General features: G+C 56.7%; 3 protein-coding genes across 16 annotated transcripts; 2 read left to right on the top strand and 1 right to left on the bottom strand.

Moving 5' to 3' along the window:
• The first annotated feature begins 237 nt into the window (after positions 1-237).
• On the top strand, positions 238-37,657 carry ANK1 (ankyrin 1). 11 transcript variants are annotated; one of them, XR_005956002.1, is made up of 45 exons: positions 5,711-5,764; positions 7,648-7,749; positions 11,433-11,531; positions 12,535-12,633; positions 13,324-13,422; positions 13,525-13,710; positions 13,847-13,945; positions 14,442-14,540; positions 14,847-14,945; positions 15,805-16,002; positions 16,082-16,180; positions 16,513-16,611; positions 16,847-16,945; positions 17,135-17,332; positions 17,504-17,602; positions 17,686-17,784; positions 18,854-19,051; positions 19,258-19,356; positions 19,750-19,848; positions 20,027-20,125; positions 20,230-20,322; positions 20,470-20,542; positions 20,953-20,976; positions 21,858-21,960; positions 22,234-22,381; positions 22,592-22,689; positions 22,777-23,001; positions 23,753-23,907; positions 24,730-24,941; positions 25,069-25,273; positions 25,429-25,525; positions 25,893-26,121; positions 26,292-26,417; positions 26,499-26,618; positions 26,826-26,910; positions 27,155-27,229; positions 27,685-27,816; positions 28,020-28,166; positions 29,825-30,377; positions 31,061-31,319; positions 32,473-32,556; positions 32,801-32,968; positions 33,263-33,384; positions 35,108-35,601; positions 37,310-37,657. XR_005956002.1 is itself a non-coding variant. In XM_041477940.1 (44 exons), exons 1-43 carry the CDS (start codon positions 365-367, stop codon positions 33,359-33,361), a joined length of 5,802 nt encoding a protein of 1,933 aa, XP_041333874.1. In that variant the 5' UTR covers positions 238-364; the 3' UTR covers positions 33,362-33,384; positions 35,108-37,284. The 11 variants fall into 11 exon arrangements, 10 of the variants coding, with proteins under 10 accessions (XP_041333874.1, XP_041333906.1, XP_041333890.1 ...); XM_041477940.1 differs by lacking the exons at positions 5,711-5,764; positions 37,310-37,657 and adding an exon at positions 238-388 and having other exon boundaries at positions 35,108-37,284; XM_041477956.1 differs by lacking the exons at positions 5,711-5,764; positions 37,310-37,657 and adding an exon at positions 2,792-2,818 and having other exon boundaries at positions 35,108-37,284.
• Positions 37,658-37,940: 283 nt separating this feature from the next.
• NKX6-3 (NK6 homeobox 3) lies at positions 37,941-44,840 on the top strand. 3 transcript variants are annotated; one of them, XR_005956049.1, is made up of 4 exons: positions 37,941-38,762; positions 39,710-39,879; positions 39,956-40,239; positions 44,311-44,444. XR_005956049.1 is itself a non-coding variant. In XM_041478473.1 (3 exons), the coding sequence occupies exons 1-3, from the start codon at positions 38,381-38,383 to the stop codon at positions 44,506-44,508; spliced, it is 750 nt and encodes a 249-aa protein (XP_041334407.1). In that variant the 5' UTR covers positions 37,941-38,380; the 3' UTR covers positions 44,509-44,840. The 3 variants fall into 3 exon arrangements, 2 of the variants coding, with proteins under 2 accessions (XP_041334407.1, XP_041334393.1); XM_041478473.1 differs by lacking the exon at positions 39,956-40,239 and having other exon boundaries at positions 44,311-44,840; XM_041478459.1 differs by lacking the exon at positions 44,311-44,444 and having other exon boundaries at positions 39,956-41,721.
• On the bottom strand, positions 43,942-52,100 carry GPAT4 (glycerol-3-phosphate acyltransferase 4). 2 transcript variants are annotated; one of them, XM_041478266.1, is made up of 13 exons: positions 51,724-52,100; positions 51,003-51,635; positions 48,423-48,492; positions 47,823-48,120; positions 47,665-47,739; positions 47,132-47,221; positions 46,926-47,019; positions 46,026-46,141; positions 45,751-45,806; positions 45,347-45,432; positions 45,004-45,132; positions 44,847-44,926; positions 43,942-44,320 (listed from the first exon to the last, which is right to left on the bottom strand). In XM_041478266.1, exons 2-13 carry the CDS (start codon positions 51,165-51,167, stop codon positions 44,212-44,214), a joined length of 1,368 nt encoding a protein of 455 aa, XP_041334200.1. In that variant the 5' UTR covers positions 51,168-51,635; positions 51,724-52,100; the 3' UTR covers positions 43,942-44,211. The 2 variants fall into 2 exon arrangements, with proteins under 2 accessions (XP_041334200.1, XP_041334191.1); XM_041478257.1 differs by having other exon boundaries at positions 51,003-52,100.
• Positions 52,101-53,363: the final 1,263 nt, after the last annotated feature.

Below are 53,363 nucleotides of genomic sequence, written 5' to 3'. Positions count from 1 at the left end.
CATCTTCCCTTGAACTATCTGAAGAGCAGAGTTCATGCACACGGGCTCCTCCCTGTTAGCAGCTCACAGATGTGTTTATGAAGCGTGGCTCAGCCACGACATTCACCAAACACTGTGCCCAGCCTGGCAGCTCTCCCCAAGCTCCTGACGTAGGAGGACCCACAATCTCCAGACTCCAGGCAGGAGCTTCCTTGTTGTGCTGGCTTGCAGTCAGGTGTGTGAGTGGTGATAGGGTGCAGTCCAGCTGCTGATAAACCTCTTCCAGCCTGCTCGTGCCTGGTTTGGCTGCAGCATTCAGCACCAGTGAGTTGATCAGAGCTGCAGACCCTGGCTGTCCAGGGTGAGCTGACCTTCTCCTGCAGTGATGACATGCATGCATTACCTGAGGGTGAGTACTTGGGCATGGCTGGGCAGCAAAAGAGGAGAGGAATCAGGTCAGCTGCTTTACGTGAGGGAGTTTAGGTATGTTCTGGCTGGCAATATGGACTTCAGTCCAAAGATAACGCCTCTTCTCCACAAACAATTGCTGCTAGATGGACCTCAGAGTAGCAGGAAGGGTTTGCTGCCCTTCTTAGGTCATTGGTGACTTGCCCAAGGTCATCCTTGGAGCCAGTGGCAGTGCCTGGCATTGAAACCAGGTCCCTCAGTGCTGCGTTTGCCTTGTCCTTCTCACCACTGCTTTACTGGGAGAAGGGAGGTGCCCCAGGTGTTGTTTTTCTTGCAGTATTGTGATGGTAAATGTTGATTCCTGTGATGGTAAATGTTGATTCCTGTGTTGTCACCTTTCTGCCCTGGGCCAGGTGCACAGGATGATGTTTCTCTCTCAGCACAGCGCTGTGCTGGCTCTGCTTGGAGCAGGTGGCTGTGCTGCAAGGGCTTTGCTTGCATGTCCTCCCCAGGGATCTGCTGGCAGAGATCTATTACCAGGCCTGTGCTTCTGGTGCTTTTCTGTCAGTGCTTTCTTCCCTGCATGGCTTCCAGAGGTTGCACCCCACGTGCTGGCCAGGCAAGCCTGGCTTAGGGCTCTAGACAGTAAATCCATGGTAGCCACAGCACGAGGACTGCACTGTGATACCACCAGCATGCAGTGCCCAGCAGAAAAACCCCTTCTAAGCACTTTTGTGCATGCAGGCAAAGCAGGTGTGGACTAGTCCTGCTGGAGGAGAGGCAGGGAATGAGTCAGAGCAGGCTGCAGAAATCAGGAGCACCTCATAAGCATCACTGGGAAAGAAAAGGAAGCTTCTCACAGGGCAGATCCTGGTGGTGTGACCTGCACTCCAGCACCTCACCTGAGCATGAGGGCACTGACAGAGCCCAGGTCAGGTTGGGGCTGGTCCAGAAGCTGTGTCTTAGTCCCAGGCTGGCATCAGGCAGGCTCAGAGCATGTCTCTGATCCCCCCTTGCACTGTCAGCATGCTAGAGCCCTCTCAGCTCCCCAGTGTTCATTGCACAGACCTGCCTGAACCATGTCACGGTCCAAAAAAGGCAGAGCATCAGGAAAGGAGGAGAGAGAAAGCCATTGCTCTGCTGCTGCATCTCTCTTGGCAGCTGTAAATGTTGTTATGTTATTAGAAGAGGTGTAGTGCCTGAGCAGAGCTCTCATGTATTGTCTTCAGTCACAGTCTATATATTTTTTGATGAGGTAAAAATAGCTTTTCTTTTTCAGGATATGCAGAGAGCAGAGGCTCCTGCTAACATCAAAGGAGAGTGACAGCTTTCCCCTGGGTGTGCGTGGCCTCAGCTGGCAGGAGCAGGAGCTGTGTTAATGCTTGCCTCAGATGTTCTGGTCTCCTTTTCCTGTTCAGCTCTCTGGACCAGCCTCTGTTTCACTCTCCTCTGCTGCTGGCCACCCAGCACTGCACTTCAGAGGCAAAGTGATAGTTTGCAAACGACAGAACAAGACCTCGAACATGTTACTTAGAAAATCCATTAGGCAGCAGGCAGGTACTGCAGGCTTTCAGAGAGCTGCAGGCTGCAGCCCTCCGGGGGATCCTTATCAGAAAGATCACTCTGCTCTCCAGGGGCATCTCCTCGCTGCCTGGCTCTGTGCAGATTAAGCTGTTTGTGATATCTGCCCTCCTCACAGCTCTGAACCTGTTCCAGCTGCAGCAGGCAGCAAAGGGGACCCGTGAGTGGGGAAGGAAGGAGTCAAGTGGCAATGCAGGTGTCTGTACCTGAAAATGCTCAGCAGGGACTGAGCCAACCTTTCCCCTGACCTGCACCGCCAGTGACAGCCCAGAACCACCTCTCCTGTTAAGAGTGCACAAAAATGGGCTTCCCAAAATCCCATTACTCATGATTATGTAATGGTGGAGGATTGTGCATGCTGGAGAGGCCAGTCTGATGCTGGCACTGGAAAGCTTGCCCTCTCTTCAGCACTGGAAAAATGCTAATTGACAGGTTGCTTCCCTTCCCACGAACCTGCCAGGGACCTTCCTTCCTTCCTTCTTCTGGCTTTGGGATTTCTCCTTTGCCAGTGGTGTCAAGTTCTTCTCCACCTCTATCCTTTGCATGGATAAACAGATCTTTCCCTTCCTGCATGCTCTGATTCACCTGCTGCAAGATGGTTGAGCTCCCCCTTGCATCTGGATCCTGCTCTGGGGGTCTCTGCTGGGTGTAGCAGCCACCAGTCTCTGTGCTACGTGCTTTGGGGCTGTTGTGAAACCTCCACCGAGCAGAAATGAGCATGGACAGAGGGTTTACTCAGGCTGGTGCATGAAATGAGAGCAAACTCACTTGGCAGATGCCTTCCAGAGATGACTTCTTGTGCCTTGACTCTCATCATGGCTCCTATTAAGATCTGCAGATGTGGGCAGAGGTGAGGATGATGGGAGAATGGAACTTGAGCATATGGATTTATCTGTCTTGGGTCATGTGGATAGGGGTGAGGATGATGAAAGAACAGAATTTAAGCAACTGGGTTTATCCTTTCATCAGATGAATTTTCCCAATGCTTTTTGCTTTTCTCTTTCTTCTGGGTTTGCAGTCTCTGCCTGTTCTCTGTGTTCTGCTGGCTGACTGCCTGAGGCTTTGCTGCTGTGGCCTCTCTGGAGATGCTGTGTTCTGCTGAGTGCTGCCTTCTCCTCAGAAGGCAGAAACCTGCCAGTAGGTTTTGTTCCTGCTGCAGGGCCCACTGAGAGCGTCCAGTTTCTGTTAATACAGAGAGGAAAGAGAGCTCCTGTGAGAGAGACAGCATGGCTTCTGTTTCTGAGCACTTGGAGTTGAATCTCCTATCTTCCCTGATTATCCTGTGAGGACCCTAGGTGTTATCCCTAACTGCTCTTAATCCTAGCAGCTCTTTTAGTGTGTTTTGAGGACTGACAAATTCTCCTCATCTGATGAGAAAGGACTGAGGTTATCACCTGCAGAATTGTGTAGTTGATATCTGGCAAGGCGGAGAGTTCCAAATGAGCAATGGCTCCAGACACATTCCTAGGCTGGACAGTTAAAAGTAAACCACTACACTGAGGTGAGGTTTTGGTGTTTCTGATGGAAATAATGCCTCAAAGGTGAGGATCATGCCCACTGTTGGACACAAGCAAGGAAATGTCCAAGCAAATGGCAAGGGCTGTTGTCCTTGGCAAGGGTTTATCACACATCCTCAGCTGGCAGCGCTGACTTTAGGTTCCAGAACACTTGCACTAGTAGCTGGAAGTAACTGGATGACCTCTGAGATGTGAGTTGGACCTTTCCACAGCATCTGGACAGGATGCCCACAGCAATACATGGCTTGGTGCCAGGATCAGGGTTTGCATCTCACTGCCAGCCCTGGGGTTCTTTGGCTCTTGGTTGCTGTGTGCTGCTCAGCCTTCTGGTGTTTCCTTGCTGTTTCCTCCTGTCTGCTGCTCCATGAGTGTGTGTCAGCTTGGCTGAAGAGACAAGTGGGCAGGCAGGGTAAAGAGGGCAATGCAGCAGGAGGAGTGTGTGCCAGGCTGGAGTGGTGTGGGGAGCTGCTTCTCGACTGCCTTTGTGTCCCAGAAAACGCTGTGAGATCAGCACAAGTCCCTGAACTCATTTGTGCTTGGAAATCATCTACTTGCAGCATTTAGCAGCTCATACAGAGTGGGCTCCTGCCAAGTGTGGCCAGCTTGAGCAGGAGCAGGCAATGCTGGGACCCTCCCTTTTGTTATCAGTGATGAGCAGCAGGAGCTTGTGGGAGCTCCTCCCTGGGTGTGAGTGAGGGCAGGAGCTGCCAGAAGAGATTAGAGCAGGACTCTGTGACCAGAGACACAGCAGGCTTACAAACATCTCACTGCAGCCCTTGAAATCCAGCCTGAGCCTCTGGTTTGACTCCCCCTTGTGCTTGGTAGCACAATGCAATGGGCTCATGTGGCTCCAGGCTAATGGCATCATTGCTGTGAGAGGAGGAGGACACCTGGGAAAAGGAACACAAGAAGCCTCTCCTCAGGGCCAGGAGAGGGTTTCATGAGAATAAATTGACTCTGAAACCAGGACAGAGGGAAAGGGAAAATTTAGATTGTCAGCAGACAAGGGGAGATTTTTCCTGAAAGAAAAGAAAGGGAAGGAGAGGAGAAGCACAGTCTGATGTGCTGGCCTAAGTTTTCGACTTTAGAAGGTCTTGGAGCACTTAACAAAGTCCTGATCTGAGGCTTCTCTCTTGTAGAATTGCTGGCAGCAGCCTCCTGACACTTCCCAGCTTGGATGTCTGTAGAGCACGATGCCTGTGTATAGGATTTAGCAGCCACCTAAGAGTGCAAGAGGTACCCAGCAGCAAGTGAGGCAGCTTATTTTCTCCCCTGGAATATCTCCTTCCTGGAGAATTGCTGGGAAGACGAAGGAGAATTGGAAATAAACTCTGCAAGCTCCAAATAAAGGAGACTCATGGAAGCAGCTGCTGTGTCCTGGGGCACACAGGGAGCAAGTGAGGCACGGCTGTGCTGAGCTTTGTGCTTGTGGGTGGGTGGTGATAACTGCAACGTGTGTGTCTGTGGCTGGCTGAGCTGGGATGGTGCTGACTGGGATGTGTGTGTGTATCTTCTCCACGTGCACATCTCCTTCTGTTCACGGGGTCTTGCTGCCCGTGCTCCCTTTTGCTGAAATTCAGGAGGTGGCAGTGACCCAGCCCGTGCTTCCATTTCCTGGGGAGCAGATTGCCCTGAGCACAGGCAGGCAGTCCCACCCTGCAGGCTGACATCAGAGGGACAGTATGACTGTGGACCTGCTTTTAGCACCTGAGCCGAGCTATTCCATCTTCTCTGGTGGAATGTGTGCTCGGATGGCTGCTGTCTGATGCCCTGCATCTCTCTGTGCATCTCTGGAAGGTACATGCTGAGCTTGGGGAGCAAAAGGCACACTCCAGCCTTTGGCCCTAGCACCCAGAGGGTCAGGAGGGAACCCCAACCCCTCTCCTCTGTGGCAGGAGTTACCTGTGAGTTGCCAGGCATATCTGTGGGGCTGCTTTTCCTCTGCTGTTCCTGTGGTGGTACCTGCAGCTCTGACCCCCTCCCTGCGCTTGGCAGCAGTCATTTGCTTTCCGGAGGTGGCTGGGTATTAAATATCCTGTCTGACACAATAATGGAGGGAAAATGAACAAATTCCATTAGCAGTTGGCGATCCCTGCAGGGTCTGCATTGGAGAGAGGACGGAGCCTGTATTTTTAGATAGAATGCAATGTAACTTACTGGCTCTCTCAAAGCTGGGGAGTAGATAACCAAGGAGGGAGAGAGGGGACACCAGGCTCAGGTTTCAGCCGAAGTGCCGGGCTATGGCAGCACGAAAGGGCAGGTCCGGTCCAGACGTGGCTGTGAGTATTCCACACACTTCTCCTTCGTGCCCACAGAGACCTCTGCTTTGCTTTTCTGCTTGCTTTCTGCTTGTGGTCTCTGCTGCTGGGTGTGCTGGGGCTTTGGGAGCCCCTTTGCTGCAGGGCCACGTAGAGTTTTACCATTTAATCTTCAGAGCTCCATGTGTGTCCCGTGGATGACAGAGCCTGGCTGAGCTGTGCTTTGATTTTCCAAGGGTTTGCTGCCTTGTCGTCGATCCTGACCTGAGAAGCAGAGGCTTCTAGCAGTGTCTGGAGTTGGAAAAGCTCTTTGCATTCCGCCTGTTGCTTGAAGCTGTCAGTGTTTCCTCACTGGAGCCCAGACAGCACAGAGCGTGAATGTGCACTTCTAAGCACAACGCTGCTGTCGCCTCCAGCCTCTCGTGGCTGATCCTTCTGTGTGAGCAGAGCACTGAGGTGTCTCCTCTGCACTCACAGCCTCCCAAAGCCACAGCCCCAGTGTGAATCTGGGGGCTCTTCCCTCTCCTCTGAGCTGGAGGCAAGCAGAGCCAGCTGGAGCAGGAGGTCATGAGATCAGCACGTGTTCCCCCTGCACCATGGTGGGGCACGCTGGTGCTGCTCTCCACCAGCTGTCCTTCTGACCCACGGGCTGCCCCAGAGGGCACATGGCACCTTGCCACCCTGCTGGTGGCCTGGCCTGAGCTCTGTGGGCTCCTCCTCACCCTGTCTGTGAGCCCATACCCAGGGCATGGCTGCCTTTTCTGTGCTAGGAGTGTCAGGCAGAAAGGATGAGCTGGGGGAGGCAGATGGAGGGGACCAGGAGGCACCTGAGTTGTGCTGCTCCAAAGTCCCAATTCAAACGTCTGAGACTGCAAAGGGAAGGGAAGAGAGGAGCCCTGAACCTGTGTGGTGCATCATCCTCCCTAATGTGCCTCCAGTGCTTTTGTCTCTGCCTGTGTTGCTTCCAGCTCCTGTCCAGGAGCTTCCTAACCCTGGATGCTCCTCTGCAACCAGGCTGTGGGCAATACAGGATGGCTTGGGGTGGTAGAACAGAAGCTCTCCTAGCACAGGAGGTCCCTTGGTCAGTCCTGATGTGAGTGGTACGAGCAGGGCTCCGATTTTCTCTTGGAGCTGAAGACAGAGGAGTGTGTCCTGCACCCATGCCATGGATGTCGTGTGGCTCTTGGCTGCAGAGAGCCCTTTGGGCTGGCCCAAGCAGGCACATACCAGCTCCAGTTCAAGCTCCCAGACTCACAGACCCACATCACTGCATTTCCACCCTGTTCTCCAGCTTCTAGTGAGCCATGCCATCGTCTCCATTTGCTGCCTCACACTGCTCAGGGGTGTTGCTGAAAGTATTGCTGTGCCTTGCCTGGGCTGGCTGTGGTGTAGCAGGGAAGCACTGCCAAAAAAGAGAGTTGTGACTTCCACAGCTGTGAGGTGCTCAGCTGGGGCTCTTGTCCCTGCTGCCAGCACACCCAGGCTCACTGCTGGTGCTACTCAGTGGCTCCTGGAGGAGGGCAGGGGTGGGCTCACTACAGCTCCATCAGTGCAGCTCCTCAGCCCAGGCACAGAGGGATTTCCTGGGCCAAGGGAGGTGGCATGGTGGCAGGAGTTCCCTCCCTGCTGTCCCCACAGTGTGATGGGGTGAGCTGCAGACCTTCTGCCCCATTATCTGGATGCTCTTCGTTTTAAGTCCAGGTCCCAGCCCTTCCTTTTCCTGCCTGATTTGGGGCACCTCAGCCTGTCCCTTCAGTTCCCACTGTGACTTTCCTGGCCTCTGCCTTTTCTGCCTGGTCTGTGTAGTTTTGTTCTCTGCAGCTGAGTGAAGAGTTGACCCAGTGCTGGTGGTGGGGGAGAACAAGGGGGCTCTGAGTTTCATGCTTTTTCTTTTTGTCCCCAAGGCTGATGCTGCAACCAGTTTCTTGAGAGCTGCAAGATCTGGGAATCTGGACAAAGCCTTGGATCACCTCAGGAATGGGGTAGATATTAACACCTGTAACCAGGTAGGTGAAACACACAGGGCTTCTGGTACTATCTCTAGTTCATTGAAAATGTGGCTGAGCAGAGGGCAGACCTGGAACGTTGTCTTTGGGGCCAGGAGGGCAGCAATAGCTATAAAGATCCGGGGAGCCTGGATGTACTGGCTGGAGCATAGCAAAGGACACATTAACAGGTAAGCAGAGAGGGCTCCTTTAGTGTGACAAGCAAATGGGACCATTGGAAGAAGCTCAGCTGCTTCTCAGAGGGCAGAGCAGATAGCTGTGAAGAGTAGCACAGTGGCTGGAGCATCACAGAAATGGCTCGTGGGGGTTATTCCCCTTGCCTGCAGTGCTGAGGCTTTTGGATTCCTAGAAGTTGCAGTTTACCACAAGCAGTGAATGTTTGCAAAATGCCAGTTGTGGTGGTTTGGGAGGTGCTGGGCAGGAGGAGCCCTCCTCATCCTGCACAGAAATAGGTTTGTGCAGGAGCAAAGAGCTGCAGGCGCTGAGGAATTGTTTGCACATCATCATCAGAACATTCTGTATCTGTGTAGCTGCCAAATGCAAGTGGCTGAGCCTGAACTGGGGCAGATGCTGTAGGGACAGATTCAGGGGGCTCAGGCTGAGCAGGGGGAGCAGGCAGGCTGTGTGCTGTCCCTGTTTTCTGGAGCAGTGGTTGCTGGGGAGGCTGACTCAGCAGGTAGCACAAAGGCACACTCATCTCTTTCAGTACCAAGCCCCCAGAGCAAGTGGAGCTCAGACCTGATTTGTGCTGCAGCAGCCAGTGCAGTTACTGGGGACAGGCTCCCCCAGGGCAAGCAGAGTGCACCGTGGACATTCACTCATCCCAAGAGGAGAGGGAGGATTTCTACCTCCCCTGGTCCTGTAATGCTCCAGCCCAGAGGGGTGTGGGGTTCTGGAGAGGGCTCTGTAAAGAATTACAGCAGGGTGACTCATCCACAAGCTAAAGATGATGGCTTTGAACTTCTTCTTCACCAAAGAGAAGGTCTGTCATCAGCTGTCTCCACTGACTAGCTTCAAGTCCTGTTTCCAACCAGATTTCTGGTGCTGGTGAGGGTATTTAACACTTTGATGGAAAGACAATGGCTACAGCAGTATGAGGCTCTTCTCTCAGTGATGTCTTTGCACTGGTTCCTGCCATCTCCTTGAGGTTAGATGGCACTTTGGGGTTTCCTTCTGAGGAATATCAGACCTGTGGGAAAGGTCCAACCTCACATGTCCTGTATAGAATAAAGAGGGATATATGTGGTCAGACCTATCCCACAAGTCCTGTATTCTTGCTCAAGTTCAGAGACCTTGACATGCCATCTGATCTTCACCCACCGATCCCACCTCCTTCATTGCTGCATCAGTGTCTCCATCGTGCACCTTTCGTGTCTCAAACTCCAGCATGGTCCCATCTCATCCACGAGGAGCTGGAGGACTCAGGATGAGTGCACATTGCTGCCAGGACTCTCACCAGCTGGGAACAGCATCGTGAGGGCACGTGGGTGCCCAGGAGATGGTCTTTGTTGAGGTGGCCAGTCCTGATGGGCAGTCCCTGCTTTGGGACAGGCTGTGTGTGAAGTCTCTGTGTTATTCTGTAGGGCTACATTTGTCACACTGGTAGCTAGTGACTGGGATTTCTGGGAATTATTTAGTGAGGAAAATACAGCACCTTTCAAATGATGCACACCCTGTGGCAGTTTTGGGTCGGATGAGCTGTCAAGCCAAAGCAAAAGTGCAAAACAGCCTGAATTGTTCCTGGAGCAGAAATACCAATGGGCCATCGATGGAAACAATCTTCTGTGCTTCTTGCACAACTGTTTGTTACAGGTTAATGATTCATCACATATTTATAGCATTCAAAAGGTTATTTATGAATCCTTTGCATAAAAGGGCTTATGGTCTGAGGGGAGCATCTGTGGTCTTGCTCTCCACTTGCTGGTTATGTGAGTGTAACTGAGAAAAAGCTTGCATGTCTGTGGCCACTTATACAGCTTGTGAGGTGAGGGTGTCAGTGATTATCTGTCTGGGGTTGTAGGAGTGTCTTTGTCAAAGAAACAGGGCTTGGCCAGAGAAGATGGACTCAGTGTAGCCAGACGTGGCTGAGGAGCATTTCCTTTCAGCGGCACTGCTCTGGGGGTGTTACAGCACTCCCACTTCATTTCCCCTTGCAAGCAGAGCTTGTGCTTGAGGCTTGATAGAACTCTGGAGCTGGTGTGGTGAGGAAGCCTGTGGGTTTTTAGATTTTTGCTCTTTGTGCTGTAATGGGAGTTGAGCAAAAGAATCTGTGACTCCTCAGGGCAACTGGTGCTTTGAGTGAGAAAGAGTGGAAAACCTTTTTGCAGTCTAACACTCTTGAAGCAGTTGTGAGTTTAACTGGAGTGTTGAGGGATGGAACTGAGCCTCCCTGGGCATTTTCTGCTCCCCTACCAATATTTAGGTGGGGATGAAGCATTTCTGTGAAGTCCAGAGTTGAAACACATGATTGGAAGGTGGAGCACTTGGGCAGGAGCAGGTGCCATGCAACAACACTGTGTAGGGGTGAGTAAACCCAGCACATCCACCTGGGAGAAGTGAGGAACAAGGAGAAAAAGGGGCAGCTGAAAATGCCTGCAGGTATTTAACCTCTTTTCTAGCAAATATCCCAGACCTTTTGTTCACATCTGGGAAGTGGAAGAGGGTGTCAGAAATAGCAGAGCAGAAGCTGTCTTAGCAGCCTTGAGGATGCTGTCTGACCTGGCACCCCTCCTTCTGACAGCCTGGGGAGGATAAAGGGGCATTGGCCAGTCCTCTGCTCTTCAGGTTCCACGTGTAGGAAAAAAGGCAAAAAAGGAAAAAGCTAAACTGGGGCAGATGCAGAGATGCTCCTGAGAAGTCACTTGAGCTTTTTGGGAGCTTCTTGGTACTGGTAGAGCTTAACAGTGACACAGCCAACACCTTCTCTACACTCTTTGCTGCAGCTGAGCTCTGGGGGAACAAAGCCCACCACGGGCTGCAGGACAAGGTGCTGGTGGGCAGTCTGAAAGCCAGGGAGAAGGCAGCTTCTGGCCTGGAGGCTCACAAACTACTGTGAATTAAATTGGGCTGCTGCTTGATAAAATCATTGCCCGGAGCAGGGCTTCTCACTGCACATCTGTCTGTGTAAATGGTAAAGTTTATGGTTTGTATGTGCACCTACACTGCAGTGGTGGTGCATCCTTGCTGTGGACTGTGCACAAAGCTCAGCTCTGTGCTTTAGGTGTGAAAAACCTGACTGTGAGGAGGGGCACCCCGTGGAAAGTCACTTGAGCAAAGACAGGAGTTGACACAAGGGATGTGCCATGAGCAGGGAGGACTGAAGCAGCTCCTGTGCCTCAAGCACATCGACACTGAGCTCTGGTACCACCCATCTGTAGGAAATTGCCTACGTGGGCTGCATGTTTTGCTCATGGAGAAACCTCCAGCATTAGTCAGCAAGCCAGCATTCAGTTGTGTGAAGCTTTCCTGGCAGCATGGGGCTGCTCGTGGCACCGTGGCTGGTGTGCTGGATGTCAGCGCCCAAGGACAGGGCAGTCACTCCTGCCCCCACCAGCCTGGCCTTTCTCCAGCATGGGCCAAGTGCCCGCAGTCCTGCCTGCACAGGAGCTCAGAGTAGGTGCTCCCCAGAGAGCTCCATGCCCAGGTGGAGGCTAATTCCCTTTTCCCACCTTTGCTTCCTGCAGAATGGGCTGAACGCCTTGCACCTGGCCTCCAAGGAGGGCCATGTGAAAATGGTGGTGGAGCTGCTGCACAAGGAGATCGTTTTGGAGACAACGACCAAGGTAAGGACGAGGAAGCCTGGCCACGCTGGGCACAGCTCTGCACACTGCCTTTGCTGCCAGACACAGCAGCAGCAGCAGCTGAGCAGGGATCATGCTGCTTGCTGTGCCAGTGGCAGTGCTGCTGGGCTGAGCTCTAGCACCAGGCTCTGGTTTTAGCACAGGCTTGGCATCTCTTAATAAATAAAAGGTGCCTCTCTCCTGTGGGGGCCGTTGTGGACTTCAGAGAGGAGTAACACAAACCACAGCATGGGCTAGTCCTGTCTTACCAGCATCTCCTCCTGGCACGGGCTGCTGCCCCAGGGCAGCCCCTGCATGTTCCAGCAATGAGATGGCCTCAATGTCACTGGAGAGCTCTGGTGCTCTGTAAATAACACGTTGTTCTCTCCTGCATCACCACAGCAGGTGTGGTTTTCTCTTGATGACAAGCAAGACAACGGCACAAGCAAGCAGGGCTGACAAATGAGCAGCCTCCAGCGCCAGTGAAGGGCTGTGAGAACAGGAGGTGCCACCTCCCTGGTGCTCTCACAGGGCTCTGGACACAGAGCAGAATCTGGCATTCTGCCACACCACCCAAAGGCACAAGTGGGAAGAGCCTGCGTGTGCATTTTCCAGCCTGCTCATCACCCCTGGTATCTGCTGGGATGCCTTGGCTACCAGGGTGCACGCTGCAGTTTTGCCTGAAGCTGCCAGCTCAGCTCCCCCGTCCTCCCCCCTCTCCTCATCTCTCAGTGCTGAAGATGCACAGCACCTGACAGTGCATACAGCTCCTGCTGCCAGTAACTTCATGGGAGAGATGAAATCACTCTCTTCCCTGGCCAGCAGATGGGAAGGGTGGCTGGTTGGTTTACAGCAGGGATGGAACACGGAGTGAGAGCTGCGTGGCCTTCCAAAGCATTTCCTGGCCAGCTGCTCTGCTTGCATGCCTGTTAGCATGTCAGGCCCGTCTTTCCCTGCCATCCTGGGTTGCTTCAGCCCCTGAGGACTGTCCTGTGGTGTCTTTCAGAAGGGAAACACAGCCCTGCACATCGCTGCCCTGGCTGGACAGCAGGACGTGGTCCGGGAGCTGGTGAACTATGGGGCCAACGTCAATGCGCAGTCCCAGGTAGGGTGAGCTGGTCTGGAACAGGAAGGCACCCACCCTGTGTGGTGGTGCTGGTGTCCTCGTGGTGGGAACTGTGCCCAGAATGGCCTTTGCAATTTCCCTCTAGTCTTGCTCAGGAGCAAGGACTGCTCTGCCAGACTCCTGGAAAGAGACAAGTGTGCAAATGGTGTGGAGGGAGTCTTGAGGCACGTGGGGACACCAGTGAGGTCTCTGTGGTGTTGAGGGAGTCGCTGTCAACACATGCAAGCATGCTGAACTTATCCGGGGAGGACTCATGGCTGATGCCTCCCTGGCAAAGCTTTGAGATCTCCAGCAACACCTCAGTTAAACACACTGTGCTTCCTTCACTCTCTCTTCCTTGGGCCTGGTAGGGCTGAAAGCTCTTCAGATTTTGCCTGATAGGAGAATTGTCCCTGAAGCTAGGGACAATGCCAGCAGTGTCTCCTATCAGTTGACTCTTACAAAGCACTTTTTTTTTTTTTTTTCTGGATATTGCAGCCTTGGGCTCCATCTCTCTGTGATTGTTCCACAGTTGCCAGGTTTTTTTTTTTCTTTTTCACACCCTCAATGGATGCTTCTGCCCCTGTTCACAGACCTGGGAGAGGCAGTATTGATGGGGGTATAGGTCTTCAAAGAACTCAAGAAACACAAGGAAGAGTTGTGTTGATGTTCATGGCCCTGTGTTTGCAGAAAGGCTTCACACCTCTCTACATGGCAGCGCAGGAGAACCACCTGGAAGTTGTGAAGTTCTTGCTGGAAAATGGAGCCAACCAGAATGTAGCCACAGAGGTAAGATCCTTGGGGAGGAACCTACGGCCCTGCTCGTGGGGGCTGCTGAGGGACGTGCCGGGTCCTGCCATGGCTCCTTGACTCTCTCCCTCTCCTTGGCAGGATGGCTTCACCCCGCTAGCTGTGGCTCTCCAGCAAGGACATGAGAATGTGGTTGCCCACCTTATCAACTATGGGACAAAGGGTAAGGTCCGCCTGCCTGCCCTGCACATTGCAGCCCGCAATGACGACACGCGCACAGCTGCTGTGCTGCTGCAGAATGACCCCAATGCTGATGTCCTCTCCAAGGTGTGTGGTTTTCCTGTGCTGTCTCTGGGAGCTCCCCCGCATCCCCAGGGAGAACAGCAGCTCGGTATGCTGTATTTATCCGTAGTTTCATCAGGGAGCATGTGTCTGGCTGGCTGATCCCTCCTTCTTTCCCTAGACTGGATTCACCCCTTTGCACATTGCAGCCCACTATGAGAATCTCAGTGTGGCCCAATTACTGCTGAACCGTGGAGCCAGTGTCAACTTCACACCCCAGGTGAGTGCAGAGTGGGAAGCTGCTGGGGCTTGTGCTGTGCCTCCTATCCATGTAGGGTGCAGCAGCAGCTGCCAGGGCATGCTGGTGAGGTGGGACTACGCAGAAAGCAGCATGCAATTAATAACAAGCATGGGCCTTTTCTGCTATGTCTCCTTCTGTTAGAAGCAGCCATGCATCCCTGAAAGCTTTTGGGGACCTTGTCTCCAGGCTGAGGGAAAGCTGGTGCTGTTGCTGCAGGGCAGAGCTCCTAGAACCTGCAGTTAGGAAGAACCTGTTCCAGACCCAAAGGCAAAGCCCAACCCATGAGCTGGTGCTTTCCTACAAGCTCTGTGTAGCTTCTGTCTGCAGCCTGTAGCTGCACTGCCCTGTTAAACAAGCTGTTCCCCAGTGCTGTCCCTGGGCAGAGATGTAGCTCTCCCTGCCCTCTCTCCTTTGTGTTGCCTTCTTGAAAGAGAAGGGGCTGCTCCTTCTGACAGACTGTCCTTCCTCCTGACAGAATGGGATCACCCCCCTGCACATAGCTTCCCGCCGGGGCAACATCATCATGGTGCGGCTGCTGCTGGACCGGGGGGCCCAGATAGAGACAAGGACCAAGGTGAGAGCACAGCCCACCTTTACACAGCCATCTCCCTCCCTGAGCTCCTTGTGCCCAGTGCTTACCCTGCAAACGTCTTGCTGGGAGTGTGAGAGAGGTGCACTAAGGGGATGGACCAGGTTTTTTGCTGGCACATACAGAGGTGAGGGAAGGCTGCGTGGCTACAAAGGTGTGCCCTGGGGGCTGAGCCCAGGCTCAGTTTTGCCTTATTTTTCAGACAAGTCCAAAGACCCTGTTAGTCCTCTACCTGAGGGAACCCTGCCCTTCCATGCCACACTGAGCCCTTGAGCCCTTCTCTCTCCCCAGGACGAGCTGACCCCTCTGCACTGTGCAGCACGCAACGGACATGTGAGAATTGCAGAGATCCTCCTGGACCACGGGGCTCCCATTCAAGCCAAAACCAAGGTACCCAGTGACTTGGGGCTGCGATTGGTGCCAGGTCCCAGGGCAGCACAGTGGGTGTGCACAGTTGCTGGATGGCACCCGTGACTGGCTTGGGGCTTTTTTTTTTGGCCTGATGAGGGATAAGAAGCTTCCTGCCCTACTTAGCCCTAGCTGGAGTCCTTTGCCTGAGGGCTTCATCCTTCAAAGGGACCAGTCCTGAGAAGGAGATGGCCTGGGTACAGTCTGCCCCGTGTCAGCAGCTCTTCAGGCCCTTCCCTCCACTCGACACTGCTCCTCTAAGTCCCAGTGAGGGATTTTGAGGCTTCTCTCTGGTAGCACAAGCTGTCCCATCTGCCCTAGAGTAGTGTCTGGGGGTGCAAGGCAGGGGCTGGGTGGGATGCCTGGACCCCTCCTGGCCCAGCCCAGAGGCTCTGCTGTAGGAATGTGCCCCCTGTTGATGGAGTGGCAAAACTATCCTTTGTCCCCCTAAAAAGGAAAGAAGCCCAGAAGTTTCTCTCCTCAGCTGGTGAAAAGCCACCTCATAGGACCTTGGGGACTTCACCTCAGACTTAAGGATGGCTAATTGGATAGAAGCCAAAAAGTCCCACCTGGGCAATTTACTAGAAAAGCAGTGACCAACTAAACTAATTGCTTCTGTGAGGTGTTTTACCAGGAGCAAAGACCTCTTGCACCTGGACAGTTTTTCTGTTGGTTATTTTGCCTTTCATTAAACCCTTTCATTTCCAACACTGCAACAGAAGCCATCCTGCTGATTTTCACCCCTCCAAAAGCAGCTGAGCTATCTTAGGCGTGTCACACACCTCCAAGGGCTAACGAGACCTGGCTCGAGGAGGCTAATTAACACTCTCCACGCTCACAGAACGGCCTGTCGCCCATCCACATGGCAGCCCAGGGTGACCACCTGGACTGCGTGCGCCTGCTGCTGCAGTACAGCGCGGACATCGACGACATCACCCTGGACCACCTGACGCCGCTGCACGTGGCCGCCCACTGCGGCCACCACCGCGTGGCCAAGCTGCTGGTGGAGAAGGGGGCCAAGCCCAACTCCCGAGCCCTGGTGAGGGAAAGGTGGGTGGTCTGGGCCAGGCCAGGGGGAGAGGGAGAGTTCCTGCAACTGACCGTCTGTCTGTCTGCAGAACGGCTTCACGCCCCTCCACATTGCCTGCAAGAAAAACCACATCCGCGTGATGGAGCTGCTGCTGAAGACAGGAGCCTCCATTGATGCTGTCACAGAGGTAGGTGGGCTGAGCCCATCCTCAGCTCTCCTGATTCTACAGTGTGGGCATGTCATGTCCCTGTTGCTTCTGCCATACCCCCGGGGCCTTTCTTGGTGCTCTTTGCAGCTCAGAACTGATTTAGTCTGGCAGCGTGTTCCTGAAGGGCAAGGAGATGCAGGGGAGACAGCAGCTCCGTGTGTTTCCTCTGCACTCACCTGCCAGGCTCCTGGAGCAGAGTGGGGACTCTCCCTGTGCTGAGACCTGTCCTGGGGAGAAGGAGGAGGGCATAGTGAGAGATATTGCCAAGGCCATAAGTGCTATCTTGGTTTCTGGCCCCTTTCTCTTCACAGTCTGGCCTGACCCCCCTGCATGTGGCTGCCTTCATGGGACACCTGCCTATCGTCAAGACTCTGCTGCAGCGTGGAGCCTCTCCTAATGTGTCCAACGTGGTGAGTCCCACCCTGGCTGGGGCTTTGGGAGCTCAGCTTATTGGGGTTCAGCAGGATATCCAGGTCCTGCTCCTTCCGTTCACCTGAGCAGTCCCTGGTGCCCTCTGCTTTGTGCTGGCACAAGGAACCAGCAGGGGTTGCAGCCACTGCTCTCCTCTGTTCAGAGCAGAGGAATGACTACAGGAAGGCATTTTCCCTCCTTTGGCCTTACCACTTTATCCTGTCTTTGGTGCAGAAAGTAGAGACTCCTCTACACATGGCAGCCAGAGCTGGGCACACAGATGTGGCAAAGTACCTGCTGCAGAACAAAGCCAAAGCCAATGCCAAGGCCAAGGTAGGTACAGAGGACCTGTGTGATATTCAGCTCTGGGAACAGCTGGTGCTGGGTTTCTTTGCTGTCACGTGCCCAGAGCGCTGCCTACCAGGGGCTGTGCAACAGTGGGAGCAGGGCTGGGATCCCTTTGGCATTGCAAGAAGGGTCTGGTCCAGGTCTGCCCAGACAGCTTCTCTGCCACCCTCACAGGATGACCAGACTCCTCTGCACTGTGCTGCCCGCATCGGCCACACCGGCATGGTCAAACTCCTTTTGGAGAACAACGCCAACCCCAACCTGGCCACCACAGCAGGGCACACGCCCCTGCACATCACTGCCAGAGAGGGGCACATGGACACAGCCCTGGCCCTGCTGGAGAAGGGAGCCTCACAGACCTGCATGACCAAGGTAGGCTGCTGAGCCCATTGCTGCGGAAGGCACGGCCCAGCTGGGGCAGGGCTGGGCAGGCTGGTGGCACAGTGTCCCTGTCACAGGAGGGGCAGCCTCCTCCTGTGTTGCAGCAGGTGCCAGCACTCTCTTCATCTCTGCCACCCTGTGATGGGCTGCCTTTCTCCTCAGAAAGGATTTACCCCTCTCCACGTTGCAGCCAAGTATGGAAAGGTGGATGTGGCAGAGTTGCTATTGGCACATGACGCTCACCCCAATGCAGCGGGGAAGGTGAGAGTTGCTTCTGTGGGAGGAGTGGTCTCGTATGGGGAGAGGCTCTGTCTCACCTGTCTGTTCTCTCTCCCCCTCTACAGAATGGCCTGACTCCACTGCATGTGGCTGTGCACCACAACAACCTGGAGATTGTCAGGCTGCTGCTTCCCAAGGGGAGCTCCCCACACAACTCGGCCTGGGTAAGTCTGGGGATTCCCTGGGGATGTGGTGTGTGTCCAGTCCTGCCAGCCTGGGGCCAGCACTGCCCCTCAACCCTGGCACTCAGGGAATGTATAAGGCACTGATCACCACCAGCCTCTCTCCATGCCTGCTGTCCTCTCAGCACGTGGAGCAGGCAGGGTGCCAGGCAGCGGTCCTGTTCCAGCAGACAGGCTGTGTCAGGGATGGTCCTGCTAGCAGCATGGTGGTTTGCTGCGTGGGGAAACGTGTTTCCATGGCAAGTCCTGCAGAGCAGCGCTGCGGTCTGGCAGTTTGGGAAAGCACAGGCAAATGTTTGCATGCAGCTATGAAGCAGTGAGTCAGAAAACCCACCAGCTTGTGAGACTCACCCGGCTCTGCCTGAGCATGGGGAGCATCATCTCCCCACAGAGCACACCAGCGGGCGCCTTGCTTCCCGTGCTGTTTGCAAAAGCTGCATCCTCCAAACAGCCAAGTGGCTGGTGGTGCCAGCCCTCCCCATCTGGCACTTCCCTCTCCCCTGTGCAGACATGCTGGGCAGGCACCGGGAGCAGCCGGTACCAGTGCCAGCCCGCCGTGGGTCTGCGTCACCGACAGCCTGCACGTCAGCCCGGCCGGCGGGTGTCTGCCAGCTGCTCTGCTCCTTCCTGCAGCGTGGCAGCAGAGGCAGGGCTCAAGGCCCTGCAGTCTCTGCCTGAATGCTAATGCTGTGTGCTGGGACTTTAGCTCAGCACCTCAGCCAGGCACGTTCCAGCCGCTTTTTGCAGCTCTCAGAGGCTGCATACTGCTGCAGAAATTCATGTGCAGAAAAATCCAGGACAGCCCATAGCGGTTGAAACTGAAGCAGGTGGTCTTTGAAACCCCCCCTGCTGACTTGGCTTGAAGAGTGAGTGGGATTTGGCACCAGTGTCAGGCTGGTTGCTGTCAGAGAGATGGTGAGGGGGGGACATTCCTGAGCTCTGGAGGCAGCTAGGAAGGGCAGGCCTGGCCTGCAGGGGTAGGGTGGCACCTCCTGTCCTTTCTGGTGTGCTTGGCAGGGCTGGGCACTGCAATGAGCCTCTCTCCCTGCAGAATGGGTACACCCCCCTGCACATCGCTGCCAAGCAGAACCAGATGGAAGTGGCCAGCAGCCTGCTGCAGTATGGGGCCTCTGCGAACGCTGAGTCCATGCAGGGAGTCACTCCCCTGCACCTGGCTTCCCAGGAGGGGCATGCAGACATGGTGGCACTGCTTTTCTCCAAACAAGCCAATGGCAACCTAGGCAACAAGGTAAGTTGTCCCAGTGCATCCTGCCAGGCTGGAGGCAAAGAAGCCAGCAGAGGACAGCAGCCTGGATGGTGGTCCAGGCCCCTGTGCCTCCCTGCCTTTGGGCAGCACACACTGTCAGTTTGCCAGGCTGGAGACCCAAGAGAGTCTCTGCTGCTGGACCTGCAGCGATGGCAGTGCCACCGTGCTGAGACCTCCTCTCTTTGCAGAGTGGCCTGACTCCTCTCCACCTTGTGGCCCAAGAGGGGCACGTGCTGGTTGCTGATGTTCTGGTGAAACATGGAGTCACAGTGGATGCAGTGACCAGGGTAAAGTAGTGCATTGACCATGGCTTTGGTGAAACACATGGGGGGAACTACCTCTAGACTGCTCAGGGAAGAGCATTTCTTTTCTTTTCCTTTGTGCAAGAGACTCCCTTCTAGCAGCCATCCTTATCATTTTGCCTGTGCCCTGGGGACTTTTCCTCCTCTTCCTCCCACCTCTCTGGAGGGGTGATTCCTGCCTGCTCATGTAGCTCACCTCTGTACCCACAAGTACAACATGGTTTGAAGCCCTGTGCTTTGGTCTTGGGCTTTTGGGAAACCCCCACATGCATGCCTGATCCTTCTTGCATGGGGGCTTGCCTGTGGGATGGGCATATCCAAGCCAGCAGAGCAGTAAGCAGTGGTGAGGGCAGACTGAGCCCTGATCTTGTCTTTCAGATGGGCTATACCCCTCTGCACGTGGCCAGCCATTATGGGAACATCAAGCTGGTGAAGTTTTTGCTGCAGCACCAAGCGGATGTCAACGCCAAGACCAAGGTACAGAGGGGTCCTGTGCTCCAAGGACCCTCCTGCTGTGGGGACAGCATGCAGGTTGATGGGGAGGGGGAGCTGTCCTCCTGCTCCAGGCATGGAGCGCCCTGTGTGAGGCCTGGGGACATTTCTGGGGCAGCAGCCTTCCAGAACTGATGGCAGCACCCTCTGTCCTCCCCTGCAGCTGGGCTACACCCCCCTGCACCAAGCAGCACAGCAGGGCCACACGGACGTGGTGACGCTGCTGCTGAAGCATGGCGCGTCCCCCAACGAGATCAGCACGGTGAGCACAAGGCTTCCCCGCACCTCTCCACGCCGTGCCAAGCTCAGGCACAGCTGCCTGAGCTGCCCTGTGGCTGCTGCTGACCCTCTTTCCTCCGTGCACAGAACGGCACCACTCCCCTGGCCATCGCAAAGAGGCTTGGCTACATTTCCGTCACGGACGTGCTCAAGATTGTCACAGAGGAAATCGACATCCCGGTGAGCTCCTGGGTACTGGGAGCAGGATGCTTGAGGAGGGCTGGGAATGGGAGCAGTCTGGGAAAGGTCTGCAGCTGGGTGCCTAGTCAGATAGCTGTGCAGAAAAACGCTGGCTTCCTCTGACTCTGCTCTGCTCTGCTCCCACAGTCCGTTGGCGACAAGCACCGCATGAGCTTCCCAGAGACTGTAGATGAGATTCTGGACGTATCAGAGGATGAAGGTGAGGGGTGGGAGTTGGGTCACAGCATCCCAGAGATCTGCTGGCTGGGTCAGTATGGCAGGCAGCAGTCAAGGGGATGGCACTGTTGTTCCTGCTGGAACAGGGACACCCCCAGGCCAGGGAGCTGTGTGGGCCCTGCTGTGGTCTTGCAGAGAGGACAAGGGAAGCCCACCAGACTCCTGAGGTGGCACCTCCAGCTTTGGGTGCTTCCCTGCACTATGCAGGAGGGATATGTCTGGACATCTCCGTGATCCCATGGCCCAGGGACTGTGCAGAGAGCCCTTGAGCATGCACAGCCCCCACTGTGCCTTGCTCAGGCAAGGAGGGTACCAGCTCCCAGCCCAGCTGTAGCTGGTTTGCTCCCGCCCCCTCCCACCAATACCTCACTTTTGCCTCTTCTTACTTTGCAGGCACTGCTCATGTCACAGTAATGGGTATGAAATGTGTCCCCCTGCCCCAGCTCAATGGCCCATTTCACCCCATGGCCACTAACCATCCGCACGCCGTGTCCATCTGCTGAGCCTTGCTGCTGGTCTGGTGCTCTGCAGCGCCAGCCCTGCCATCCTACCCTGCCAATCCATGTCCGTGCTGCTTGCTGTGGTGTGACTGCATGAACGGGCATCCTCCCACTCAGGAGGACCCTGACCCCCTTGTCAGACCCAGGCCCTGTCCATGGCAGGTGGAGGAACCTGTGACAATCCCTGGTGTCCCTCCGCAACTGCCCCATGCCATCCTGGCCAGAGCAGGGATTCCCCTGAGAGCTCAAGGGTCTCTGTGCTGCTGTGGTCCCCTCCCCATCTCTGGGGCACTCTGTGTGCTGCAGGAAGTGCTGGAGACCCTCCACAGGGCACTGGCCAGAGCCAAACTCTGATGAGCTAGCTAGCAGGTATTAATGGGGCCAGTGGTCACATTAGCAGAGCTCTGTGCCTCCAGTGGGATGCAGTGTTAGGGCAGCCTCCTGCACCCCCAGTTGTGCCCATGTCCCTGTCCCAGGCATCAAAGCGTAAGGTGTCCCCCGCAGTCTCTGCACTCTGTTTGGTGCTGTGAGAAAGAGGTTAGTGAGCAGCCAGATTTCCTGGTGGCTCCCACAGCTCCTGTCCCGCTGGCCTGCCCTGCCAGCTGACCCATTGTGCAGACAGCAAAGCCCTCCCTGTGTCTGGCTGAGACCCAGGGGGCAAATGTGTGTGTGTGTGTCCAGCAGTGGGAGCAGGGATGGGCCCTGGCTCCAGCCCTGAGGAGGGGTGGGGGCAAGTGCTGGATACCTGTGTTTCCTTGTCCATCTGCCTCTGCTTGCTGAGCCAGCTCTTGGTTTCAGAGGAAGAGCTGATTGCACCAAAGCCCAAGACACCTGATCTCAGAGAGCAGGAAGGCAAAAGAGAGATACTGGAGTTCATGACCACAACGACACTGGAGCAAACGTAAGAGACACTGTATGGTGGGGAGGGAGCAGGTACAGGGCACAGGACCAGCCTTGTGCTGGGCAAGGGGCACAAAAGGCTCTGGGCAAGGAACAGATCACTGAGCCCTCGCTGGCTGGCATAGCAGGCAGAGCTGGTCAGTGCTGCTCCTGCACCAGGACTGCGGACTGCTGCTTAGTTTGCCTTTGTCCAGAGGCCCCAGGACTCCATGGGGATGGGCAAGGGCTGAGGGACCCTACCACTTCTGTGCCTGTCACTACCCTCTCCTGCCAGGGTGGAGTCTCCAGCTGTCCTGCAGGTCCCCTGCATCCCACCTGAAACTGTGGTGACCAGAGCTGAGGAGACTGAGCAGGTAGGACCTGTGGAGACAGAAGCTGAGCAAGTCAGCCTGCTGCATGCACCCTCGGTGTCCCCACAGGAGGTGAGCATGAGATACAGCCTGCCATGGCCTCCCCCAGGCATTCCCTGCTGGGGCAGCTCCCCCATCACCACAGAGCTCAAGTGTGTGGTGGGTAATGGGCACTGACCCGGTGGTACAGGACTGTCCAGTGAGGATTGTGTAAGGGTGGGCAGGCTCAGCACCCCCAGACAGGACCCTTTGCCCACAAGGTCTCTTCCCTGCCTTACACAGCCCTCCAAAGAGTTCGACGAGGACTCTCTGATCCCCAGCAGCCCTGCCACTGAGACCTCAGACAACATCAGTCCCGTGGCCAGCCCCGTGCACACAGGGTGAGTGCCCACCTGTGCAGCACAGGCGTGCTCTGTTCACCAGCTGGCTGCAAGGTGCCCACGTGCCCGTGCCTCTGTCCCATGCAGGTTCCTGGTGAGCTTCATGGTGGATGCTCGTGGTGGCTCCATGCGGGGCAGCCGGCACCACGGTCTGCGTGTGGTCATCCCGCCCCGCGCATGTGCTGCACCCACCCGCATTACCTGCCGCCTGGTGAAGCCCCAAAAGCTGCCTGCACCCCCACCACTGGCTGAGGAGGAGGGTCTGGGCAGTCGGATCATTGCTCTGGGGCCTGCTGGTGCCCAGTTCCTCAGGTGAGCACAGCTGGGAAAAGAGCAGATTGGGCTGCCCACAGCAGGGTCATTCCTCAGGACTGGGAACAGATCTGGGTTCATCTGGAGGGCTTTACCCTACAGGGCAAGACTTCTGCCTGTACCTGCTTCTTGAGGTTGCCAGAGGAGAGATCCCACCTCTTTGTGGGGTGCAGCATGTTTCTGGCATGGGTCACTCAAGAGTAACAGAACAGAGTCAGAAAAGCCCTGTCCCACCAGGTGCAGAGCCCTCTTTGCAGAGAGAGGGAGGTCAGCACTGCTTCTTCCCCAGGGCCCAGGGCTGTTGGGAACTCCCCATGTGTGGAGATGCGAGGCTTGACTCCATTTTCAGAAGGCTGGTTTATTATCTTATGATATATATTATATTAAAATGCTACATTAAAACTATACTAAAAGAACAGAGAGAAAAGATTGATCAGAAGGCTAGAAAGAACAAGAATAGAATGAATAACAAAATCTTGTGACTCTCAGAGTCCAATGCAGCTGCATCTGTGGTTGGCTCTTAATTAGAAACAACCAACATGCACCAAACACAGCTGCACCTGTTGCATTCCACAGCAGCAGACAGTTATTGCTTACATTTCTTTCCTGAGGCTCCTCAGCTCCTCAGGAGGGGAAAAATCCCAGCAAAGGATTTTTCATAAAATATCAAAGCTACACAGGGGCCACCTTGCTGCCCGCGTGTCCTTGTGGCAGCTTGTGTGTGCCAGCGACCTTCCTGTGCTCTCTGCAGCCCTGTCATTGTGGAGATTCCCCACTTTGCCTCGTATGGGCGCGGGGACCGCGAGCTGGTGGTGCTGCGCAGCGAGAACGGCTCCGTGTGGAAGGAGCACCGCAACCGCTACGAGGAGAGCTACATGGACCAGCTGCTCAACGGCATGGACGAGGGTGAGCGTGCCAGGAGGGCAGGGGCTCCACGCCTGACAGCTCCCTGCAGGCAGGGCTGCGGTGGCCTGGGGTATTGGAGTGTACCAGAATTACTGACGGGACTGCCTTGGTCTGTCTGGTCTCGGCTGCTGACCGAATAGCGGCACCTGTGGTCCTTCCTCCCCAGAGATGCTGTTCAGTACCTGTGGTCACAGCTGGGCATGTGGAGACAAGTCCGGGCATGCCCCGAGCTCCAGTGCTTGCAGCTGGAGCTTGCTGTTGAGAGGTCACTCCTCAGGCCTTCCTGAGCTGGAGGAACCTCTAAGGCTTGGTGAAGAAAGGAACGGGTCCTGATGGAGAGTTTTTAATCCAGAGTTTTTATTTTGGTGGCACAGCCTCTGAATCTTGCAACAACTCCAATGAACTCTCCATCTGAACTCTCCTACAGAACCCTGACCTCGTGGTCTGCTCGCCCTTTTACCTGGGGACAGGGGCAGGGGAGGGAACACAGGGACCACCATCCAGGTACAGTGGGAGGGGGTCTCAGGTGAGAAGGACACCTGGGTGGGCCAATGGCCCCCCAGGGAGTGGAGAGCATCCTTTGAACCTGCCAATCACTCCATGCTCTCCTTGGAATTTCTGGGTTGATAGTGCCCAGCAGGGGTCAAGGGTGGGGAAAAGGAGAGGTGATTGACACCCCCCCGGGGAAGGAAATTTCAGGGAGAAACCAGGGGAAACTGAGGCAAGTCATGACATCACACTGCAACAGTGGGGCTGAGTGGTGTGGTCAGTGACAGGCACAGGCTTGGCGTGTGAGCACTGATGGCTGTGCTGCCCCTGCAGAGCTGGAGAGCCAGGAGGAGCTGGACAAGAAGAGGGTCTGCCGCATCATCACCACCGACTTCCCTCTCTACTTCGTGGTCATGTCCCGGATTTGCCAGGACTGCGATATGATTGGCCCTGAGGGAGGGTGTTTGAAAAGCACACTGGTGCCCATGGTGCAGGCCACCTTCCCAGACACTGCTGTCACCAAAAGAGTGAGGCTGGCCCTGCAGGTGAGCCTCAGAGAGCCTGGCCTGGGGCTCAGACACGCTTCTGCAATCAGGGGTGGGCAGCAAGCCCAGGCTGTGCCCCATCCTGGGGAAAAGCCATCCCTGATGCCCATCCTTGTGCTACCCACAGGCACAGCCTGTGCCTGATGAGCTGGTGACCAAGCTGCTGGGGAACCAAGCGACCTTCAGCCCCATTGTCACCGTGGAGCCACGACGGAGGAAGTTCCACCGCCCCATCGGCCTCCGGATCCCGCTGCCACCCTCCTGGAAGGACAATCCCCGGGACAGTGGTGAGGGTGACACCACCAGCCTGCGTCTGCTCTGCAGTGTCATCGGTGAGGCTGCAGGCCTGCTCTCCGTGGGGATGGGCTGGGCTGCCTCAGGGGGATGCAGCTCCAGGGAGCACAGCTGTGGAGAAAGAAAATGCCATGGGGATGCGAACCCCGGGCTTATGGAAAGACAGTATGCTCACCCTTGCTTTCTGCTGCAGGAGGGACAGCCCAAGCCCAGTGGGAAGACATAACAGGCACCACAAAGCTAGTCTATGAAAATGAGTGTGCTAACTTTACCACCAATGTGTCTGCCAGGTGAGTCCTGGGCAAAAGTGTGCCCATCTGAGGATATCTGGTGCTCCTTGGGCCTTGCTACAGCCTTTGCCAGGAGAAGCCCCTTACCCCCGGTGCTGTGCTGCCCTATTCCTACATGCAGGGTGGTTTCCTCTGGCTTTGAGACCCCCATGCTGCCTGAGCAAACTTCAGGAAATAGTCATGACAGCTGGGTGTGCAGAAGGGGACCATTATTTGTACTTGCCTGGTTCCCCATCCAAGATGGGGTTACACCTGTGTCCAGAACTCTTGGGGCTTCCCTTGCAGTCCAGCTGGCTGTTGAGGGGAGTGGGGGCAGCTGCCTGGTGCCACCACCCAGCAGCAGCACCCCGACCCAGATCTCCTGCAGGTTCTGGCTGGCAGACTGCCCACGCACAGCTGAGGCCGTGCACTTTGCCACCATGCTGTACAAGGAGCTGACAGCCGTGCCCTACATGGCCAAATTCGTGGTGTTTGCCAAGATGAACGATGCGCGGGAAGGCCGGCTGCGCTGCTACTGCATGACTGATGACAAGGTTGACAAGACTTTAGAGCAGCATGAGAACTTCACCGAGGTGGCCCGCAGCAGGGACATTGAGGTTTGTCACCAGCAGCGTGTGTGGAGGGCAGGGAGAGGGATAACAAAGTGAGGGGAGGCTGATAGCAGTGTAAGAGCCTGGCTCTGGGACAGTCAGGGCTACCTGCCCTGTCCAGCAGCAGGAGGAGCAGCTCTGCACAGGGTCTGAGCACATTTTCTGCTCCTGGCCAGGTGGTGGAGGGAATGCCTTTGCACGTGGAACTCTCAGGGAACCTGGTGCCTGTCAAGAAGGCCGCTCAGCCCCGCACCTTCCTCTTCCAGTCCTTCCGCGAGAATCGTCTCGTCATTCCCATCAAGGTAACACCAGGGTACAGGACTGAGCAAGCAGTTAGGGCCCTTGGCTGGTGCCAAACCACCTAACCGGGCTCTGGCACTCAGGTGCGGGACAGCAGCCGGGAAGCCAGTGGCTCCCTGTCTTTCTTGCGCAAGGCCATGAAATACGAGGACCTCCAGCACGTGCTCTGCCACCTGAACATCAGCATACCGCCCTGCACCAAGGTCAGTGGAGGGTCCTTGGCACTCTGGAAGGGGGCAGTGAGGGCCCATCCCTTCTCCAAGTGCAGGGGACAGCTCTTGCTGTCAGCTTTCTTCACCCGCTCCATGCGGCCATGTCATGCCACTCAGGAGGTGAAGGAGAAGCAGTCAGGGCAGAGCTGCTGCCTTCTTTTCAAGCTGTTGACCCCTTGGTTTGTCACCATTTCACAGGGAAGTGGCAGTGATGAGCGAAGGAGGACGCTGACACCACTGTCCCTGCGGGAACGATACAGCATCCTCAGTGAGACCAGTTTTGGTATGCAGCCTGCTGGGAGCATTCCAGCCCACTCACTACCTGCACTTGGGGTGCCCAAGCCAGTGGACAGCTGGGATGATCCTGTCCTAGTTGCACTCACAGCAACTTCCCTTTCCCTGAAGGTGCCCTTGGTCCTGCCTGCAGGGCAGTGCTGTGCCTAGGGGTCTGTGTGACCCCCATGGCCAGCCCCCATTCCCCTCGCTGCTCTGGTGCAGCTGAGCTGTGACTCCCTCTTCTCCTCCAGGCTCTCTGAGCAGCACTGACAAGGCAGACCAGAAGATGGTCGACATAGCAGAGCAGCTGGGCCTCAGCTGGGCTGGTGAGTCCACACCTGGTGGTTCTGAGGATGCACAACACCCCTGGGAAAGCTGACACTTAGGGAGGCTGGAAGTGTGCTGCCAGGTGTAGTGACTGCTTTGCAGGGCACGCCTGCTGTGAGCCTTCCAGGGCACTGAAGTGAACCTTCCCGTGGCTGTGCACCTATTCACGTGCATGGGCACCAGGCTAGGCCTTTGTTAGGAGCTGTACATGTTGCTGCTGTTCGTGGCAGCCACACATCCAACAGCAGAGCCCACACTTCTTATCATGAGACCCCACTGTGCTGGTCACAGCCAGCCTGGGCAGGGGGGCTTCAACCCCTGCCCCATCCCAGCTCCTGCATGTTCTGCTGTGTTCAGCTGTGTGTAACAGAGGGTCTCTGCTGAGCCCTTCACAGCACCCCTAGCCTTGTGGTGGGCACCAGAAGGTGTGAGACTGACGTGGTGTTTTCCCCAGAGCTGGCACGTGAGCTGCAGTTTGGGGTGGATGACATCAACAGGATACGTGTGGAGAACCCCAACTCCCTTCTGGAGCAGAGCATAGCCTTACTCAACCTCTGGGCCAGCCGTGAGGGCAAGGATGTCAAGAGTGAGTAGTTGTGGTGCCCTTTTACAGGCACAGAGGCGGCAGGGCTAGCTGTGCAGAGCAGCGTGTGCCTCTTCAAGGACCACTGGCTGGCTTTACAGTGGTGGTTCATGCATTTCTGCCTTCCCTGCCCAGCTGGAGGGTGTCTGGGGCATGGCTGCATCTCCCCAAGGGATCAGTTTGCTGACACCATCTTCCCCCTGCAGTTGAGAACCTGTACACGGCGCTGAGGAACATCGACCGCAGCGAGATTGTCAACATGCTGGAGGGCTCCGGCCGGCAGAGCCGCAGCCTGAAGGGAAGCTGGCGCTACACAGACAGAGACTACTCCCTCTCACCATCCCAGATGAATGGTGAGCCCCAGCTTCTGGCAGGGAATGCAGGAGGGCCCTGGGAGCACAGTCTGTGCAGAGATTGGGGCTGGTGTCTTGCCTGACCAGGTTGCACCCACTGAGAACTGAGTGGGCACGAGGCATTGCTGACAGATGTGGCCTCTTCAGTGAGGCTTATGCTGCAGAAAGCTTGGCTCTGCCATGCTGCTTTCTCAGAAACTCTCCAGGTGGGATTGACAGGTGTTCCTTGTCCCAGGGTGAGAGGTGAGAGGTGTCTCTGGCTGTGCAAGCTGATCAGTGGCCAGGGAGCTCACTGAGTCCTGGCTGTACAGCTGTGGTGGTGTGCCTGGGCTGGGTCCCAGGCAGAGTGGGCCTGGATGTGGGGACACAGCCAGAGTCAGCTGTGGCATATGCTGCTGGGGAGCCGGCACACCAGACAGGGGCAGGGCTTTGTGCTGCTACAGCCCTGCACTGTGCCTCTGGCCCTGCAGCGCTGGCTCATCGCTCTCTCCCTCTCTGTCTCTCCCCTTGTTCTGTTTTCTCAAACATGCCACCTAGTGCTGCCAGGTGCGGGCACTCCTGTGGGTCACTTCTTTTCATCTTTCTCCTCTGAGCTCATCCTGGCCTCTCCTTCTCTCATCTTCCACTGCCTGTCTCCACTGTCTCCACCTCAGCTAAGCCCTCTGGGAGCCGCATCCTGCTCCAGCGACTGCATGTCATCAGGGACTACCCCTCTTACAGCTGTCATGCTTGCAGGCAGCCATCCCAGGCCTTCTTCTCCTGCACAGTCCCACGCTCCTTCCCTCGCTGGCACTGCACTGCATGCCCCTGGCCAGGCACCTGGGTGCCCATGGGTGAGGTGCCCTTCCTGTGCCAAGGGTCCCAGCTGTACGCTGTGCCTTGGCTGTGGCTGGCATTCCCTGGCTGCCAGGGCAGCAGAACAGGTTCGCTGCTGATCTCCTGGGGTGAAAAAATGGCTCAAAGCTGAAAAAGGCTGAGCAAAGCCACCTGCATGGGTGGGAGTGCCTGGCTTGGTTGTAGTTCATGTGGATGTGCCTGAGCTGTGCACGTGGCCCTGGGCAATGAGACGTGACAATGGCTTGTAGCCCTGGGGACACCAGAGGGGTTGTAAGGCCCTGGCTGCCTTCTGCAGGGCCTTGGGGTTGCATGGCATGTTCTGGGCCATTCTTCTCTGCTCATGGAACTTCCAACCTGCTCCTCTGTGCTGTGGAGAGTGTTTGGCTTTGAGAGTCGGTGCCTGCCAGACTTGGCTACTTGAACTCCAGGCTAACAGCCAGCTGGTGCTGGATGGGGGCTGTGGGCAGGGACCAGGGGGTCTGATGGAGCAGGGTAGCAAAGAGGGCACTGTGTCCTGCAGTGTGGATGGAGAATTGTGTGAACACCAGGCCAGTCCTCCTCACAGGGAGGAGGCAGCCCCAGGACCTGCCCAAACCAGCCCCAGGATTTGAAGGGGAGGCATGGCAGCATTTGCAGGGACCAGGTGAAAGCAGCCGCCGCTGTGAGCACAGCCCTGCTCAGCCTGGCCACAGGGGGCTGTGGCATGATCATTGCTGTCCTTGGGGCTGCCATCCTCCCAGAAGCTGCCTCCCTTTTGCCCTACTGTGCTTGTGCGTGCGTGAGGTGGCTGCTGGACATGATGCCTCTGTCTGCCCATATAGGTTACGCTTCACTGCAGGACGAGCTGCTGTCCCCTGCCTCCCTGCATTACACACTGCCATCCCCGCTGCGTGCCGACCAGTACTGGAATGAGGTGGCCATCATGGATGCTATCCCCATGGCTGCCACTGAGCAGGATGCCCTGATGGAGATGTCCGACATGCAGGTGTGGTCCTCGGGGCTCACCCCCTCGCTGGTGACTGCTGAGGACTCCTCTCTGGAGTGCAGCAAGGCTGAGGACTCGGATGCCACGAGCGAAGGCCGGTTCCCAGGGCAACTTCTAGCAGATGCTCATGGCCCGGACCACATGGGCTCTATGGACCTGGTTGAGGATGACACAGTGGACTCAGATGCCATGAATGGCCTGATTGACCTTCTAGAGCAGGAGGAGGGGCAGAGGCCAGAGGGGAAGATGCCATCTGGTGATCATCAACCAGGGACTGGGGAGCAGGACCCGGAGAGTGAAGTCTCTTTTGTTTCAGTTCAGGAGAAGGTGCAAACCAGGATCATGACATCACCTACCTTTAGCCATGATGTGGAGAAGAGTGCAGACAGGTACTGCAGCCTGGGGCACCAGGGTGACCGTGGTAGGGGAGCACAACTGCTTTGCCAGCTACAGCCCTGTGCTGGGCCAGCTGCAAGAATCTCCCTGCTTTGCTTGCTTCCCTGCTGGTCTCCAGCTCTGGAGCCCAGGCATCTGCAGTACATGGAAGGATGGTTGGGCCTTTCTGGCAATGCTCTGGAGGGCTCCTTGCAGAGCACCTGGAAGAGACCCCAGTCAGCCAGGCCCTGCATGTAGGTTGTACTTATAAGTGCTAACTGTAACCTGGGCTGCCTCCTCCCACATTCCCAGTGGCACTGGACCCACAAAGTCCCTGGCAGCACCCAGAAATGCTCCACAGCATTAGACCACATTAGAGTTAGAGCTAGACCACACTAGACCGTGAGAGCACAGCAAGCTCTTGCCTCAGACCCTGGCCGCCGAGCTGTGAGGCTGTGGGATGGGCAGGGAGCATGGCATAGAGGTGGCCTGTGCCTTTTGTGCATCCGTGTGTCTTGTGCTGCTTCTGCCAGGCGCCCAGCAGTGCTGCGAGCTGGGGAGAGGAGCCAGCGCCTGCGGGGTGCAGGTGTGCCTGCCGGAGCTCGGCTGGTGCTCAGGGTGCAGCACTCCCTGCAAAGCTGACTGCCTCTCTCTCTCTGTCTCTCTCTCCCTATCCCTGTCCCTCTCTGGTGCCCAGGCTGAGGGACTGGAATGCAGAAGGCTCCTTTATCTCCTGCCTACAGGACCTGACAGCGGGCTCCTGGCAGGAGGGAGTCACCCGAAGGCTGCTCCCAACGCACACCACAGCCTCTGGGGCACAGGGCCAGCAGCAAGAGCAGGTCCTGGTGCCAGCCACGGAGCTGATGCGGATCAGCTCTGCAGAGGACAGCGACTGGCAGCCTCAGCACCCCACAGGCGGCTGGCAGGAGGAGGCCGACAGCCGCTTCTTTGGGCAGGTGAGGGTAGGAGCAGGGGAGTCAGCCCTGCAGGAAAGTGGTGACCCTATGGACAGCCTTTTCTGGAGCCTGCTGCAAGGCCCGTCAGGCAGACCAGGTGCTAGCTCCTCAACTCTCCTAGCATACTTCCTGCCCCTTGGGGTGCCTCTCAGCCCAGAATAGCCCGCTGTGCTTGATACCTGAGCTCTTGCTCTCCATTTATAACCCAGTCACCCTCCAGACTTGTTCCTTATTGAGTATCTGCCCTGGCTGCCAGCCCAGCAGCCTGCTGGAGCCAGAAATAGAGTTGGTCTAGGGGGCCAGGTTGGGTGGTGGGCTTGATGCCACGGTCACACAGAGCCAGCAGGTACAAGGTGAGGGCAAGCACCTTTCCCCAGCCAGGGCACGCACAGCCACGCTTGGAGGTGACTGTTCAGCTCCGCGTTACCTGAGTCACTGTCATTCCAGTGACACCCCAAAGCCCTGGCTTTTGCCCAGGGCTTCACTTGTCCTGTGACGGAGGAGCGCACGCCGCCCTCCCACCGCACCAGGGGGGGACAGGCTGTTGGAAAGGTGACAGAGGAGAGGGACAGAGCTGTCCTGCTCCCTGCCTGGCCGGGGCAGTGCCGGCCACATGACTCGGAGCGAAGCTGAGCCCGCAAAGGACGCTCCACCTGCCCGCTCCCTTCTCGCCGCCCACAGCCGGCGGAGCTGCGGCTCCAGCCGGGCGCTGCCGGGCATGGCTGAGCGCTGACAGCGGCAGCCTGCGGCCGGAGGAAGGATGTGGGCTTTCCTGGCCCAGCTGCTGATCGCCCTGGTGCTCCTGGCCTTCTTCCTGGTCAGCTGCCAGAACGTCATGCACATCGTCAGGGGCTCAGTCCGCTTCCTGCTCAAACACGCCCACCGTGAGCTGGACAAGGAGCTCGGGGAGAGCCAGGGGCTGGCGGATGATGAGGAGGCTCTCTCGGCCAGAGTCGTCCGCCGGCGCCTCCTCCTGAAGGTAACGAGCGGGCGAGCCGAGGGACCGGCCCCGGGACGGACACAGGAGAGCAGAGACGGGCAGGGCAGGGCGGGACACCGGGGCTGCGGGGTGCACGCCAGGTGTATTGTTCGACCAGGTAAACGACTCCCCTCACCGCCCTCGCATGGCCTGATCTCCCTCCTGTTCCTGCAGGGGAATGAAGCCCTTCATCTCCCTGGAGAGCAGGTGACCGAGGAGCAGTTCACAGATGATCAAGGCAATATCATCACCAAGAAGGTGAGTGATCAGCGGCTGGATGTGGGTAAGGGCATGCCGCAGCCTTTCTCTTCTCCCCTCCACCCCTGTAGCCCGGGGCCCATGTAGGGCATTGGTGTCCTGCTGTCTTCGGTTACAGTCACGGCACTCCTCCAGCTCATGGGGCAGGCTGCGCACCACGTGCAGTTTGGGAGCGGGCTGGGTGGGGAGGGAGTCGTGGTGCCCTGGGGCCGGCTGTGACGCCCAGCTGTGTGGGTCTCCACAGATTATCCGGAAGGTGGTGCGTCAGCTGGGCCCTGGTGACATGGGTGACAGGCAGGAACAGGAGGAGCTGATTCTGGAGGGCTCCCTACAGGAGCCCCAAGACCTGGAGGCTGAGGAGGATCACTTCATGAAATACTCCATCTTGCACCGGGATGGTCTGGGCGCCAAGGTACAGTGTGGCTCACAGCCCTGCCTTGCCTGGGCCAGCACCCAGGACTCTCAGGACTTCAGCAGGACTCTCAGGCTTTGGGTCAATGTCACCCTCTGTCCTTTCTTCTGCCCTGCACTCCTCTCCTGTTTCCCCTCTAAGACTTCTAAGGCAAATCTTGCCCACTGCGCCAGTCTTCTTGCTTGGTGTTTTCTGCCTGCCAACTGACTCTACCTTTCCCTTTCCTGTCCTTTTCTCTCTGTCTGTCTGTTCACCTGGGTGATGTCCTGCTTCCTGCCCCTTCGGCTTCCTCAGGAGGAGGTGCGAGTGCGTGTCCCGAAACCAGAGGTCTCTGGGGGCAGGATGGGGGCTCAGATAGTGAAACGAGCCAGCCTGAAAAGGGGGAAGCAGTGACCCCTCAAATGGCCTCTTTTGAGGTAACCCTACCTTTGCTCTTCCTTCTGCCCTGGCTCTCCATGCTGCTGCCTGCACTGAGCTGCTGGTCATGCACATTCTCCTGGGGAAGGTGTGGTGGGGCAGTGCCCAGCTCTTGGCCTGCAGAGAGGCTTTGCTGTGCTGCAGCAAAGGGCTGGGGGTGGGCAGCAGTGTGCCCTGCTGATAACCTGCTCCTGGCTGCATAGGGTGCCCTGGTGTGCAGCGGTGCTGCAGCCAGCTGCGTGCACAGCACCCCAGTGCAGCCCCGGTGCCAAGGGCTGCTGCTGCAGTGGCAGCACGTGGGTGCTCAGGGGGGTGTCCCCAGTGGCAGGGTCACAGAGTTGTTACTCCTGGTTACTCTGGGCTGCAGACAGAGGGATGGTCTTTGTCCAAGTCGCTCCGGGGACCAGATTGCATTTGCATGGGGTCTGAGCAGAGCCACCCCCTTCATGCATGAGCACTAACTGCAGCCTTGTGGCAGTGAGACCAGCCCTTGGAGCTGGTGCCCTTCCCGAGGGGTGCAGCTGAGCTCTGGCAGAGCTCAGGGTCAGGTGAAGGGTGTCCTGGTTCTGTGGGGCCCTGGGTGCTGCCTCTGCTCACAGCACTGCTGTGGGAGATGCAGCTGCTGCCTCTGCCAGCCACGCAGAGCAAAGCATTGAGGTCTGCTGAAGGCAGGATGGAGCTGGCCTTGGCAGGGTGCTGCTGGGGAATGTCTGGGCAGTAGGGATGCAGGAGTGGCAGCTGCAGGAACGTGACACTTGTAGGGGCTGACAACAGGGCACCTGCCTTTGACTTAGGACTTTTCTTCCATTGATCCTCACTGAGCTCAGAATGACCCCTTAAGTCTTGTACACTCCCTGATCCCCTGCCTTCCCTGTAGAGTGGGACTACCAGGTTGAAGGCAGGCTGCTTGGCACAGCACATTTGAGCCTAGCTGCATCGTTTTTCTCTGCACACTCACTGCTGGGCTGACAGTGCAGCACTGGGGGAAGGTGTTGCATGTGTGCTCCTCCTGGGAGGAGGCTGCCAAGCAGGGGCAGTTTGTCCTCTGGCCTCTGTTGTACACGCATGCCTCGCTCTGTCCTCCCTCTCCCTTCTCTCTCTGCTCTGTTAGTCAGCTCTCTGTGGGTGTGTGAAGGGCTTATGCTTGTGGGCACATGTTCATGCAGACTCTGTCCCCCTCTGCCTGCCCCACTCCCCGGACAGTCCCTGGCTCTGCCTCTCTCTGGGGCACCGCTCCTGTTGCTTTGCTTTTGCAGTTTTCCACTGTGTGAAAGTGGCCCTGGGTGTGCACTGGGGGAGGTCTTCCTCTCTGCTGGGAGAGTGGGGTGCAGTCAGTCATTCCAGCTGAGGTGAGGGGCTCAAGGCTGGCCTCCTCCACCCCAGATCCTGGAGCAGCCCTCCCAGCTCCCTCCCAGTGCCACGTTGCAGCTGGTCCAGCTCAGCTGCTGCTTGCTGCCCGGTGCAGATGGGGCAGCACCATCAGTACCATCGATGTCATCGCTCCTGGTTCCAGGCCTGCCACTCAGTGGTGCTCTGTCACGGTCTGACACCCCCCAAAACTTGTCTTGTGGTTGCCTGGCAGCATGGGTGCATGTGGGACAAGCACAGTGTACAGAAGGGACTTGCCAGCCATGTGCTGGCTGTCCCCACCATTAATCCTGGGTGTGCCACCATGAATGCCTGGTAACCCCTGCATTTCTGTGTCTCTCTGTGTCTCTCCAGGATCGCACCTCAACACCAAACCACTGAACTTCACACACGTTCTGACACATACCTGAGGAGAGAGGAGAGGAGAGCAGAGAGTGGAGGGGAGCAGGGCTGGCTGTACATGTTTCTATAGGCTAATGGCATGATTTCTGTATGAGATATACTTACCGTCCTATCCGCATGACTGACTGACTGCAAGACGCATGAGCTACAGTTCTTAAACCAGACGAGGGGCCTCCATCCTTGCCCCGCTGCTGCCAGGAGCCCAGAGACAGCACCACACACCAGGGGCATGCTCTCAGCTCCTTTGGGAGGCAAGAGCTGGAGCAGAAGGAAACGAGAGGGAAAGGAGATTCCATCTCCGCGTGTGGATGCATCCCCACGTCTGTGCTCCAGCTGCAAGAGGAAAGCTGGGACAGCATGGCACTGCTCACCGTGGAAGGAGAGGTGCTTGGCCCCCCCGCAAATGCCTGTGCTGCCTCTGCTGGACTTGCTTCTCATCCCTCCCTGTGAGTGTTGGGTTTTGGGGGGGGCAGCAGTGGCCAGAGGGTGCAAGGGGAGGCTGCAGGGAGCACAGCTGCCCTGGGCAGAGGGACTGGTGCAGGGCTGCCCTTCCTCTCCCCAGCACGTGCAAAGTCTCCCGTCAGGGCAGAGCTCTGGGCTGAGCACTGAGCTCGTTGCTTATGTTGAAAGTGTAAACTGTACAGCAATCAGCCTTGTGTATATGAACCAATAAATACTATGCAAACCCCTAGGGACACTCTAGCAGTATGTACAAAGCACTGACAGCTCTGCTCTCATATACCTCTTCAGGCTGCAGGATGGGCAAAGCCTTTGGAATATGTGAGCAGCTCTGGTGAATGGAGCAGGAAGGCAATAGGAGTGAGAGGGCAGCAGCCTGCCCATGTCCTGTGCCCCTCTGCCTGAGCCTGGCCCCTTGCTGGCCTGAAGAGGGGGGGCTAGAGGTGCAGTCCCATGGTCCAGCCCCAGTTTGTGTTGGCTCCAGCTGGCTTGAAGCTGTAGGCCTGCCTTGAGGTGCTTGGGGCCCAGGGAGGATGTGCAGTGAGAGAGAGCAGGAGGTGCTTGTGCCACACGTGGGGTTGTGCCTAGCTCTACTCAGCACAATATCTGCTCAGGAGATGAGCCAGGAGCTAGCAATAGCCAGCAATACGCACCCCAGGCAAGGGCTTTGCAGGGACCCTGGCCTCCCTGCAAGGGGGGCTCATCGCCCTGGATACTGACTCTCCCGGGACCAAACCCAGAGACATGGGAGCTGCATTTTCTCCAGGTGGAACCTGCCTGAGCCCTGGGGGCTGGGGCAGCCTCGGCCCGGCTGCTCTGGCAGGAGCAGAGCTCAGAGTTGGGCAGCACGTTGACCCCGTTGTAATACTTGACCCCAGGAGCGCAGGGAGAAGGTAGTGGCACTTGGTCCCAGGTCCTTGACCCTGTCCTTGACCCAGCTGATGTGGGGACCTGGCCTTTGTAGCACAGTGTTGTGGGGACCCCCTGCTCTTTCTCCTGGACGTGGCCACGAACCTGCTTGGCAGAGTCTGAGCTGGTTCTCTGCGGCCAGGTGCAGAACAAGCGCCCCTCCAGCTTCAGGCTATGTGGTGGTGGCCTTGGCAGGGCAGCCCTGCCCTTCAGCGGGTGCACGTCTGCTGGGAGAGCCCCTGGCTGCCCTGCGGCCAAGAAGCCTCGCTGCAGCCGAGCGACTGACCCAGCTTAGCTTTGGAGAGCAAAGCAGCCCCCTCCCCACCCCGAAGTTGAGCCATAGAGGCACAGACTCTCCATCCATCACCCTTGCTGCGTACAATAACCTCCCTAGACCCACTGCAACAGCTGACTCCGTAGCATCACCCTAGAGTTGTGTGTGGGTCCAGTGCTTTGGCCTTGTGTATGCCGTAGGGAATGTGCTGTGCTGCAACCGTGCCAGGCACCTGCAGTGACATTGCTTCGCGCTCAGATTGCTTGTAGGGCTGGTAGGGGGAGGCTGCACCCAACATTGAGCCTAGAGAATGCTGCAGTCTGCACACTAGAAGCTTTTTAGAAGTTTTAAAAATTACTTTTATTTTCTTTTTTTAATTGTTATGGAAACAAGCCTTTTGGATCTCCCTGTCTTAGGCCCTGATGTATAGATCATTTCCCTGTACACCAGCTATCAGACTATGAATTAATAAATAAATCAACACAAACGGTGTCTCGTCTCTGCTTTTCCAGAGGTGGGGAAGACGGAGAGCCCGGGGCCGGGTCCCCTCTTGCCGGGAGGGTGGGCCCGGCCGTGTCTCTGCCGTTCCTGGAGCGGCCTCTGGAAGCGTCCGTGCCACTGCTCCCCGCACACTGCTGGGGGTGTCCCGGGGCCGCGGGGCTACTGAGTCCCCACCGAGAGACCCAGCCGAGAGCACGGCCCCGAGCAGCGCTGTCCAGCGTCCGCGCCGCCCCGGCCCTGCATCCCGCCCATCCCGACCCGTCCCGTCCCTTCACATCCATCCCGACCCATTCCCGTGTCCCGTCCCGTCCGTGTCGTGTCCCCTCCCATTCCCGTGTCCTGTTCCGTGTCCCGTTCCGTCCCGTGTCCCATCCTGTCTCGTGTCTCGTCCCATTCCCGTGTCCGTCCTGTCCTGTCCCGTGTCCCGTCGCATTCCCGTGTCCCGTCCCGTCCCATTCCTGTGTCGCGTCCCGTCCTATCCTGTGTCCCGTCCCGTGTCCGGTGTCCCATGTCTCGTCCCGTATCCCGTCCCATTCCCGTGTCCCGTCCTGTCCCGAGTCCCGTGTCCCCTGTCCTGTCCCGAGTCCCGTGTCCCGTCCTGTCCCGTCCCGTGTCCCGTCCCGTGTCCCGTCTTGTCTCCCCTCCCCTCCCCTCCCGTCCCGTCCCGTCCCCGCCGCTCCCGCCGCCGCCGCCGCCGGTGCTCAAAGCGCAATTTGTCTGGTCCGGACCAATCACGCGCTGCCGCTGAGTCGCAGCCAATGGCAGCCGCGGCCGCCGAGGCCTGGCCAATGGGCGCGCCGCCCGCAGCCTCGCGGCCAATGGCTGCGCGTTATTCTAATGGACCGCGTCTTTATCAGAGAAATGTTGGCGCTGCCCGAGCCCAAGTTGAGGGTCCGGGGCCGGAGGCGCCGCGAGGTCACCGGGGCTGCCCGCGGCCCGGCCCCGCCGGCATCCCCGTGCCAGCCAGCCGCCCACGGGCCAGCGCGGACTCCGGGGCTCTGTAGCCCCCCGGGCCGGCGGTAATGGGCCGGCCATCGCACCTCCGGGGCTCGGCGCTCTGAGGAGCTCTCGGTGCTAGAGCCATGGATGCCAACCTGCCAGGCACCTTTCTGCTCAACGGCCCCTCGCTGGGCCCCTTCCCCGAGGCCAAGGCGCCCGTTTGCCAGTACTCAGTGCAGAGCTCCTTCTACAAGCTGGCACCCCCCGGGCTGGGTGCCCAGCTGGCGGCTGGCACCCCCCACGGCATCTCCGACATCCTCGGCCGGCCCGCGGCGACCCCGAACGGCACTCTCCTCCCTGGCTACCCCCACGCGGGCGGATTTAACGGACTGAGCTCCCCGGGCGTCTATTACGGGCCCCAGGTGGGCGCCCTCCCCAAGGCTGGTGGCGAGTACCTGCCGCGGGGCCGGAGCTGCTGGGCGGAGGCGGCCCCGGAGTGGCGGGGCGGCCGGCAGTGCGGCGGCCGTAAGTACGGGGGGCTCGGAGCGCTGGGTGGCTGGTGGGTGCCCCAGGGGACCGGCACCTTGCGGAGTCCCTGCCCGTGGGCGCTAGGGAATGGGCCAGGCTGTGTCTCTGCCGTTGTCCTGTTGGTTGGTTGGCCAGCAGGCTCGCCCAGGACAGTGGGGAGAGCTCCAGTGCTGGAGGTGCTGGACTTCAAATGGTCGCAGAACTTTTTGGCTCAAGGGCAGGGGCAGCTCTAATGACAAATACTGATTCTTTGCCCCCTCTGACTCACAAGATCTCCCTGTCTCTCAAGCAGCCTCGCTGGGGGTCAGCGCCTGGTTAGCTCATGGCAGAGACGGGCCAGCCCCAGAGCTCCAGGCTGGCAGCGCTGCCTTCCTGGTGGAGAGCTGTCAGGGGAATTGCAGAACATGTTGTCTCAGAGGGTAGGTGGGATGGGTGCACCCGCCATCCCATGGGAAGCCCCAGGAGGTTGTGTGCAGCTGTTCAGAACCTGCAGCTCTGGTCCCCTTCAGCCCTTTGCAGGTGATGATTTTGGAGCAGATGGGTTAGGCAGTTTGGCCGTCTGCTCCTGGCACAGCTACGAGGCAATGACCTGTCTTCTGTCATGCATGCTGCAAGGTGTGGGACATGGGGCACGGTGTTCCCAGCGCTGCATGGCTCTGGGGTCAAGCACTGTTGGTAGCGACCCTTACCCCTCAGCACATCCACTGTCCTTGATCAGGGGGTGCCTATCCCAGCTCTTGCTCTGTGGGACCTCCACAGTGGGCAGCTCAGCCCTCCTGGGATGGGGCTGAAGCCCTGAAGCAGGAATAAAGTTTTAATTTGGAGAGGAGCAGGTGTGGAGGGACTCTTTGGTCACTGAGGGCTGGCGAGTGTGGACAAAGGGAGAGCTGTCCAGAGTCGTGGGCTGCCTAGAACTCAGCCACTTCTCTCTTCCTCTCCTGCAGCCCCTGCTCACTTGGCTGACAGCATCCACAAGAAGAAGCACACGCGCCCAACCTTCACGGGACACCAGATCTTTGCTCTGGAGAAGACGTTTGAGCAGACCAAGTACCTGGCGGGTCCGGAAAGAGCACGGCTGGCCTATTCTCTTGGCATGACTGAGTCTCAGGTGAAGGTGAGTACAGCTTCCTGTGTGGCGTGGGGTGCGCGGCGTGTTGGCTGCTAACCGAGCCGGGCCCATGGGGCAACAGGTCTGGTTCCAGAACCGACGGACCAAATGGAGGAAGAAGAGCGCCCTGGAGCCCTCCTCATCCTCGCAGCGGGCGGGGGGCTCTGGCGGAGAGCGGGCGGCCTCTGAGACCGAGGACGATGAGTACAACAAGCCCCTGGACCCTGACTCGGATGACGAGAAGATCCGGCTGCTGCTGAGGAAGCACCGTGCGGCTTTCTCCATGCTGGGCTTGGGCACGCACAGCGGCTGAGCGCGCCAGCACAGCCTGCCCCTCTGGCCTGGGGTGACCCCCTTCACCAGCAGGTGCCTGGCTGTGGGGTGGGGTGGCTGACAGCTGGACGGGGAGCACGGCTCGCAGGGCTGGGAGCAGCACACGTGGTAGTGTCAGGTGCAGCGTTGATGAAATAAAGGTCCCAGTCGAGTCCCAGCACTTGTTTCGTGGTCCAGGGTGGCCTTGTGAGGCTGGGCTAGAGAAGGGTTGGGGATAGGATGGACGGGGCAGGGTCTGCATGCCAGGCAGGGGAAAGGGGCCGTGCTGTGGTGCTGCATGTGGGACAGGAAGTGCCCCACAGAAGCAGGGGAGCCCTGGAGATTTTCCCAGGGTTTTCTCTGGTTTGGGCGTGTACCAGCAGCAAGAGCTGCTGGTTCAAAAGTCACTCACTGGGGCCTCTTATTGGAAGCTCTTAGCAGCAAATAAATATCATTTATCTTAACAGTGTGAGTGAGAGCCCATTCACCTGTCGGGGCTGCAGGATTGATGTGGCATCAATAGCCCCGGTGTGTTTGCCTGCCAACCTGTTGGGTGCCCCCCTGCTCTGTGCTGCACCCCTGTGCAGTGGGGGCTGCACATACAGACATCTGTGAGCACATGGGGCTGCACACCCCCTGCTCTGGCTCCCCGTGGCTCACCAGTGGCATGCCAGCTGTCCTTACCTGCTTAGGACACCAAAGGAGCTGCAGCTGGCACAGGCACAGCACTGAAGGCCGGGCAAGCTTGGCAGCTGTTCAGCCAAGAGCCAGCTAAGTGCCAGCCAGGTGTGAGCAAACACGTGGGCTGTGTCTTGGAAGGAAATCGATAGCAGATAAGGTGCTGCCGGCCCATCGGGCAGTGATTAGCAGCACGGAAGGGGCAGGAGTGGGGCTGCTGAAGGGATCCCCTCCCTGCAGGCAGCACCTGCAACAGGCTGCTGGCCGAGTCCTCGCTTGGGACAGCTGAAGCTCCTGAGCCACTGGGACCTTTCAGTGGCCCTGAGCACCAGCCTCGTGTGCAGATCATCACTGTACAACCTGCCAAGGCTCACACTTGGCTTAAAGCCCCTTTCAATCTCTCACTGCGCTCTGAGCACTTTGCAAGGGGACCTGACTGCTCGGTGCCACTTTCCCAGAGTTTAGGGGACTACTGTCCCTGCACAGGTGCCTGTCCAGCCCCTGCAGTGAGTGTGGGGCTTGTAATGCTCCCCCCTCAGCCATGCAGCCCCTCCATGGGATGGATTCTGGGCCAGGACAGAGCTAATGGACCCTGGGATGTGGGATGGCAGGTCCCATGGGAGCACAGTGCACGAGGCTGGAAGAAACACATCACTGTCTGTGGACAGAGCCAGAGCTCAGCAGGTTCCACATGGTGGGAGAAGTGAGGGGCTGCTGGTGGGATATTTTTTTAACATTTTCTAAGCTGCCCAGCTTGGCTGACAATTTTTAATGTACTAACTGCCTGGTCCAGTGAGCTGATTAATTGGTGCTGTGGAGATCAATACAAAACAGAAAATTAAAACAATTTTAAAGTGATTAAGTAGTTTAACACCTGTCTGATGCCACGTCAGGGCTGGGAGACAAATAAAGCAGGTGGCAAAGGGCCTGCTGTAGCCAGGGAGAGTGACAAATGGCTGCTGCAGCCTGGCTGCCCCGTGCATCCCCGCGCTGAGACAGGACCCCAAACAGTGCTGATCCATGCAGGTCCCAGCCCAGCAGCCAGGAGCGACCCCCTTTTCTCCCTGGCTCCCACTTTCCCACTTTCTGCTGCAGCAGAGCGGTGCCCCATCAGCGCTGGGCTCTGGGCAGGAGCAGCCAGCAGCGAGCAGGAGCTCTGCCCAGCCTGTGCCCGCTGCCAGGCAGCCTCAGGCTGTGTGGGCAGAGCCAGGAGTGCGGCACAGGCAGGCCAGCCTGGCAGGCAGATGGATGGCAGCTCCGCTTCAATTCCGCATCCCTTTTCTCCCAGACAAACCCCGTCGGATTTTCATAAATCAAAGCGCCACGCTGTTTAATAAAAATTTATTGACTTACAAGTGATTATTTATCAAAAGGCCATTAATAGCAGCTCCGGGAATGATGTGCTACTGGGTGGTGCGTGGAGACTAATAGCAAATCAATGCCAGCATCCGGGCAGAATGCATATGAGGGCTCCTGGCCCCAGTGGGGTGCACGGCTGCTGCAGCCAGAGCCAGCAGCCCCTACCCCGTGGGCCACCCAGTGCTCCCCCCCCGGTTATTTATCGCTTACAAATGAAATGATCGATACTTTTAATCTAGAGCTAAATTTATTAACTTTCTCATCGGAGAGAGACGTATTGACTGGGGGCATGGGGTGGGAGAGGCAAGGAAAGATGGATGTGTGCCTCCTCTAACCTGTCCAGCCAGCTCCTTGCCTGCTGTGGAGTGTCCTGAATGCTGCTGGGGACGGTCCCCGAGCACAGCAGGGTGGCTGGGCATCCTGCAAAGCTGAGGAGGGTTCTGCCATGGTGTCAGAGACAGGGGACTTGTGGGCACCTGCAGCTGCATCCAGGTGCCTGAGGACACAAGGGGGTGGAGGAGCCTTGTGGCCTTCAGCAGTGCCTGAAGGAAATGTCCATCCCACCCCCAGAGAGGAGAGCTCTGGAGACACAGCCCTTGATAGGGCTCAGGAGCAGCTGCTGAATGGGGAGAAGTGAAGGAGAGCCTGGAGACCCTGCCTGGGCAGCAGGGATCAGCAGGCAGGGATGTCCCTGTCCCCAGCAGGTGTGTCCCCAGCTGCAGCTCAGCACACAGGGAAGGACCACCCACGGTAGGCAGCGAGCACAGCACTGCCTCAGCAACCCTGGACTCACTGTGGCTCCCTCCAGGGCTCCCCAGACCACAGCAAGGTGCAGGGGTCTTCATCCAAATGGCCACCTGAGCTGGCAGCCAGAGCTTCCATCAGGTAAATAAAAAAGTGCAGGAAAATTCAGATTTAAGGCCACTTACACAGAGCAGCTGTCCGAGGCACTTAGGTAACTGCCTTCTCCAGAGCATTAGAAAATGCAAGCAGGCTTTAGCAGGCAGCAGTGAAACAGCTCTTGGTTTTAAGAGCAGAGAACCCAGTGTAAGTGCTCAAGTTTGTAGGAATGTAAGGAAAATGGGAAAGTACATGGGAGAAATGCTCAAATGCAAGTTGTTTTACTGAATAATTTACTTGCAGAGCAGAAAGGGGCACCACATCCAGCACAAGATTTGTTTTCTTGCTACAGGTTGATACTATCCACGTGTGTGCATGACAGGGTCAGATGCCACTGTTTCCCTCAGGAGACATTTGAAAAGGGATTTGCTGCCCTAGCCATGAAGTCTTGGGCTCTCCTACACCAGATTCCTCAGGAGCCCCACCTGCCACTCCAGTGACACCTGGCACCCTGCAGCCCCAGGGGACAGAGGGAGATTTCCAAGGAGTATGATCCTTACTGCATCAGCAGCAGTGAAGAGGCTGTTAGTCAGACACTGTAGAAGCAACAGTCTGGGTCAAGCTGACAGGAAAGTGGCAAAAGAAAAAGATTTCTCCTGGAAGTGGAACTGAAAATGGCCTGAGAGGCACATTCTGCTCCTAAGGGGTTTATGCCTCACACATGAGGGGGACAGGCTCAGGAGGATTCCCCTGGTTGTCAAGGCAGCCAATTTCAGCACAGCTCAGCAGCTTTTGTGTTGTGGGAGACTTGTGACTGACACACACGCACATCACACCAGTCCTCCCCTGGGGCTGGACACAGCAGATGGAAGCACATGACACCATAAGAGTTTCATTTAATACTGCCCCTGCGAGGGGCTTCACTGTAACAGTAACAAGAAGGCATCTTTGCCATGAGCTGCCAAAGGCATCAAGACTCCAGGCAGCAATAGTGCCTCCGTCAAACAATAGCCAGAGGATGAAAAAGCGAGTCCAAGCAGCTCTGGAGTAGCCAAGTCCAAAGATTCAGAGTTGCTCCAGACAAGCCCTGGCTGGTGCTGGAGGCAGGGGCTTTGGCCAGCCCGGGTGGCAGTGCTGGAGGCAGCAGGCTCAGGAGCGGCTCCGGTCCTCGTGGCTGCCTACAATCATTTTGCTGTAGAGTTTCTGTTGCTCCTCCTTGAACGCATCTTTCACCTTCTCCCTTTTCAGTCCTCCATCCCTGGGGAGAGAGTCATATCAGAGAGGCTGCAGGCAGGCATCATCTTCATCTGGGACTGTTCAGGGCAAGTCAGAGTTGCAGCGAGACCACCCGTCCCCAAAGGGCATCACTTCCTTACCTGGTTGTGCCAGGAGTTGCCCCCCTGGCCCTGCACTGTGCCCAAAATATCAACTCTGCCAGAAACATGAGCTACTCTGGTACAGCTACAGGAGACTGCCTGCCTGCCTCCTGGGCTCTGACACCTCAGTGCCTAGGAAAGCAAGTTCCCAAGCTGAACACACCTTGCAGAGTGGAAACAAGTCAAACCCAGGGCATCCCAATGCAAGCTACAATCAAAGGATGAAGCTCTGATGCCCAGCATACACAAGAAGCAAAGACTTTGGTCTCTACTACAGAAGGACATTCCTCCAGAGGCCTGCTCTACCCTAAGCAAGAAACAAATGGAGCTCTACAGCCCATGAGCACATCCCAGGACCCAGAACAAGGAACTCTGGCACCAGGAAGAGAACAGCCTGCTTGGACTCACCAGAGCAGATCCACAAGGCCCCCTTGCCTGGCAATGGCTGACTTCACTCGATTGGCAAACTGCACTGCATCCTCTTCAGGCTGTGGCAAAACAAGAGTGTTCAGCAGGAGCAAAGGGCCAAACAGGAAAGCAATCAGACAGGCTGGGTTCACCTCACCTGCCTGGTCATTGGGGGCAGGTACCAGACACTGCAGACGATGGCCCAGCTGGTCATCATCCTCAGGAGGTAGGTCACCATGCCGTATTTGCTGCTGTTCCAAAAGGCATCTCCAAACTGTGGGTCATACTGCAAAGGCAGAAGAGTTCATGGAAGTCAGGCAGGGGCTGCACCCTCTCTGAGGCTCCAAGTTCCACCCCAAACCGAGCTAAAGCTCTCCCAGAGCACTACATGGAGTGACCTCAGCTTTCCTGTGCCCTCAGACCAGGCTGGACTGGGTTGCCAAGACAGAGGTACAGAGGGACAGACAGACTTGTGCCCTAGGAACACTGCCTTGTCATACCTTGATGGCTACAGGGTAAACTGTAGCTCCAATTTCGAAGCTCCCCTTTTTGAACATCATCACAGATGTGTTGTTGATGCATGTTCCTGTAAGAGACAAGCACAATCTTAACTCTCCTCTGCAAGTCAGTTCAAAAATGTAAGCTACAGGCTTATGGGCAGGGCAACAGGAACCCAGCAACTCTCCCCTAACTCCATCCAAACCCTGTTCTCTGGGTCACTGGGACATCATGAGTGACTCCTGCATTCTGGGCTCACTCAGCTCTAAAGACACAAATGTCCCTTTTGTCTCTCTCAGTGGAGGGTCTCAAGCCCTTGGCTATGTAAGAAGGAAAGGAACAGAGATGTGGTGCTATCTCAAGGTGCCTCCTCTACTTGGTGCTTCTCTGGCCTTGTTGCACTCACCTTCTGGAAAAATAAGAATGGGCAGTTTGCTTTTGTCCTGGACATGTTCTGTGAGCCTAAACAGAAGAGTGTCAAAAATTAGCAGAAAGCACAGATGCTCTCAGTAGCAATCCACACATAATCCATACCCTGCAGTCACCAGGGACTATCAGGGTCCCAACAACAGGGGCACAACCTCCCAGCACTTGTGAGGCCATGCAGTGTCCTCATCCAAGGGAGATGAGCAGCCCTCTACCTCCCCCAGCCTCCAGACCCATCCCTGCAGCCTGTCACACCTTCTGGCGACGAGGTGACGATCTTTGACCTCAGAACGCTCGAACCAGACATGGGGACAAGCTTTCACCATGGCTCTCTGTATCACACCCATGAGCCCTCCATGGATCTGACCCACCTGAACAGAAGAACACACAAGTTACAATATGTGGGCACACATGAAAGTCAAGGCTGTGCCAAACAGTTTCACAGCTAAACTGAGCTTCATCTTCTTGCCCCTAGCCTGGAAAGGCTAAGAGGAAAAGTCCCAAGCTCTCATTTGAAAGACAGATAAAGCAAACCCAAAGTGCTTTCCCCATGGCAGGAGGTCCAGCTGGGGAAGCACTTTGTTCTCCCAGCAACAGCAAAGCCTAGAGCTCTTCTTGCAAAGCTGCATGTGGAGACCCTGGGGGGGCATTCCCTGGTCTAGGGAGACACAAGAAACGTGCCTCAAAAAGCTGTCAGACCCCACTGGCTCTCTCCCCTGTTCCTATGTCTGTTCCTATGTCCCTGAGCCACTCCTTCCCTATTCCCTGATTTGCCCTCACCTTTGTACTGCCCTGAGACCAGGGTCAGCCCCCAGGCCCCTGCAGAGACCCTCTGCATGCCTGTGTTCTGTGACCTGATCATCTCACCACACAGCTGAATTAAACATCTGTGGATATTATCCAAAGGTCCTTTTTGCCTCCTTACCCTGGACTATGCTAGCAGCAATTCAGACTGCTACAGCTGCACCCACAGACCCCTGGTGCTTTGAGTTCCAGGCTGAGCTTGCATGCCACAGACAAAGGTCTGACAGTGCCCCACCACACCATGCAGGGTCAAGTAGTTCTACATGCACAAAGGACTCTTGCTGCCCACCTCCTGCCCCATAACAAGCCTTGCTGCTCCCTCCATGCAGGCAGCCAGGCCTGGTACCTTACCATGGCATAGTAGCCATCACTGGCCAGGATGATCACATCAATGGGGGAGGTGTGATTGGCCACGCAGATGCCTCCATTTCGGGGTCTGTTTTCTCTAGATGCAAAACAAAAGTAGGGGTGAAGGAAGGGGAAGGAAGCATGAGAGATACAAAATGCCCAGCATGGAGCACCCCCTGGGCAGGGAGCGTGGAGCAGACAGGACTTACCGGTCGTGGTAGGTGATGATGGCTGTGAGGGCACGCACGCAGATCCGGTAACACATCAGGTGGACGTGTTTGCTCAGGAAGTCCTTACACCTGCAGCCCAGGACACAGACCATCACTCCCCAGCCCTACAATATCCCCTGTAACAGTGCCACTCAGCCCAGCTGCCCCAGGCTGTGAAATCCAGCCAAGCCTTCACATCTGTCCTACAGAAACACAGCGTGTCCTGAGCTTTGCTGTCAGCTTATCATCACTGATTCTGAACTCATGAGAATAAAATTTTGGCCTTTGCTCTTTTCTGTTATTACTCCTTTCAGAGGCCAGGGCTGAGCGCTCTGCCACCAGCTTAGTGCTCACATCTAGGCCCTCTGTTTAAAATTACAGGGTGTCCATTCCTGAGAGGCCACAGCTGCCAGGACCACCTGCTGTGCCTGCAGGTGGTAGAACAGAAAGCTTTCTAGGGAAATTTCAGGATTATAAGGTCTCAAACTGCACAGAGTGCTCCCCACCTGCTTCTCCCTCAAAGACGAACTCACCTTCCATTTGGCAAATATCCCACCACTGTGGTACCAGTCACCAACAAGCTGATGCCAGTAAATGCCAGGGCTATCCTGCAGAAAGAGGGAAACTACATGCTAGCAAAACCAGGCCAGCAGCACCTTCTTGGCAGGCAGGTGCTGGCAGCAGGACTCACCTGAGGGGCAGAAGGAAGCAGTAGCGGACGAGCACACCAAGTCCCCAGAGCACAGTGAGGCGCAGGCTGATGTACTGGAAGTTGTAGTTGGTCCTGCTGAGCAGGTTCCAGGACTCCAGCTCTTCAGCTGAGAATCTCTTGGTCACTTCATCATCCATGATGGTCTCGATGCCTTTGCGGCAGAAATAGAAGATGTCTGAGAGCTCAAACTCAGGGGTGTCCAGGGCTTTGCCGCTGCCACTCCGGCGGATCTCCTTGATCTCCTCCTCCAGTGACGTTGGCTCCTTTGCAATGATACCTGCAACACACCGCAGGCAGCTCTGAGCAAACTGTGACTTGCCCACTCAAAGAGAGACAAAAGCCAAGGCCCTTCCTCACCCGCCCTGCTCAGGGTCCCCCCTTTCTCCAGTCCAGACAGGCATAAACCTCCCCACTATCCAGAAATGAAGCACTCCCAAGGTGCTTCCCTGCCCTCCCTAGAATTCCCTCCTACATGGAAAAGACTTCCCAGCAGACCTCAGCTGCTCAGAGACACCACATTCACCCCACTTCCCCCAAAAAATTTTGAACTCCATGTAGCCATGCAGGGCAGGATCTCACCATTGACATAGGGCTTGTACAACGGATGGTTCTTCTCCTTGGCACCACGCTCTATTCTCAGTGTTGCCCACTGCAAGACAGACAGCACAACCAAGATTGGCAAGGCCTTTAGCTCCACACTACTGCCCATTTTAGAGCTGACTTTCAGGAAGGACCATAGTGCAGGGGAGAAGATGGGGCTAAATTAGGGTTTCCATACAGAACAGAAAGAGTGAGTGACGAACCCAGCTGAACTGAGGTGGAAGCAGGGGCTGGCCTGGGAAACAGGGAGTGCCAGAGGGAAGCAGAGTGCTCAGTGATGAGATGGCACAGGAAGGTTTTCTGCTGTTTCTGTGACCTCTCAGCTCTGCTGCACCTTGCACGTGGTTGCCACTGCACAGCTTCTGGCTGAGCTGTGCAACCTGCTGGGGTGTCTGCACCACAGTGCAGGGAGCTGGTCAGGGGACCAGTGCTACTCTTCAACCCTTGTCTCTTCCAAATTCAAAGCAGAGACTGTGTTTTCAGGTTGCTGCTGACACATCAGGCTGATGATGGGATGGGATCCTTTCCCCTCTGATTCAGCTGATGGCTGCTGCTGCTTCTCAGCTCAGCAATCTGCCCAAAACAGCAGCAGCAAGCACCCTCAGACAGCTGGTTGCCAAATCCTGTGCCAGGACTACTTGTTCTATCAGCTAATTTTCAAGGGCACCAGCACAAACTGCAGGCTGTATTTCTGTGCAGTTTTCCTGCCTGCCCTCCAAATAACCTTCACAGCCTGTAATTCATACAGGTCTGGAAGGACAAGCTTCTGAAGAAGAAGGACTTGTGTACAACACGCTTCTCTGTGAAGAGGGGAAGTTGCTGTGAACTCTGGCATCCCAATCTCAGCCCATACCAGCAGCAGACCAGGAGGCAGCAATGAGGGAATGCTAATTGCATATGGAGTGTCCTGCTCACCTTGCAGCTGCCAGAACTCCAGCATTGCAGAAGATTGCCTAGATGCTGCCATCCCAGAAGGCAGGAGAGGAGCTCTGACCTCGCAGGAGCTCAGCAGCCTATGGAGAAGGCAGTGCTTGCAAGCCCAGCACATCTCCATCCTGACTGTGGCAGCAGCAAACCCAGCCTCACACCTGAGGGGCAGCAGGGCAGGTGCCCTCCCTGCCCACCCACACAGGTGTGGCACTGCCAGCCAGGCCTCGCAGCTCGGGCTGTGTCCCACCAGCTTCCAGACTCTGCCACACTCCCACGTGCTGCCCCTCTGGTTCCCAACATCAGCCTCGAGTGCTGGGAAAGTATTTTGAGTAAGTAATAGCCCTCCAAAATACCATTCTGAATGGTCCAACTTAGTGAGTGAATTTTCCACCAAATCAGTGACCAGTTGGGCATGAGCGTTCCTCTATCCTACCACTAAGATTCTTTAATAAAAGCTGGAATAACTTTTCAGAAAAGTAGTTTTCAAACACCAATATAGGTGTTGAGAGCAAATGTTCCTGAATTGAAGGAAGAGGGGGAGAAAAAGAAAACACTGTGAAAAGTTACATTTAATTTTTTTTTTCTGCCTGCTTCAGTCAGTAAATTTGTAGTCAGGTCTTCCAATATCTGTGTTAATGAAGCCCCTCACAAAACCCAGGGCCTTCCCATTTATACCTCAGGCTTTTGGGAAGACTCAAGAGTTTAAAGAGCTGAACACTGTGAGCTCCAGGGCTGTCTTCCCAAGCCAGTCACTACAGGGATACTCCCCAGAGTATCAGGCAGAATCAGCCCTGTTCCAACAGCAGTAGCTACACCACACATCCTTTAGCAGCATGAACTCCATATTTAAGAGCCTAAAACCTCCCTAGCAAACACTTTGCCTTCCCCTGAGCTGCCAGGGTAGGGTGGTATAGGCTTTACCTACTACTCCTAGTAGATAAAACATTCTGGTCTGGTCAGGAACTTGCTTCAAGAGGTGCTGGCTCAGAGACAGCCCATAAAATTAGTCCACCAAAGGCAGGCAAGGGAACAGCATGACAACAAGCTGGAAAATTCCACTTGTCCTCTCTGTGCCAAGAGGGTCGGCAAGGGCTGCTGGTTGTCCTCCAAGGTGGCAGGTCCAGACACGGCTCAGTAGGTGACACTCCAGGACACAAGCATGTTGAGAGCTCTGGGTTCTGGCCACAGATCACCCAGGACTTGCAGCACAAAAGTCCTGCCTTACCTCCTCTGCTCTTGCTTCGTTCAAACGTGCCCCAGAGAGGAGCAACCTGCTGGCTGCTCCCTCCCCATCACACCTGACACTGCTGCAGCAGCACCCTGCCCTGCCTGGGACAGAGCACCTCCAAGCTACCCCTCACATCCTGCCGACTGCAGAGCCTTGCTAGACTATTGCTCCACTTTAAGACTTACTAGATTAATTACAGGGGAAAAAACAGCCCACAAATAGAGGTCTCATAAATGGCATTTGGCTGAGATGAGCCAAAGAGGTCAACAGGCAGCAGCACAGCATCCACAGCCCTATCTTCCACTCTAGTCACACAAAATCCCCTCCTGAGGCAAAAACCTCTTTTCCATGCTTGGACAAACCTCTGCAAACACAGAGAACACTCTGAAAACATGACTTACCTGAAAAATCTTCAATAAAGTTTTCATGTAAACCTTGCGGATGCCAAAGGAGACTCCAAAAATTGCTGGCACGATGATGAAAACCAGAAGCAGAGTGAAGAGGACAGTTATGGAAATCCCCAAGAGATTAACCACTAGGCTGTCAAAGGGGAGCAGGAGGAACATGGTGAAGGGCCCAGGCAAGGCTGGTGCCCTGCAGCCAGACAGAAGGGCTGCTCGCAGCAATGAACCAGTCCTCCTGTTACTCAGCAAGTCTCACACATGCACCGAGTCTGCAGCGTGCTCAGAGACCCCATTCCAAAGTTCACATCCTTTCGGGGCTCTGAGAGAGGGAATGCAACAGGAGCAGAGAGAGCACTTGGGAAAACGAGCCAACAGTCTGCCAGGAGCTCGGGTGAGTTCAGACGACGCAGGCCAAAGAGCTCAGAGCAGACAGTGCACACACACGGCGTTGTCCATGGGCAGGTGCTGGGCACGGCAGCACGACTGCAGGAACGAATCCCCTCCCAGGCTGCCACTGAGCAAGTCCTGCTGCGGGGCAGCTTGTGGAGAATCTGGCAGCAGAATCCCCTCCTGGCTGCTGAGAGCATGCACAGTCTCTTCAGAGGGACAAGGTGGAGTCCATCCCTGAGCCTGCATTGGAGGAGATCGAGGGAGTTGGCACTCACAGGAGCCTACCGTATGTGGAGCTATTATTGTTCTCCCACGAGGGCATGCGCACCAGCACGGGTCCTTGCATGACGCCTGGAACGAGTTCAGCTCTGGAGGCCCCTGGCATCCACCCACGCTGAAGGGTCATTACAGACACCAATGAAGCTCCTGGAAAGCTTTCAAACAGCAAGTTGGCTTCTTGGCAGATGTGGCACTCGCATGCCACCAGCAGCAGTGGAGGAGAGCAACTGAAGTCAGCAGACCGGAGAGATGTCAACGCAGAGAGCGTGGCAGGAGGCCAGAGACAGTGGGCTCTGAAACCTGGAAGGCAGTACTTGGGCTGAGGTCACACCATTCAGAGCAGCTCCCGAGACAGCAAAGACTGAGACAGACACTCTAGCTACGTCCTGTCACTGTCACAGACTTGGGAATCACCTCCTGCTGCCATTCATCCTGTATTTTCATACCATGCACACCTCAGATGGAGCAGACTCATCCAGAACCACACCTACGGCACAGGATGCCGCAATCAGGTCTCAAGTACAGGAAAGGAGTGACAGAAAACCCTTCCTCATGACCAAGACCTTATCATGTCTCTCATTTCAGGGGCATCCGAGAGAAGTGAGGAAGCCAGGTACCCAGATTCCTGGGTAGCATCACTTCCTCTGCTCCTGTACATCTCATCCCCAGTGACAAAGGGCAGATTTACAAACAGTGCAGGACAGGAAGTTAGCCTAAGGGGAGAATTACTGCTGATGATTAGTCAAAGAAGAACTTGCTGGGGCACAAGGACCAGTCAAAGGTCACACACTCACAGGGCCATTAGTGGCTTATGATAAAATATTAGCCTGCTTGGGGGAGACTGCCCTCTGGACACCACCTTCACCAGGCTAGGGAGTCTCATCCTGAGGATGGGATTTAACAGCTACCTGACAAGCACACAGGGCAAAGGAGAGTCTGTAAAGCTCCTCTTGCTCTGCTGTACACTATGTTCCAGCCGCTGGTTAAACACTGCTGTACCAGTAACACTAAGATGAGTGTTAGTGCTTCACAGGCACACACACAGAGCATGGACATGTGGCATAATGGGCAGCTGTCAGCCACACGTGCAGCTGCCCATTATGCCACAGCTGCCCATTATGCCACAGCTGCCCATTATGCCACAGCTGTCACCCAGCAGAACCAGGACTCGTGCTGGTGACCTGCTCAGACGGGCCCCTGAGCCGGCAGCCGCTCTGAGGAGCCCAGCCATGACTCTGCCGCCCCGAGCCACCGCCAGGGCCGAGCCCACGTGTGCCGCAGTCCTGCCCGCGGGCTCCCGGCCGCTCGGACCCGGCCCCGCCCCGGGGCTGAGGCACGGCCGGGCGGGCCCGGCAGCCACCGAGCGCAGCCCGCACCGCTGTTCCGGGGCTGCAGCGACTGACCGCCGTCCGCCCGGCCGGCAGAGCAGCTAACGGCCCGCCCGAGGCCGCGGCGGCCGCACCGGGAGGATCGGCCTCCGCTCTGCTCCCCGGGAGCGCGGCGGATCCCGGCAGGACCGGGGCCCGGCCCTCCCGACGACCTTCGCGTCGTCGCTGTGCGCGGGGCGGGGACGCGCGGGGGCGGCGGGGCAGGCACGGCGGGCACTGCGGCGCGGCCGCACCGCCACAGGGAGGCCGCGGTCCCGGGGATAACGGCGTGCGGGCGGGCCGGGCCCTTTGCGGGCGTCGC

This window comes from Pyrgilauda ruficollis, unplaced genomic scaffold, assembly GCF_017590135.1.
Source record: "Pyrgilauda ruficollis isolate IOZ18807 unplaced genomic scaffold, ASM1759013v1 scaffold113, whole genome shotgun sequence".
Taxonomy (NCBI): Eukaryota; Metazoa; Chordata; class Aves; order Passeriformes; family Passeridae; genus Pyrgilauda; species Pyrgilauda ruficollis.
The sequence above is the reverse complement of the archived record's forward strand: the minus strand, read 5'-3'. Positions and strand labels throughout refer to the sequence as shown.

Bases quoted from the DNA above. Each gene is read 5' to 3' on its own strand.
- ANK1 (XM_041477926.1), top strand. From the start codon at position 5,726: ATGGCAGCACGAAAGGGCAGGTCCGGTCCAGACGTGGCT. The intron at 5,765-7,647 runs GTGAGTATTCCA...TTTGTCCCCAAG, and splicing joins GGTCCGGTCCAGACGTGGCT to GCTGATGCTGCAACCAGTTT. The intron at 11,532-12,534 runs GTAAGGACGAGG...GGTGTCTTTCAG, and splicing joins TTTTGGAGACAACGACCAAG to AAGGGAAACACAGCCCTGCA.
- NKX6-3 (XM_041478459.1), top strand. From the start codon at position 38,381: ATGGATGCCAACCTGCCAGGCACCTTTCTGCTCAACGGCCCCTCGCTG. The intron at 38,763-39,709 runs GTAAGTACGGGG...CCTCTCCTGCAG, and splicing joins CGGCCGGCAGTGCGGCGGCC to CCCCTGCTCACTTGGCTGAC. The intron at 39,880-39,955 runs GTGAGTACAGCT...ATGGGGCAACAG, and splicing joins TGACTGAGTCTCAGGTGAAG to GTCTGGTTCCAGAACCGACG.
- GPAT4 (XM_041478257.1), bottom strand. From the start codon at position 51,167: ATGTTCCTCCTGCTCCCCTTTGACAGCCTAGTGGTTAATCTCTTGGGG. The intron at 48,121-48,422 runs GTGAGATCCTGC...GGTGTGTTGCAG, and splicing joins GTACAAGCCCTATGTCAATG to GTATCATTGCAAAGGAGCCA. The intron at 47,020-47,131 runs GTAAGTCCTGTC...TTTTGCATCTAG, and splicing joins ATCATCACCTACCACGACCG to AGAAAACAGACCCCGAAATG.